The sequence below is a fragment of the Zea mays genome, chromosome 10 (genome assembly GCF_902167145.1).
Source record: "Zea mays cultivar B73 chromosome 10, Zm-B73-REFERENCE-NAM-5.0, whole genome shotgun sequence".
NCBI lineage: Eukaryota > Viridiplantae > Streptophyta > Magnoliopsida > Poales > Poaceae > Zea > Zea mays.
The window spans coordinates 151,170,351-151,240,102 of record NC_050105.1 but is presented as its reverse complement, the minus strand read 5'-3'; the positions used below and the strand labels follow the sequence as shown (position 1 = coordinate 151,240,102).

Below are 69,752 nucleotides of genomic sequence, written 5' to 3'. Positions count from 1 at the left end.
ACTGAACCCTAATAACAAATTGTCATGTGTTCTTTGTGAAAGTCGCCTAGAGGGGGTGAATAGGTGAAACCTGAAATTTATAAACTTAAACACACACTAAGGATCGGGGTTAGCGTTAGAATTAAATCCAAGGTGGAAGATTGTTTCTCTTGCCACGAGTTGCTCAAATGATGCAGATGACATTTGGGAGCAAACTCAAATCAATATTGGCAAAGAAACTTTAGAGAGAGGAAAGAGGGCAAAACAAATCAAATGGAAATCAACACAAGTGGACATGATGATTTGTTTTACCGAGGTTCGGTTCCAAAGAACCTAGTCCCCGTTGAGGAGGCCACAAAGGTCGGGTCTATTTCAACCCTTTCCCTCTCTCTCAAACGGTCACTTAGACCAAGTGAGCCTTCTTTTAATCACAAGGGTCACAAAGACCCCGCAAGGACCACCACACACTTGGTGTCTCTTGCTTGGCTTTACAAAGCACTCAATAATTGGAACGAGAAAGGAAGAAGGCAATCCAAGCAACAAGAGCGCAAATTAACACAAAAACTCTCTCTCTCAAGTCACTGAGTGGTGGAGTTGATTTTGGGACTTGGAGAGGATTTTGATCTATTGAATGTGTCTTGGAGTGAAGTCTTTTGCTCTTGTATTGAATGTTGAATTCAGAACACTTGGATGGCTTTGAATGAGGTGGTTGGGGGTATTTATAGCCCCCAACCACTTCCTAGTTGTTGCTTGTTTCTGCTGTCGATGGGCGCACTGGACAGTTCGGTGGCGCACCGGATATTTACTATTAACTGTCCAGTGCGCGCCACGTCAACGCGTCCGTTAGGGTTTGGAGCTGTTAACCGTTGGAGCCGTTTGTCTTTTTGCTGCACCGGACAGTCCGGTGACCTCTGACTTCTGCGCTCTGACTTCTGTCGCGGCACTGTTCATCATTGTTCATCTGAGCAGACGTCCATTGGCGCGCAGGGAGCCGTTGCTCCGCTGGCTCACCGGGAAGTCCGGTGAATTATAGTGAAGCGCGTCCAAAAGAAAACCTGAGAGTGGCTGGTTCGCTGGCTGTCTGGCCTAGTGCACCGGACAGTGTCTGGTGCTCCATTTTCCAGCACACTCTATGTCTTGCTCCAAATTTGATTGTGACCCTAACTGAATTTCTTTCTTGGTTTGTATTGAACCTTATGCACCTGAGACAAGTGACATCTAGACAAACTAGTTAGTCCACGTGGTTTGTGTTGGACGTCAACCACCAAAATCGATTATAGGAAATGGTTAAGTCCATTTCCCTTTCACTTTGCTTTTGCTTTGCAATTTGTTCTTCATCTTTCCTCCCCAGTCTTATACTTGCTTGCACTAAAAATCTATCCCATTGTGTTGCTAAGTCCAATTCCGCATTTATATTTACTAGCAACCTTGAGCAAGTATTATGCTAACCCGAACTGACACATCTTGTTCTAAGCACTTAATTTCATAAACTCGGATTGAGTTTGAATTGTTTTGAGTTAAATTTCATGTTTCGTCTATTCACCCCTCTAGGCAACTATCAGCCCAACCATTTGGGGCTAGGTGCATGGCCCTCACTCTTACACTTCACTTGCGATATGGCTGTAGAAATTTGCCCATAACTTTTGGAGAAGAATGTTGGGACGATCAACCCAAACAAGTTCCTCCATATCTACGCCCTACCATCCTCGTCGTTCAGGGCGACAAAGAAGTGATGGCAAGCTGCTTTCATGTACTTTGATCGACTCTGCTCGATCATGTATTATTGATCTACCTGAGGCCTCAATCTAGTCTTGGGAAGAGCTCTACCTACAATTCATGTCCAACTTCAAGGAAACTCACTCTCAGCCCAACATGGAATCTAACCTCCACAACACCATCCACCAATAACCTCGTAAGTCCCCACATGTCTTTGTGTGGTGGTTTTGCTAGGTTGGGAACACCATCCTCTATGTCATGGTAGCATCCATTGTCATAATCTTTCGATAGGGCATCCACGGTGAGAAGATACTTGAGAAGATAGCCATCCACAACCTCCAGGATGCGGGGAACTGCTCTCTTTGGTGGAAAATATGCATGAGTTGTTGAGATAGAGCTTGGAATGCTCCTCGCTAGATGCAACTAGGGCTATAGGGGTTTGTGACCTCGTAACTAGAGCCCTAAAAGAAGAAAAAGGGCAAGGTTTCAGAGGAGAATTTATGCTACCACTGAAAATAGCGAGCCCATCCCTAGAGCAAGGAGCAGCCCCACCCAAGTGCTCTAGAGCATTCGGAAGTATTGCCCCATTCATAGGTCGACTACTCATGACCTAGTTGAGTGTAGGGCAGTTAAATACCTAACTTAGCGCTTTTAATATCTCGACTCGATGCGCCATGATCGTGGGCACCAAAAATAGTGCCGCCCCAACCAATGACACCTAAACAACAACAATAATGTCGGGTATCGTAATTAGGGGTACCCCAGATCATGCCCCTAAGCATACCTGACACCTGGGTACTTAGAAATCATAAAACACGCTTCGCCTGAGGCCCCACTCAACCGTTGCTTAAACAACATCTTGCCCGAGCCCATCCTAGGGCGAATGTTGCGCCCGTGTGAAATCCTTGACTCGCCCGAAGCCCCCCCCCTTATGAAAAGCAATTTCCGTCTCATCTGAGCTCGTCTCGGACGAAGGACAGCCTCAAGCCCGGTCTCGGCCAAAGTTATCGGGAACCATGACTTATGAAGGCGTGCACATTAAATGCAACGATATGAATATCTACTCCATGTGACACCACAGTCAACAAAGGACGATGGGACCGCAGTCTCATCTAGTTTCACCGACTACAATGACGCACGTCCGCGAATACCGGACAGTTCTCCCCCACTTCGGTCATTGTTCTCGAACAAACTTTGGATGGGACATGCAACGTCTAGGCATAGCCTCACGCTCGAGAGAGAGCTCTGCCTCGCTCGAAGTTGGCTTCGGCCTCGGGAGGAACTCCGCCTCACCCAAGCTCAATCTCGACCAACTGTCTTAGCAATAGCACATTGTTGCCGACTCCCCGCGAATCCCGCTAGGGACCACTCCGGCTACTGTTCTGATCACTCCCTACATGACTGCATGTCTAGGCACAGGCCTAGCCATGGCCTCAGAAAAAAAATCTCCACCTCGCCTGAGCATGGCCTTAGCTCTCTGCTTGGTCAAGATACGAGATACAGGAACCGGACATCCTTCTCCTGATCAAAGACAACATTGAGGACCTGAGCCATTCCGGTGCCCATATTGCTACAGGGACTCGGGCTCACCTCCTCTCCACATTACGACAACCTTGGTGCTCTTGGGTACCCTCCTCGAGGCTATAAAAGGAGGAGTCCAGGGCTTCCAGGGGAGCGAGGATAACACTTCACCGTCTATGCCCACCATGGTCGATATTGGCACTTGCCTCAATAATTCGCGGAGACTTTTGATCTACTCCCTCTCTCGACTAGCTTGTACCCCCTACTACAAGCACTTAGGTGCAAGTTAATATAAGTCTCATTCCCCTCCACTGGAAGTAGGGCCTTATATTTCCTGAACTACGATAAACATTGTGTCTTCTTGCATCACCCATCTCGATTGTGACACGCGACACTAATTCACTAGATAGATAACATTAAATACTGAAAGTCGCCTAGAGGGGGATGAATAGGCAGAAATTGAAATTTATAAACTTAAAGCACAACTATAAGCCGGGGTTAGCGTTAGACATAAAATCGAGTCCAAAAGAGAGGGGAAAACAAATCAACCAAAGAAATAGAGTGGATGACACAGTGATTTGTTTTACCGAGGTTTGGTTCCAAAGAACCTAGTCCCCGTTGAGGTGGTCACAAAGACCGGGTCTCTTTCAACCCTTTCCCTCTCTCAAACGGTCACCTAGACAGAGTGAGCTTTCTCCTTAATCAATTGGGTCACTTAGACCCCACAAGGACCACCACACAATTGGTGTCTCTTGCTTCGATTACAATTGCTTTGAAGAGCAAGAATGGGGAAGAAGAAAGCGATCCAAGAACAAGAGCTCAAAGAACACGAGCAAAACTTTCTCTCTAGTCACTAGGTGTTTGGAGTGTATTTGGGACTTGGAGAGGTTTTGATTCTTTTGAATTGTGTCTTGTATTGATTGCACTAGCTCTTGTATTGAATGAGATGTCTAAAAAACTTGGATGCTTGGAGTGGTGGTGGTTGGGGGTATTTATAGCCCCAACCACCAAACCAACCATTTGAGAGGCTATCTGTTGATGGGCGCACCGGACAGTCCGGTGCGCCAGCCATGTCACCCAGCCGTTAGGGTTCTGACGGTTTCGACCGTTGGAGCTCTGACATCTTGGGGGCACCGGATAGTTCGGTGCCGCACCGGACATGCATTGTTCACTGTCCGGTGCGCTTTTTGGCGCTGCTCTGACTCTGAGCAAATTGTCCGCGCACTGTTCACGTTTGCAGGTGACCGTTGGAGTTGACTGTTGTGCTCGATAGTCGTTGCTCCGCTGGCCCACCGGACAGTCCGGTGAATTATAGCGGAGCGGCTCTCCAGAAACCCGAAGGTGAAGAGTTTGAAGGAGTACGACCCCTGGGCACTGGACACTGTCCTGTGGCACACCGGACAGTCCGGTGCGCCAGACCAGGGTTCTCTTCGGTTTCTTTTGCTCCTTTGTTTTGAACCCTAACTTGGATCTTTTTATTGGTTTGTGTTGAACATTTAGCACCTGTAAAATATATAATCTAGAGCAAACTAGTTAGTCTAATTATTTGTGTTGGGCATTTCAACCACCAAAACCATTTAGGAAAAGGTTTAACCATATTTCCCTTTCAAATACCTCTATTTATGTGCTTCACGACCAAATATTATGCTTTTAGTATGCATGTGTGCAAGGTTTCAGGCCAATTCTAAGAAAGTTCACCTTAGGGCCGTGAAAATAATCATGAGGTATTTAGTTTACACACCTAAGTTTGGGCTATGGTACCCCAAGGGATCTACCTTTGATCTAATCGGGTATTCTGATGCCGATTATGCCGGATGTAAAATTAATAGAAATAGCACATCAGGGACTTGCTGTAGGATTACGGGGAGGCTACGCTAGCGCAAAACAAAATTTTCAACCCCATAAAACCAAGAACTACTGCGGTTATAGGTCATGGAATTACCACTAGACGCGCAGAGCAGCGGAAGACGTCTCGATGTAGACGAACGCGTCGAGCAGTGTCGTGCAGTCGTCGGCGTCCTTCACGTCCTCGCACGGTTCGTCCTAGTGCTCCAGATGCAGCACCTCCGAGGTATCCACACGTACAGGGAGGAAGCGCCGCGTACCGAACTGCTAGGTTCGCGACGGCGGCTTGGCGAGGGCGAGAGGCGAGCGGCTACTCGTTTGCTGGTGGCGAATTAGGGTTAACCTAACCGCGCCCCCGCCCCTCATTATATAGGCGTTATGGTGGGCTTCTGACACCGAGGCCCATCAGTAACCCTAAAGCCCAGTCTAATTTCGGATCTAATCCGAGTTAGGCTTCCTTCCCCTTAAGTGTGTGACCCTATAGGTTCACGTACAAATAGACATAGCCCGAGTACTCTTACGTGGCCCAATAATTGACAGCGACCTCTAGCAAGACATGTCAACTCCTATGCGCACGTAAAGATCATATCAGACGAACCATTGCAACATTACGTACATGTTGTTCCCTTTGTCTCACGATATTTGGTCTGGCTCTAAGCTGACCTCTCTTTCTTGATACTGTGAATTGGAATCCTTTCAATGGTTAACTCTTAACCCTAGCACGACCATGCATTTCTTGATCCAATCACTCGAGGGCCCCAGAGATATCTCTCTCACAAAGAGAGGGACAAATTCCATCTTGACTGACCATGCCTCACAGCATGCTTCCTGACAAACCCAAAACTACCTTTATAACTACCCAGTTACGGAATAGCGTTTGATAGTCCCTAAGTAAGTCAATTCACATCTTGAGAACATGCGACAATCTCAGGTCTAAGGATACAGTATTCATGTTGCAAAAAGAGAACTATATTACAATATCTCACGTTGGGTCGGTCCAGCCTCATGTCATACATGCGCCCACATTATTAGTTTAACATCTCCATGTTCATGACTTGTGAAATGTAGTCATCAACTAATACATGTGCTAGTCATTGACTCTGACTAGGGACATCATTTAGAATAACCATATAAGTAAAGAATCTCACAAACAATTCACATAATTGCTAATCAATACAAGGTGCCTTCCATGGATATTCAATTAAGCAATATATATATCATGGATACAAAGAAATATGCTCATCTCTATGATTATCTCTAGGGCATATTTCTAACACTTGTCAGTTTCTGGGGAGATCCCTGGTGTCTTGGGCTTCAAAGAAACAAAATTCAGTAGCTCTATCCACCATCAAAGTTGAATATATTGCTATAGGACATTGTTGTGCACAAGTACTCTGGATGAGGCAAACCCTTAGGGACTATGGCTACAAGCTGAGCAAAGTCCCTCTCCTATGTGATAATGAGAGTGCAATCCGCATGACGGATAATCCCGTTGAACAGAGCCGCACTAAGCACATAGACATCCGGTATCACTTCCCGATAGATCACCAACAAAGGGAGATATCGAAATTGCCTATGTTAACATCTACAACCAATTAACAGATATCTTTACCAAGCCCCTAGATGAAAATACTTTTAGCAAGCTTAGGAATGAACTAAATATCTTAGATTCTCAGAACTTTGATTGAAATCTTGCACATATTGCTCTTTTTATACCTTTAATCACATCTCTTTCATTTGGTACACATGCGTAGTTCTTATTCTTCTTGTGCCAAAGCTAAGACTAATGTGCTTCCAAGAGTATTTCTTTGCTTAGTCTTAGATTGAAAGGGAAATGGAGTTTAAGGCAAAGGCAAGGCTTCCACTACGACTCTGTTGGTATCATATATCCTTTGCCCTACTCATGTATTGGCATTCCTATCTTTCTTGTAAAAGGCCTCTAGTCTTCTTTGTTTTTGGTGCTTAATGCCAAAGAGCGAGAAATTAATAGGCCAAAGCAAAAGGACTGCACCACCATCATGTTTTCTAAAAACTTTTTCAAAAAGTGGGAGAAATTAAGAGCAAAAGTAAAAACCCTCTTGACAGCTAAGGGGAGAACCTTTTCAGGAGGATCTTTAATTTAGCCAAAGGAAAAGCATTTGAGAAATGGGGAGAATCTTTCAAAACTTTAAAAATTATTTCAAAATCATATTATTATACTATTGGCTAATTGCAAAAGAATTTGAAAAGACTTCTCCAAAAGATTTGCCAAAAACAAGCTAAGTGGTGCAAATGTGGTCTGAAATGTTAAATATATCAAAACAACCATATATGCTTAGAATTGCTTTCATTTCAAAGTAACTTATGCACATATGACAAGATGCAAACTAGTTACATTTCTACACTTTGTATTTGCTTTGGTTTGTGTTGGCATCAATCACCAAAAAGGGGAAGATTGAAAGGGAAATGGCCTAAACATTTCCTATAATCGATTTTGGTGTTTGACGTCCATCACAAACCTTATGGACTAACTAGTTTTCCTAGTTGATATTTTTCTCGGGTGCATAAATTTCATATACACATACAAATAAAATGACCTTGGGGAAATTCTACAAGTTTGGAGCAAAACAGACTTGCTGCAACTAGTGGCGCACCGGACGGTGTCCGGTGCCCTGGCTGGAGCACTCCGCGAACTGGCCACTCTAGGGAATTCTTAGCGGTCGTCCACTAAAAATAATCGGATCGTCTGGTGTGACCACGAGCAACGATCATCTTCGCCCAATGGTCGACTGCGGTTGACTGCTCCGCATTCTACAGCTTCAGAATTCAGAAGACAGTCTACGACGACAGGTCACACCAGACTGTTCGGTGTGCCACCAGACTGTCCGGTGCACCACAAGGACAGGCGACTTCAACGATCAACAACTCCAAACCCAATGGTAGGCTGACGTGGCACGCACCGGACAGTGAACAATTCTGTGTCCGGTGCGCCACCGGACTGTCCGGTGTGTCCATCGATAGGGAAGTCAGCCACCAGTTCGAATAGTGGTTGGGGCTATATATACCCCTAACCACCTCCATTCAAGACATCCAAGCGTCCCACACTCTTCATTCAATACAAGATCAAAAGAATACACTCCAAAGGCACATTCAAAGCCTCCAATCCTCTTCAAGTGCCAAAATCAAGTCAAGTGATCTAAAGTGTTTAGTGACTTGAAAGATGGTGATTTGTGTTTCAATTGTTGCTCTTGTTGCTTGGTTGCTTTCTTCTTCCTCTTCTAAACTTTTCAAGTGTTTTGCAAAGCAAGCAAAAGAGTCCTAATTGTGTGGTGATCCTTGCGGGATCTTACTGACCCGTGACATTAAGAAGAAGCACTCGACCGGTCTAGGTGACCGATTGAGAGGGGGACAGGGATGAAATAGACCCGACCTTTGTGGCCTCCTCAACGGGGAGTAGGTTCTTTGGAACCGAACCTCGGGAAACAAATTGTCGTGTCCACTTGCGTTGATCTTCACCATTCGATTTGTTTCTTCCCTCTCCTCTCTCTCTAAAGTTCTCTCACTCACATTGTGTTGAGTTAGCTTCCAAAATTATCCGCATTGATTGAGCAACTCATTGCAAGGAGAACTATCTTCCACACTTCGAATTCACAATTATTTATTTATAATCCTAACCTTGGGTAAAGTGCGTGTTTAAAGTTTATAATTTTTAGGTTTCGCCTATTCACCCCCCTCTAGCCGACCTTTAGTTACCTTGTTTTTTGTTTCTCCAAAATGGTGGGCCTAAAATATGGGTTATCGGCCTTTCGACCTAGGATGCTAATGGCATGACAAGCCTTAGCCCAAGCCCTACCAAGAATCTTTTTCGAGCTCCTTCCCATATTTTTCTAGGGATCAATATCTATCCTCTGCTGCCTTGGTCCAGAGGCTTGACCAAGACTGTAGTCTCGAACACACTCAGGTATTTGTACTGTACTCCTTCCCAACATCCTATCAAGTGGCCCTCAAGATGCCCTTTAGCTAGAGGATTCAAATCCACCATCCCTGTCATACCTTGCACCAGCCCTCTGTCTAAATTCGTGCTCCTCATCTGACTGATGCAGAGCTGCCTGAAGTTTGTCCTCATACTCACCGTCATTTGATTCACCCAAATGGGTTTATGCTGCCTCATTTTTCCTCGGCTGCTGCCTAAACCTATTCCTCTTCTTGTCATTTGTCGTATCTATGTCACGTTGGAAGTATGTCTTACTGTCTATAGGAACAGATGGACATTTCTTGACACTCTTTCCTCCATGCGCGAGATTCTCCTTCAAATGGGTGCCACCCCCTCTGCTCTTTGTGCATTTGAAACACATACCAACCATCAGCATATAACTGATTGGCATACACATTTAACAATAACTATACCGTAAACTATTGAACATTCACATTTAACAATAACTAATCCATAAATCATAATCCATCAAATATGTAATAATACTAACATATAGCATATATAAATCTGAAACCCTAAATCTAAAACATATTACTGTCACTGAGACTAAATTTGAAACCCTAAACACCACGAAACTAAATCTAAGCAATATATACGTAGTATATAACTAAATATGTGTACTAAATCTGATTTACCGGAACTAAAACACGGTTTTACATTGCTCTATTGCGGTTAACCGCCGGTTTCGGGGGAGAAATCGACGGCTCGGGGGTTGCCGCCGGTTGGTGCACGCGACTCAGCAGCGGTAGCCACTATCCCGACGGCAGCAAAGGAGGCGGCCGCGACGGTTTTGTAGAGGAGGCGATGACTTAGAGAGAGGACGAGGAGAGCGACTGAGAGATGGGGTGGTGAAAGTGAGGAGAGGAGAAGAGGTATGTTTATTTTAGATATTTTGTTATGTTGGTTAATATATTTTTTTTCTATTTTTAATAGGCTAAATTGAATTAAATTTAGTTATCCTGTATTCCAGATTATTTCTTAGAACATGTAGTTTTCTATTTTTTTAAAAAAATTAAATTTAGATTGAATTTCGAAGAAAATCTGGTAGTTAACCGATATCGCTGGGCGACGGTTTGATAAAGTAATCGATAAAATGAAAGTTTTTATCGGTTTTGTATTGTTTGATGACGCGTAAAATAATGTTTTATACGCTGTTTTGGGAGATAACCAGAAGTGTCGTATTTGGACACCTCCGCGAGCGCACATCACATGAAGCAGTTGCGTCCGTTGGTGCGCTGGCCCCTCCGACACGTTGGCTGTCAGGCAGGCAGAGGCAGGAGGAGAGCAGGTCAAAGTCACGTGACATTTGACCATTGATTGGCTTATAGCTGCTCCTAGACCAGTACAGGAACGAAAGGACACATGAATACAGCACGTGCCAGTTGGCTGGCTTTGTCAAACGGAGCCGTGAAGGCTGTGCAAGTAGCAACCACTAGGTCATGGTCATGGCTGGAGCTGGACGGACCAACTCAAACAAAAATCGATAGGATTAAAGGAAAGCGAACAAACTATTTTCGTTTCTAGGCCACATAGGGACCTGATTTCTCAGATTCCGTTCAAAATTTATAAAATTTGGAAATAAAATACAAAAATCAGAAGAAGAAAAAACAGTTATAAAAGACTAAAAATACTATTAGTACTAACACCCATACGTATATCATTGGAATATTCCCCGTTTATCCGCAACACCGTTCAAAATGGCCCCCCTGCATTAGGCTGCAAACTAAACTAGGGACTGGAAAGAGAAAAGAGAACGAGCAGACGGGGTGATAAGTTAAAAAAGAGAATAAGGACGGGGGTTTTAAGTGAAAAAGGCCAGCCAACAGAGGCCGGTGGAAAGGAGAGAATCGAGCAGAGCCACCCGGTTGCTCCTCATTTCCACTTTCCACTCTGCCTCCGCTGCCGATCGCCGTCCCCGACCGCAGCGCAGGTGAGGATCCAACCCCAACAAACTTCCAGGCGACGGTGAGATCCATGGCTCCCGTTTTTTTCTTAGATCAAGGGGCGGGAGGGAGGCAAGGACGGACTGGCGGGGTGGGAGACGGCCGGGGGGCCCAGACGGGGCGAGGCAACTTGACCGGAGCGGTTGCCGTGGCAGGGGCGGAGCCGGAGCCGGTGGCAGCTCTCCGCCGCTGGCGACGGGTGCTGGATGGTGGGGCGGGGCCGGACCGGGTAGCGACTGGCTGGACTCGTGTTTCTGTCGTGACTTCTGAAGAGAGCGACCGCCGCACGGGAGGACGGAGGGAAGGAACGAGGCCGTGGGATCGCAGGTGTACGGCTGGGATTGGTCGTCTGAGATGGTGGCAAAAATCTTCTGCCTCCCTGCATATTCTAGTTGCCTCATGGATCTGGCCTGCCATTTGGTGGCTGCTGCTGGGATTCTAGGACCAGTTCGAGATCTGTAGGGTGTCCTCCATTCGTGTGTTACAACTTTTTACATCGGGCCTAGGAAAATCACTGCTTCATGTTTCTCAGTGAACAAAAATACTAATACTAATAATGTAGGTCTTGATTTTTGCTTCTTTTCCATGCACAGGACTGAGGATGAGTGAAGAGGATAAGGCTGCTGCTTCTGCTGAGCAGCCTAAGAGGGCCCCTAAGCTCAATGAAAGGATCCTCTCCTCTCTGTCCAGGAGGTCCGTAGCTGCTCATCCATGGCATGATCTCGAGATCGGTGCGTGACTCAACTATCCTTTCTTGCTCTCCTAACTCCTATGTGGCTCTGTCAAATAAGCATACTCCATCTAAATCATTTTGGTTATGCAGGTCCTGGTGCTCCTGCTGTATTCAATGTTGTAAGTACCATCATTGCTTTCTAACAGCTTGGCATGTTATATGTTTGCTCTGCTGAAACATTTGATGCACCTACAACATACTGGTACATGAGTCTGTTGACAGTGGTTTGCTTGTTGAGGAAAAATAAGTGCATGGTTTTTTTTTAATTACGATATTTAACAAATCTAGTTAGCTCCAAACAATGACCGCGTTATATAATTTTTTATTCAGGTTGTTGAGATCACAAAGGGAAGCAAAGTCAAATACGAGCTTGACAAGAAAACTGGACTGATTAAGGTATATGCTCTGCTCTCAATGTTTATTACATCTTTATGACCACTTTCTGTCTCAATAAACAGTATGGCATAAGCAGCATGTATTTCTTGTACTTGTGCAATGTACGATGAGAATTGACCATCATAATATTACTTTTGTTATTGTGTTACATAATTTGTCAGGATGATTGAGTTCTGTGCTGATGAAATGTAATAGTTTAATTTGTTTTTCTTTCTTTCTAACCTTTGCTACAATTTGACAGGTTGATCGAGTCCTTTACTCATCAGTTGTATACCCTCACAATTATGGTTTCATTCCAAGGACTCTTTGTGAAGACAATGACCCAATGGATGTGTTGGTCCTGATGCAGGTTAGTCAGTCTTCCTTTTCCCACTTGTCTGTGTCATGTGGGGACATTTGTGAAGAATGTAGAGTATTCACTCTTTGTATTACAAGGCCCTTGTTTCTGTTCAAGGATATCTCCTGGCTGGCACATCTTCAGACTGACCGCTGCTCTGTAGTTGCGTCAACTGCAGTTATTTGTCACCGAATTTTGTGATAACATATGGGCAGTGTCATGATCTTGTGATCATTTATCTCTACAGGAGCCTGTTGTTCCTGGTTCGTTCCTGAGAGCTAGAGCAATTGGCCTTATGCCCATGATTGACCAGGTATTTCATGTTACAGCTCTATTTGTGGTAGAGGGAATAGAAGAGCTCTGCTTCGACTTGTTTCTAACCTTGGATTTCTGTTGGGCGTTGTCAGGGTGAAAAGGATGACAAGATAATAGCAGTATGTGCTGATGATCCTGAATACCGTCACTACAACGACATCAGCGAGCTGTCTCCTCACCGCCTGCAAGAGATCAAGCGCTTCTTTGAAGATTGTATCCTCCGCTTAATTCATTTGCTGTTTTCTTACTACACATGCTCTAGCATATTTTGGATGATCACATTCACGCAGGTAGGCATATGCTTCCTTAGCGATATCTCTCAGACAAGAAAAACGAGAACAAAGAAGTCGCAGTTGATGCATTCTTGCCCGCGACAACAGCTCAAGAAGCCATTCAGTACTCCATGTAAGCTCTCGGCTTGACACTGAACCTTCGTCACTCTGTTACAAAATTTGCGTCCTTGATTCTTTACTTGTTTTCCCTCCTTTTGTGGTGTTTGTTGAGTATGGAAATGCCTTGTGACCCTCAGTAACACAATACTTATTGATTTGATCGCAGGGACCTGTATGCCCAGTATATTTTGCAAAGCTTGAGGCAGTAGATTGCAAGCAACAATTTATCTATCATGCGTCTTGGATGGGGGCGTGATTTTAATAAGCCAAATCGCTTGCTATATTGGGAACCTTGGAATTGAGAACAGCGTCACTAGCTGTGATTCGCTCCTTTCTCGTTAAATTATCATATGAATAGGCCAAGTCCATACGTTTACCGTGTGGCGCTCTGTCAGTCTTCGTCTACCCAAGTAGCTAGCTGCATGGAGGGATGTCTAGCGTTGCTATGAGATGGCACTCGTGGGTCTGCGGGCTGGCTACATGGGTCCGTTCCTGTGTTTTCCGTAAAATAAAATTATAATTCTATATAATTGAATCATTTAATTTATGTGATCTTTTTGTGTATTCCAATCAGTTATTGAGTGTGACGACGGTGTTTTTGGCTAAAATTGCATCGCGTGGTGATGTCATGAAGCAAGTGTGTGTGTTTGTTATACTGAGATCCATCCATATACCAAACCCCATAGAGATGTGTTTGTTAAGCAAGTGTTAGCGGGTGCTCGGTTTCTGTCCCTAAAGTTTTCTATCATATTAGATGTTTGAATGCTAATTATAAATATTAAATATAGTTTAATTATAAAAAACAAATTATACAAATGAAGACTAACTCCGCGAGATGGATTTATTAAGTTTAATTAATCTAAAATTAGCATATATTTGTTATAGCATCACATTGGTAAATCATGAATTAATTAGCATTAATATGTTTGTCTTGTTTAGTCATCATCTATAATTAAAATATATTTAATACTTATACCCCAAGCTTTAGGGAGAAGGACCTAAACATGAGGGCCCATGGGTTCGCCCGCAAGCCTAAGGACTCAGCTATAAAGACAAGGAGGTCGAGGCCTAAAGACTAGAAAGATTCTAGAAGCATAAATATGATAGATATATTATTGAGATAAAAAATATGACAAAAATCCCAACAAATAAGGAATACATATGCTTATAAAGATAGAGTTTGACAACTCGGGACCGACTCGGTTACGACTCTAACTAGGTAATCGAATCGACACTCATCCTATAAACCATCGCCCTACTTGGAATATAAAAGTAGGGACGAGAGAGCCCCATAAGGTAGAAAACACACATAATACATCAAAGACACAAACAAGACGTGGGTATTATCTCACATCGAGAGTCTGAAAGTGTATAAATCTTCTTGTCTCTCGTGCCTTTACCTTCAACTTTCGATCACATGACCTACCTCATATAAACACCATAGAACAATTTTCAATAGAATTAAATAAAATATTGAGAGAAGCTTGTGTGCTTTCACCATTCTCATTAGCCTAGGATATGTCAAGCGAGAGTTCTTAATTGGTGAACGAATTAACTACACGTTTGGTGGTGATCAGGAGTTAGGTAATCACCTAGGGAGCTTGTGGGTGATCCAACTCGAGGTGTACTGTGTACACAATTGCGTGCAGTTGATTGTACTAGAGTGGTAAAAAATCAGTCTGTAAAGACTAAAGACTACTTGATCCTTAGATGGATCAAGGAGAAACTACACTTTTGCACAGCGGGATCAGTAGAGAGTGGTGACACTTTGATACCTCAAGGAAACATGGAGACAATTCTAACCTTTATTTTACTTTAAGCACTTATTTTTAACAACTACATGCAAGTATTTATATTGATAGAGTTGCTATGATAGTATATGATTGGAACCTATGATGCAAAACTATTGGTTATTAGATAAAAAACATTTCCTAAGCACAAGAGATGATGTGGGCTCATCAGTAGACTTCAATGTTACAATAAATTTTAGAGAAGCCCAATCCACCCGCTTGTAGACATCTCTATATCTTTTTTGTGTGAATAGTAAGTCATAGTTAGAAGTAGTTTTTAAGCTACGTCGGGGTTGTTTGGTTCCTACCTCATAAACTTTAGTTACTAAAGTTCACTAGTCACTTTTAGTCACTAAATTATCAAACAATATTATTAAATGAGACCTCTCAAATAGAAATTCTAGGGACTAAAGTTTAGTATCTAAACTTGAGGTAGGTAGACATCATGGTCCTTTACTCTAAAACACTTAAAATCACGCACTTCCTAAACAAGGTCGGCTCATGGTTTTGAAAGCCCTAGGCCAATCTCGACATTTGGGCTCCTATATACACTTTCGTATCGCTAAAAATATACTTCAATGAAAAAATATAAAAGTAGCAAATAATAATATAATCAATGTGAATACTTCAAACTAGTAAAATTTTTACACTTCATTTAATACTATACAATGTCTCTAAAAACAATTTATTGCATCGAACATAAATGCATAATCTGAAGCAAATTCATTAAAACAATATTTAGATCAAGATTTATCAATATATCATTCTTGATAGAACAAGTAGCGAAGTCATTTAACCTTTCCTATGTCATAGTTGACCTCAGAAAAATTTTCAACAACTTCAAGTTTGAGATTTTTTCCAACGGAGGTTACAATCATTGGTATGGTCAATAAAATCTGATATGCAATAGAAATATTTAGGTAACAATAAACAATTACAATGAATCGAAGATTCTTCAACCTCACATCAAACCATCTAGTGAAGTTACTTAGAATACTTGTAATTCACTGATCAAATTATTGGGATCTACATCAGATAAGTCATCGTGAGTAAAAGTTTCTATAAAATTAGTACACCACTTTCTCAGATCATGATCATCAAAAGACTTCAATCAATCTGAATTTAATAAAAAAACAAATAGATTTGTAAATATCTCCATCTACTCAAATCGATAATGAACTCCGAAGGACTCTATAGATGATAGTGATTCTTATTTAGTTAGAACATTTTGTTTACTAAAAAAATATTTCTTTTATCTTGACGGTTTATAAGAAATATTTGCTCTACATCCATTTCTTTTGCAATATTAAGGCTACAAGAAAAAAATCATCTCTATATATTAGCATATATTATGTGTAATTTTTTTTGGCACCTTGAATTGAGGGGCTCTAGGCGGTGGCTCCTCTATGGCTAGAGCCGGCCTTTTTTTCCTAGAGTTGAATCGTCTAAAACATGTAGCTTCTTTTTGAACGGGCCAGTGAATGCGAGCTCATTCTTCGATCGACCTTGATGCTGTCGATAAGTGAGGTACATTTTAGGGCTGATTTGGTGACCGGTGATCCCGAGGGGAAGAAATCCTCTTGCTATTCAAAATTGAATTGCAAGGGGATTCCTCCCCCATGGATCCCCTTGGGATCCCTAATCACCAAATCAGTCCTTAGGGTTAGGAAAGCTGATGGTTAGGTGGCTGGACAAACAGTATGATTAGAGCCCGGCCCGCATGTAGAAATGATAGCAAACTGTTAACCTTTTTTTACAAAGCGATCAAAAATACTTTGGGATACACGTACATATAAAATCTAATAACTTTATAACTGAATATGTTATTATGACTGCTACACCTATAAACTGAATATGTTAAAATCTATTAATAGAAAACGGTATTTTTTTTCTTAAAAGAAAACAAAAGGCCGAAAGCCAGGTAATTAAGACGGGTGGCAATGATGATTGATTACAGGTCCAAAAAAGCTAGATTAATTACTTTTGTCAATGGTGAATACAACAGCAGAGAGCGAGTAGTGGAGTGTGGAGCCAGCTATAGCCTAGCTATAGGTGCTGCAGCAATATCCGCCATCCATCTCTGTCTTTGCTTGCTTTCAATTTGCAAGACACAAATAAACTCATAGATTATATATATATATATATATATATATATATATATATATATATATATATATATATATATATATATATATATATATATATAACTTAGTTGTATATATATAAAATAATAACGTTTACATGCATGGATCACTCTTGCATAGCTAGGCCAGTACAAGCATGATATATATAGCATATATGTGGTATTACATTAGCTCAAACCCTAGCTTGCTGGTCTGCATGCATGCATGGTATATTATAGTTTACTAGCTACTATTAATTAAGTATATATTTATATTATTAATTTATATGTCTGGTTAGCTAGGAGGGAGGACATGGACGAAGGAAAAAAGCAGAGCTAGGAGCAGCAGAAGCTAGCGAGCTGTCCTCCTTCATATGCCGCTGGCCTTGAAGAGCCTCATGAGGCCGAAGGTGACGGCCATGGCGGCCCAGCCGCCGCTTACCACGCGCGCGCACGACCTCGCCACGGGAGCTCGCCCCAGCACGGCGCCCACGCAGCCGAACGCGGCCAGCGTCGCGGTGGCCACGGCGGCCACCACCCCAATCCGCAGCCTGTAGTCGGTGACGAACCCGGCGGCCAGCAGCGGCAGGAGCGCGCCCACGGAGAAGGCGAGCGCGGACGCCGCGGCGGCCTGCACGGGGCTGGGCAGTGCCTTCTCCTCCTCGGCGCCGCGGTCCAGCCGCGCCAGCTCCACGTCGCGCTGGGAGCACACGGACACGAACTCGCCGATGGCCATGCTGCACGCGCCCGCCAGGAGGCCCGCGAACCCGGAGATGACCATGGCGCGCGCGTCCGCCTTCACGGCGCCCACGCCCAGCATCAGCGACGCCGTCGACACCAGGCCGTCGTTGGCGCCCAGCACCGCCGCGCGCAGCCAGTTGGCGCGCTGCGACAGGTCGTCGTCGTCCACCGCGCACGGCGGCCCCACGACGACGGTGGCCGCCGGGTTCTCGGTGTCCACCACGGCAGCCATCTTGCCGACGCTGCTGGCCATGGCGATAGATGTGTGTGTGATCGGATCGGAGTGACTAGCTCGTGATATATAGCAGGAGTAGCACGCAGCTAGCAGTGTGCCAGACACACGCTAGCTCGTGCCGCATTTTATAGAAGAAGACGACGAACTGAAGACCGGTGTGGCGTCTCAGGTCAGGAGGTCTTAATTTGTTGCGTGCGGCCAATGCATGCAAATGCGAGAGAGATAGTGGGAGATCCACTGCTTCTTTTGCTGCAAAAGAAGAAGAAAAAGCGTCTTTTCTCCTCGATCGATCCGGCCGGCATCGCTCTCCGATGGTGGCCACCATGCCTGCCGGCCCATTGACACACACTAAAGCTAGCTACTTGTGCTTGCCGATTGTACATATGCGCATCCACGACGACGACGACCATGGATTGCTAAAGCGAGCTACCCATGCATAGAGCACATCATATATCCATTCCAAGACGGCCATGAGCTTGCCCCCTGACGATTTCCGGCCGATTTGCGGATGAACACGATGCCGCATTGGGGCAATTAAAGGGTCGCTCGGTCTGTCGTTGCATGCATATTATCGATCATTTTCTGGATGTGTTAGTGGGTGATGCATGGCAACAAGAAGTAGTAGTAGAGCGCCATCATCTTATTCTTAGGTATTGCTTGAATATTGCATACTGGAGCATACTTTTGGCACGTTGCAAGTTTCTATAACGGGTCTTGTGTGCCTAGCTTGACATCCATTTGTGTGTGATATGATGGCCGGTGATGATCACATGCATGACCGCCATATATATACAGGACTAGCTTGGAAGAAACAACATACATGAAGCTACTTAGCTAACTCCATTTTCTCTTGGAGAAGTTACAATTAGCTAGCTAGGACAAAACATGATCACTGATTAGCGTAGAAGCTATAATAATAACGAGTGCTTGAGCATTTCGTGTAAACGCTATGAGTGATCCGTAGTTTTTTTTTTGCGGAAATGGTATCGAGTACTCCATTGAGAAGTTCACGGAGATGCATGCTAACCAATGCTCAATTAACATAGATTACGAAAAGTCAATGAGTGCTTGGACAGTTTTTGAGAAACCTAAAGAGTGCTTGTAGAAAATTTTATCAACGAGTGCTCAATCAAGCAGTTTACAGGAAAGTTAAAGTGACTTCTCAAGGAATTTTCAAGGCAAAACCTACTAACGAGTCCTCAAATTGAGCGGTTCACGCAAAATCTATCTAGTGCTCAAGCGGTTTTCAAGAAACTCAACACGTGCCATCGAGTCATTTACGAAAACGCTAATGGGTGCTCAGACTATTTTTAGAAACCTACCAATTGCTTGAGCGTTTTATGGAAACGTTATAATCGAGCAGTTTTCAAGAAACGTAAAGAGACCTAACGAGTGCTAGACCGAGCAGTTTATGTAAAAGTCAACTAGTGTTGAAATAGTTCTTTGAGAATTTTAAATATTTCTCGAGAATTTCAAAGAAACTATAATGGGTGTCAATTTTCAAAATTGCTTATTACGAATAAGCTAACAAGTGCTTGATTGTTTCATATTTCTTGAGTTAGATTTTATTGAAGACCTATTTTCTTAAATGTGGGTGATATCTCTAGCGAGCTTAGAGCATAGTCAGGGTTTGAGGGTTGTCTTAGCATTGGTGAAGTTCATAGTAATATATTAAGTTTGATATATAAGGAAGGTAGTGGCTAAGTACAAGCCAATCCTAGTGGTAGAATAGGGTGTTGATGATGTGCGGTGAATGAGAGGTGGTCTTAGACATACGAAACATTCACAAAGGTAGCACTAATTCATCATTTAGTCCATAAGTTTGGAGTTAACCTAGTTACAAGTGATCCACCGATAACCTCTCTTAGGTTGATTGTGATCGATCTACCCCTACTACTCCCACTAGAATGCCAACAACTAGGATATCGCGCGAAGTAGTTGTGAGACAAAGGAAAGAAAGAGTGGCATGCATGTCGATTCATGAACAGATGACTGAGAAACTTGAGCATGGGGTTGTACTATAATGGTGGAAAGCGAACCATATAGGTCGTTAAAAATAACATAATTGTAAGTACATCTAGCCCTTTTGTGAGTTTTTGATGGTTAAATGACAATAAGGTTAAAGGACTAACAATTTTTCTATGTATTGAATATGTTTATAATTATATTTTATACACTTGGTTTATGTGAATTGTTATATCAGTTGAAGTGTATCATTGAGTCAAATATAAAATAAAACCCAATGTGTTATATATTGCATTGAAATGGAAATCCAAAATGAGGTGTTGTTGTAGAAACAATCTAGTTCAAACAAAAGACAACAATAAAAATGAAACTAAGAAAATAACATATATTTTGGGTCAAGTATGGTTCAAATGAAAGCAAGCCTGGTTGTGTTGGTTTCATAAGACACGAGGTGTTGCATATGTATGGTCTCACTTTGAAAACTTGCTATGGAATTCATTCTTGATGGAAATATTTTGACCGTATGAAATTAAATGTGTGCTTCATATTTATTCAAACCTTGATATGACTTGGATTAGCATGGGATGGTCAATATAGAAAAGAAAATACTTCGAAGGACTCAAAGGTGAAAGGCAAGCGATGCCTTGGGAGCTAAAAACTAAAATTATGGTGAGTAGGGAAGTACTTGCATTTAATCATGTCACCAATCAAGATAAAAGAAGTTATATTGTGAGGAGAATAAAATCATTATTGGATCATATGATGGAAGTGGCATGATGCATTTGGGTTTATTCATATATGTTGAATTGGACCAAGTCACATGCTCAAGATGAGTTAACTCAAGCTTGTTGAATTTATTTTTATTTAATCTTGAGTTGATAGGCATGACATACTATTGAAAGGGATGTAACATGATGATAGTTGGTTGTCTAAATGTGCTCAAGTCAACTCGTGCGGGGTCAGAGAGAAGAGTGTCATGTGGATTAACTTCTCTATGATGGGGGTGGTCATACCAGATTTATTGGGTATGCATACCATACTTGTCTAGTATAAGCCCTAGTGCACTATATTAGTTGGATTTTCTAAACTTTTATCTTTGGATTTTTTTGAGAGAACGTGCTCTACTATTTCAACTCTTTGAGCCATAAATTCTAGAGTCTTAGCCTAGAAATTTTGGAGTGGGTTTGTTCAAGGGACAATGGTACAATGCAATGCATACTAGACTTGACCTACATTTGCCCCATGTGTTGTATTGGTTATTTGTTGCTCTAATCATTTGTGATGTGGTGTTTGGCATATCTAGTATTGTTTAAAGGGGTTGATTTACTCTGATTTTGATTTCCAACAAATTAGAAATCCTCTTCTAACAGCTTCTCCATTTCGAGTTATAAATATGTAGAGACGCCTATTCACCCCCTCTAGGGGGATGCCCTTGGTTATTTCAAGTGGTGAGATAAAGGACTCGCTGAAATCTTAGCCACCACGAGAAAGTATGTCAGGGCCTAAAGACTTAGAGTCTAAGCTTCTATAAAATGATGGTCCAAACTTTCTACCACAGTCAATTCATATACTCAATACTTGAAGAGATATTGTACAAAACTATAGAAAGTGTACAAAATAGGAAGAGAGATGACAATACTTTAAGAGATATTGTACTCAATACTTTAAGAGATATTGTATTATGCATAGTATAATACACATGTGTATTGTATCCGGTATACCTATTATGGTGATTGTTTTCCTTTGTGCATCTTTGAAACCCAAAACAAAAAAGAGGTTTGAGCGGGCACAAGCTTCAGAAGATAACAAGAGTCAAGTAGAGGCACACAACGACGATAGGGTAAAGGTAGCATAGCATCTATGGCCAGACGACCTGCGTGCTTGATCTCCATTATTATTAGGGGTGTTTGAATGCACTAGAATTAATAGTTATTTAGATAAAAAAAATTAGTGAAATTACCTAGCTAACAAATAACTATCTAACTATTAACTAATTTACTAAAAATAGTTAATAGTTGAACTATTAACTAGGGTGTTTGGATGTTTCAACTAATTTTAGTCAATAACTATTAGCTCTAATGTATTTAAATACCCTGTTAGTATGATGAAATGGAAATGGAACCGTGCAGCAGCTAGTGCGGAGGATAAGGCGACAACGGCGGCCGGCCGGGGGGCAGAGAATTATTTGCATGTGTCGGGGAGAAGATCAGGAGAGAAGGCACCACAGCACAGCACAGTTAGTAGTAGGCGTGAGCTGAGTTGCTAGCTAGCGAGCGAGCGAGTGAGTGCTGTGCTGAATCGGCGAGCACAATATAATCCCAGGTGAGGTGAGGTGAGGTGAGGTGAGTTGTAATTAATTTGCGCTTCTTATTGGCCTGGGTCTGGGGATGAGAGTTTTAAATTGCAGACGTCTTATCTCCTCTGATCTACTTACTAGCTTTTCTTTGTCGTTTTAATTTGCTGCTGCATGCCACCCCTAGAGCAGCTAATAAACTATTAGTAAGTAGATTTATGTTGCTGTTGGTTCACATGTTTGTAATGTAATGGATAATTATTAATAACGTTAAATTATATTTACTTAAGTCTAACTATAATAGAAATAGATATCAATCTATTCAAACTTGTTACCACCGGTACTCAAGTGTGAATTATTATCATTTATGTTATAATTTGTGAACTAAACAGTATCTATGTTCTTGGGTTTGAATACGAATGGGCGGAAGACAGAAAAAAGAAGAAGCTTATGCCGGTGGGCTCAGAACGAACCCATGCACCAGCCAGAATCTGTGCCACCCGTAATCAAAACAAATGGGCCTAAAGGCCCAGCCCACACGGACAACCTATCAAAGCAAAATGGGTCCTCGCACGCATTCGTGCCAGGCCAAGTGAACTCAATGATATACGTGGCCCACCATCGTGGCTTTCTTTCTTTCTGGAACGGAACGGAAGCACACCAAGGTCCTCCGCCTTCTTCTCACTGACATCCGGGCCTCCCTGCACAGCGACAGTGAAGGACCCACATCAGTCGGGAAACGGAGCCCACAGCCACAGCGTGTGGTACGCGAGTGGATTGAACTAACCACCCCCGGCCTCGTCTTCTTCTCCGCGCCCCGGTGTGTTCCCCACCTAACCCCACCCCGAATCCACCATGGCCGCCGGTTCTGGCCCCGCCCCGCCCGCGGAAGCGCAGCCCCCGCCGCCGATCCACCACCTGCCGCCGGACGCGCTCCACAACGTGCTGCTCCGCCTGCAGCTGCGCGACGCCGTCGTGTGCCGCCCCGTCTCGCGCCTCTTCCACGAGACCCTCTCGCCGCAGCTCCTCGCGCTGCTCCCCAGCCTGCGCCTCCTCCTCCTCCGCCACCCGCGTCCCGACGGCGGCGGCTGCCTCCACGCCTTCGACCCCGCGCGCCGCACCTGGCTCCGCCTCCCCTTCGCCCACTTCCTCCCCTACCACTCCTTCTCCCCCGTCGCCTCATCCACGTCCCTCCTCTACCTCTGGGTCGAGACCTCCTCCTCCACCTCGCCCCTGGCCCTCCCCCCGTCCACCTCCTCCGCGTCTTCCGCCTCGCCCGTGCACCCGCCCAAATCGCTCGCCGTCTGCAACCCCTTCGCCGGCACGTACCGCCTCTTGCCCCAGCTCGGATCCGCCTGGGCGCGCCACGGCACCGTCCTCGCCGGCCCCGCCGGCACGGTGCTCGTCCTCACCGAGCTCGCCGCGCTATCCTACACCCCCTCCGGATCCGCCAAGTGGATGAAGCATCCCCTCTCTCTGCCGTCCAAGCCGCGGAGCCCCATACTGGCCTCCGACGCCGTCTTCGCGCTCTGCGACGTCGGCACGCCGTGGCGCAGCCAGTGGAAGCTCTTCTCCTGCCCGCTTGCCATGCTCACGGGGGGCTGGGCGCCCGTGGAGCGAGCGGCGTGGGGAGACGTCTTCGAGGTCCTCAAGCGTCCCCGGCTCCTGGCTGGGGCCGGCGGCCGCCGGGTCCTTATGATCGGCGGGCTCAGGTCCTCCTTTGCCATGGACGCGCCATGCTCCACGGTCTTAATACTCCGCCTAGATCTGGCCACCATGGAGTGGGAGGAAGCTGGGCGCATGCCGCCCAATATGTACCGCTGCTTCACTGGCCTATGCGAGGCTGCCTCGCAGGGAGGCGCCATACCGGCCGCTGCTGCCGGGGGTAACAATAAGGTCAAAGTTTTCGGAGGCGATGGGAAGGTGTGGTTCGCTGGTAAGCGAGTGCGCGGGAAGCTTGCAATGTGGGAGGAAGATGAGATGGGGAGCAGTGGGAAGTGGGACTGGGTGGATGGTCTTCCTGGCTATGGTGATGGTGTATACCGTGGATTTGTGTTCGATGGCGGGTTCACAGCGATTCCTTGAAAACGAATCCTAGTCTGGTGGGTGTCCGCTCAAATTGCGCCGGTTTACTTTGACCCAGGACATCTACCTATCTTATCTCATGCATGATGAAAACTCTAGTTGTTGTACTTGATTATTGGAAAAGATCAGTAAGCTGTGTGTTTCAGACAATAAAATGATGTAGACCATACTCTATTTACATATCAAAAACTTGAAATAGTGCCTGCCATTTGGTAAGCATTTCCCATCTTGGTCATATGCAAGGTAAGTAGACACATCATCATAATACCTTGATATGTCAAAGCTGTTAATCGGATGTTTGCTTTAAAATGCAGTTGTGAGTTACTCTGGGTTGTCAAGGGTTTTGATATATATTATAGGGCTAGTGATGGTGTTAGCCTAACACTTGCATTGCATCATACAGTAACACACGGTTTCATGTCTTTCCCTGCTAGTTCTCCACTGGATGATGCTTATTTTGTTTAATATAAACTGTGGTTACCTACCTATTATTTGATCCACTTAGGCCTTTGATGATTAGCTCTAGGCTCTATAGCTGGTCGATATAGTGATATATATGACAAATTACGTGGGCCTTCAGAGGATATTAGTAAGTAATAGGCGTAGGCTATCCTATTCTCAATGTGTTACCTTGATGGAGCACAACATTTGTTGATGTAATTGAGCTGGGATGAACCATTGACCTATCCTATTCCTAGACTCTTCTGTTTACATCTTTAACTGCTGACATTGTGGGGATGGATTTTTTTGGGGGGGGAGACCTGCAATTTTCTATGTAACTAATTGAAATAATTCATTTCTTTCGGCCATTCTTTACTTGCTTGTTGAAAACTTGAAAGGTTTGCTTTGATAGTGTCAAAATTTACAGCGTTTGATCATTATTGAGCTCGATCGTATATTCATATTATACCGTGGTATATCAATGTTGTTCACTGGATGTTTGCTTTGAAAAAAAAAATGTCGTAGTGTTAACCTTGTTACTAGTTGTCTTTAATTTCTTGTGAACTGACAACCATATTTGAAGTTGTGAGTTACTGGGTTCATATGGCTAGGTCCTTTTTTATTTACATGTGGTTTCAATGTAGTAATTAGTAACAGGACATGCTCCACTGTTATCACTATCGGTCTTCAGCTATACATGTCAATAATAACATCTATGCTATGTAACCACTGCTCGATTGTTGGATAGAAAGAAAAGAAAAAAACTGGCAAGAGGCACTGATATGAGAAAAAAAGGAAAAGGAACATTTCAAAGTCATCGCTGTGTTGCCATCATGATGCTTAAAAGTTAGAGTAGGGATCCAATCCAAATAGACGATTGTAGAATCTAAAGGCATTGTGTGCGCGTTGATTTGGATTCTAGCATAGTGATTGAATTCCTTGCGTGATCTAAGCTTCCATGGTCTCTTTGTCCACTGCCTGGTGTCTTTGTTGCGGTGGCAAGCACTGAGAGAGCTCATCGATGGAGTGGAGCTGCTGGGCATTCAATGGCGGCTAGTGCAGACTAGACGAGACAGGAGTAATAATGTATCCGGAAATGACTCGGCACGGGATTCTTTCGCATCAGCGGGCGGTTTGTCCACTTGGTTCCGTCCCCATCGCTCCTAATAATACTCTACATTGGGTTGTATCTATGATCTCGGGATGCTGGCGTTTGGTTGGATGATTCAATCAACATTTAGTATATTTTTTTAATAGCCACTCCATTCTATGATTTTTTTTTTGAACAACAACAAATTTAGAGGGAGCGGCTCTATTCCATCATACTTTGGAATCAAACACTTTGATAGCCTTTGGTTCTAGAGTATGGTTGGACGGAGCCACCTGCTTCTAACTTGTTATTTAGATTGATTCTACGTAGGACAGAATGATTATAAAAATAAAAATTATACTTAAATAGTGCTCCTTAAAAAAATTATACTTAAATAGTGCTCCTTAAAATCTCTGGGACAGAGCTGTTTAATCCCTACCGGCTCTAGAACCAAACACTAACTTAACTCGTCCATCTCCGTCACCTTCATCACCAAGACGAAACGATTGCCATTGTCATGCAATCGGTGTCACCGTGCCGTGTCGTCTCGACCGCTTTACAATTGGGAGTCCTCCTGCTTAATTATATACTTGGCATTGCCAGATTAAATTAGTTAATCGTCTCCATCATTACCCCACCAGCTACTTGCTGTTTGGATATGACTGCAGAAGAAGCTTCAGATTACAAACAGCTAGCACCTGTCATTGTGTGGTACTAGGACTTATATTAAGAAACCAGTACAATTAACTGCAAATCATAAAGGGCGCCGGTGTTGTAAGCCTATAACATGTGGTTGTTTGGTTTGGAGAATAAGCTCTGGTCACTTTTTTGTTTGGTTGGTAAAATAAAATGAGTTGATTTATCACCACCTTATTACTCATAATTAATTAGTTAGTAATTATATGAGAAATGGAGTCATCACATCAAATTTATGGAATAAACTCAGATACACCACCTCATCTTAGATGAAGTGATTCTTCAAACCAAACACCCGCTTAGGATCGGAGGGGATTAAGAGAGATTGACTTACTAGGGATTAAAACTATCTCAATCCCTCAGTGACTGGATAAAATGTGTCGTAGAATCATTCCTATATAGTCGTGAAAGAAAACTCGTACTAAAGTAAAGATGCTCTAGCTGGCTTGTTGTTACGAGAGAGCACGCACACGTACAGATGTTAGAAGAAACAAGGTTAGGTTATTAGAAAAGTGGGTGAGGTCAAGAACGGTATCTCGGATCCAGCTGCTGGGAATCTCTGGAACTGGAGAGATGACAACACCTAGTACCAACGCCTACTTGTCATTATATTGGCAGTTTGCTGTCCGCCGGAACAGCGCCGCCGTTCATGTCCATTCCATGTACTTGTACTAGCTTACTGGCGACGTCGACGACATGGACGTCCAAGGTAGGATATGCCTCTTCGTCCTGCCTGCGGGTTTCAAGCACTACCGCCTACCCGCATCAGCAAATAATATGTCTTTTACCATTAATATCTTTATTTTTGTTTTGTTGCTTTGGCAAATGCTTCGCAATACTCCATCCATCTGCATATGAATGCAATTCTAGGGTTTAAGAGTATCTTCATCAAATCGAGAGAGAGAAAAACAACCTCCTTCCCCTAAAAGCTGTGATATATATAGTGGAAGGAGATAAAAAGACTTTACTTCACCATATACCCTCTCTCAACTATCTTTTTGTATATTTTTCCAATTGCTCAGAAACTATTCTCAATCCCTCAAATAAAGTTATCTACTATCATGGTTGTAGATTCGTGTGCAGTGTCTTGCCTTTAGTCATGCGATACTATCGAGGATCTCCTGCTGCGGTTTGCAGTTGTAGGTAAGACCTGTAGTGTCAATGAGTACGGAAGTCCACGCCATTGGGTTTGATATAGTTAGTAACTAGTGTAGCAATCTATACTTTATAATACTTCCTAGCACCCTCGCATACTATAGTAGTTGTAGTGTAATTTATTGTAGCCTTGCTTAAGATTTTTTTTAATATAATGTTGTTTTATCCTAGAAATTTGTGACCCTAAGTTTAGATTAAGTCAACATTTCATAGCTTCAATTAAATTTCCAGGAATCTATATTTTCTTATAAAACCCAACACTACTATCTTTCGATCTTCACACGCAAATAATCTACATGGCGTACTCCAATAGGTGCCACATCATCAACCTAATAATTACTACAACATCTTCCACTAAATATAAATATTATAGAAAGTATTTATTTACATGGTAATATTTTCTGTCTATCACATTGCCCCATACTTGTATCTAATGTTCTACTCCACCTATAAATAGATTTATTACATAATTAATCTATCAATATTAGGCGTATCATAAATAACGGTATTTTTTTTTACAAATTCACCACTCTAGAGTCTAGATTCGACATAGCTCAACATGTATGGTCAGAGAGGGAAAAACAAAAACCCAAAAAACTTGACTCGACGATATCACCGCCATGGGCCCCACCCCACGATTGTAATCCCAAACGAGCCCAGGAAGTTGGCCACTGGAGTGTGGGACCCGACTCACGCAAAGAAGCGCAGCGGGCCCGACGGATTCTAATGGTCTGTCCAATCTCCGGTAGTCGCGGAAAGGAAGAAAGCTCCCCACCACACCGGCCGGCCTGATCCTCGCGGACGCCAGCCGCCCGATCCTCCGGCGCCACATCTGCACCGTCCATCTATCATCCTCCGTGGGCGCGTGGGGGCACCCTCCGCCTCCTCCGGTTAGCCGGAAAGCGGTTTTCCAATCGGATAGAAGAGGGGCCCTCCGCTCCGCCGCCGGCACTCACCCCAGCTGCACTCCCGTGGGCCGTGCCGCCGTGGCACGCCGGCGCGGCGGATGCAGTCGCCACGAATCAGGACAAGCAGCAGGCGCCAAAACCCAAACCAATTCCCTCCCTTCCGTTCCTACTACGATACCCACCTCGACGCGCCGTCTCGCCGGCGACGTCACTGGCAAGTACCAAACTGCCCCTACCTCCTCCCGCTTAGTTCTATAAATACGGGGGGGTCGTCTTCCTCCACAAGATTCTGCCAAAAGATCCTCTCGGATGCCCCCGCCCCCGCCCACCCATTTCGCCAGTCGCCATCGAGCTCTCGCTTCCGCCGCCCGCTGCCGCTCTATCACCCCGGTGCTGAGCCCTAGGATGTGACTGGCGGACGTCTCTATGGCCGAGCCGTAGGTGGAGGCGGCACCTCGGCGCCGTGGGAGATGGAGGACGATGACACCGAGGGTGTAGGCGAGAGCACCTGTCCCCCCGCCGCCGACCGAGGAGGCTCCTCCTCGGCCGGCGGCGGCGGCGGCGACTCGCACAGTTACACTGACATAGAGAAGGAGGTCTTCGACCGTCTCATGGAGAAGAGAATCCCGGAGGTCGTCGCGGACCCGGTGGCCTTCCGCGAAGAGCTCCGCCGCCACTTCGAGCGCCTGCCGCTGAGGTCAGCGCCGTTGGTCGACTCCCGCTTGTGTTCCTCCCCTCACCTGCTTTGCTTCGCCCTTACAATCACTGCTATACGTGTATGCATGTGCAGCTACGCCGTCGATGTGAACGTCGACAAGGCGGAGGACGTGCTGCTGCACCGGAGGATTCTCAACGAGTGCGCTCACCCTGAAAATCGCCCCATCTTCCATGTGGGCTTCCTGAACGTGAGTACCACTGCTCGATCGCGTCTCCACTGTGCTTTGGCTTCTCACTGGAAGGCCAAAACGCGCCAGCACAGACTGGGATCGTATCTTTTTTTAGAAGAGACTGAGATTTTTGTTCTGCCTCTGTATGAGCAGTGCATCCCGCCCTCGGTGGATCCACAGTATAACACTCAGTCCATCTCTACGAGCGAAAACGGTAATTGTGGGGGTTCTCAGGATTCCACTTTGAGGTACAGGCTATGACCCCCGCACTTTGCAACACCATGGTGAAGAATTTTACCTTTGGTGCAGCTTTAAATCAACCTCTTGTCATCTGTAGTTTCGATTAGCCTTTTTGAACAAAACAAGCTGTGCCTTGTATGAGTATTTTTGTGGTGTTATGTCTTGCTTGCTAAAACATATGCTTATATATATGCTGCACAGAAAATTTGAGCCATGCGAAGGGATCGAGGACCTCAGTTTAACTGGACAAAAAGTTGTGGTTGACTCTGTGGCCAGTTCTTCGAGGTCTGTGTCTACCTCAGTTGTATGGAAGCTGCATCAATGAAACCTTTGTGCATCAGCCATTGAGCCATATGACTTGATCTAAACAACCACCTCTGCCATGATTTCACTCGCAAAAGCTCATGCCTTAATTTTGATTTATAAAAGCCTGAATAATATATCCACGGGCCACGGCATTACTCATGCCTCTGGTTTAGAATAATAATATGGCTTATGCCTGATTTGTGTAAACTGATGAGTGTTTCTACCATGCTTCCATTTGTTGTGAATGGCGCTTTCTGCAACTGTAGGTCAATGGAAGAGTTATTGCAGCAAGCTTCTTTGACGTGAAAGGAGTACTTTTATTTGTAGTCACCATCAGTGCAGTGATCTATAATCAGGGCTAGCTGTGACATGTTTTGATTATAAAATTTGGTTGAACATGAGCATAAACTTATAAGTTAGACTCTAGAAATTCAGCATATTTCTATGAAATGATTGGCCTTGTCTTCCTCGTCTGCTTTTATATTTTACGTTTTCCCAACCCATTTGCTGTATGTGGACCTTCTTTTTGGGAAATCATTCTATTAAATTACTTGACTTATGAGTTTTTGGCTGGTTCATGGAACTTCTGAAACTGACACTCAAATATTCACAGGGGAGATGAAGAAATCCTCCATGTTCATGAAATTATTTTTTCTACCATTGACAAACCAAAGCTCCTCGCTCAGGTAAGACTTAGAACACCAATCCTTGTGATATTTATGTGGTTTCCATTTGGACTTAAGATTAATGACATACCAAGTTCCTTAGGTTTGAATGTTTGTCCGCGCTATTGTTTGTAGCTATCTGCTTTGTTGTCTGAAGTTGGACTGAACATCCGTGAAGCTCATGTCTTCTCAACGACTGATGGCTTTTGTTTGGATGTATTTGTTGTTGATGGCTGGGATACAAAGGTAATTTACCGGAGTATGGTTGTGTAGTGCTAGCTTGCTTATCTATGTATACTTGGAGCATGTTCTGTAATCTGTAGGAACCGTTTTTTCCCTGAAAGAAACTACAGCAACCATTTAGGTCGCTTGAACGTTATTGTCGAAAACATAATTACCAGCTGGATAATGTCGGGCTGCTTAGGTTAGGATATCCATATTCGTGTTCATAATGACTGACCCGACCCGTTAGGCCTAGTTGACTGCTCATGACAGTTATGCAATTAAAGGGTTTCATACTAAATATTCATCAACTTGGGATTCCTATGTTGCATGGCAAAGCACCCAAAATCATTCTGACTTTATGCTTGATAAATTGATAGCTGGCATATTAGTTGTTATAATCAAGCATCATGGTTATAAATCTAGATTCTATTAATGAGTCAAGCATCAGGGACATATGTTAAATACTCTTGCTTGCATGGACTTCATGACCGAAAACACTGTGATGCTGTTTGCAGGAGACAGATACTTTGCTACAGATTCTCAAGGAGACAGCGGCACGAAATCATGTATGATGATTTCTTTCTTCATTGATTTTACATAAATGCTTAAAATTTGAAGTGTCCGGTTAGATTTGCCCACATACTTGGAATTTACCTTTTCAAAGCAATGCAGTGTCTTTTGTACTTCTACCCAGCAATATAAGACAAAAGAATGAACACATTAGCTTAACATTTTCATTGATAGACGTGAATATCATGTATTATGCAGGCCTCATTATCAAACCCAACCAATTCTGCAGCCTCAGAAAGAGTACTGGAACTACAAGAGAAGATTGGTGATTCAAATATTGACAGGAATTTTCTGCAGATTGGGGAGAAGATTGCATCTGGATCTTCCGGGGACTTGTAAGAGAAAAGTACCGCTTGCAAGGAATACTATGATTTAGGAAGCCAATTGTTTGCTGCACTATCAGCAACTTAACTGCCACTGCCTGTTTCATGCCCTTTTCATTCGTTACACATCAAGTAAATGGTTTGATATCAGGATGCTGTCAATAAACATTATCAAGGAACAGTCTTAATCATGAGCTCGAGAGAGATCTTGCAGCATAATTTTTCATATATATATACAGGGCAAGACCTCAAGATAGTTCAGTAACCTAGATGCTGTATCTGTGCTCTTGTCTGCAGGCATCGAGGAACTTATCAAGGTATGGATGTTGCAGTAAAGTTCCTCAGAACCGAACATGTTAATGACTCGTCAAAGGTGGAGTTTTTACAAGAAATAATTATTCTAAAGTAAGCATATTCTTATTAAGTCACTGGTAAAAAAATAGGATATTTAATAATCTAATTCAGATAATTCTAACAGCATAGTTTGTGTCCAGGAGTGTTAATCATGATAATGTTGTTCGATTCTACGGGGCATGCACAAAGCAGAGAAAATATGTCATCGTGACAGGTGACGGTATTATCACCGCTAATCTTAATTTCTGCTTTGTGTAGATATTAGTGTCACTGATGCTCTTGTTCTTGGGCATATTTGCAGAATGAGTAATGTTAGTGGCTTATTAATGCACATTCTTAGGTTCTAACCAACAACGTGCTTGACCATTTATCTTAGTTGAGGTTGACAAATAATCGTGATCTTTATCCCCTCTTTTGAATGGTGTTCTCGCTTCAAACTTCTATATTTCCGTTATGCGATTCAAAAACATGTTTGACCATCACTGTCGGTTTGTTTAGCCTTAGGGATGACTCCTGTCTCCTGTCAATTTGGTAGGAACTTGGAGAGTTAAAGACAATAGGATGTTTGGGTTTATTATATTTTTCTTATCACATGAGCGTATATGGAATGTCTGCTCCATGCCAAAACATAGTACAAAAATTGCGCTGTAAGATTATTCTTGATGTCTTGTTCTATCGGATCAACAGGTCTCTGCCCCAAGTGCCCACCCTTCAGCAGACCATGAGTTGCTAGTTATTTTATGTATGTGAAATAAGTCTTGTTATTAGATTTTATTATTAGTTTGACTATTTATGGAGGGAAGTTTTGTGAATTTAAATTTTATGTTTGTGCTACAGCTTGAATGTCACCTAACAACAGTCCCTTTGTTAATGGTGGACTCAGGCTGCCTTTTCTTTAATGAAATGGATCTATTATATTGATACTGAACTTGACTTTATGATATGTATTGTTGGGCTGTTTTTAACTTGAGATTAGAGTTTTTTTTGCTTTTAACTTGGTTGATTAGCAGTAGAAAAAAACGATTCCATTTTTATTTTGCAGTAGATAGACGTTGTCTATTTCCTTTTTTTGGCTATATTACAAATGGAAACTCACACTACTGAATTTATCTATTGTTTACATTCTCATATATGAATTGCCATGTGATATTTGTCTTTTCTATATGTTTCAAGTAGCCTGGTCCTGGATGATGATAAGAAATATGAGTGAGGAACAGTTTAGTCATTTGTATTGCTACTTCTCTGTTCCTGTATCATCCTATCATGCTAGTGTAGGTAGCAATTGTTCTTTGACACAGTTGCTATTTATACTAGAAATTTAGTGACATCTTGGAATCATTTTAAAAAACTTCTAGGCATTAGTAGATGAAACTTGTATGAAGCCAGTTACCTAACTAAATTTCATTTCTTGTTGAACATACACATCATTCCTGTGATTTGTATATGCCAACTCCAAGTGATTTTGCCACCGTCATGATTTTAATCCCAAAGAAGCCACTGTGGCCTGATTTATGTGCTTACATATCTAGTTTTTGAGCTAGTCACATAGTTGAATGTAGTTTCGTCTGCCCAGAGTTTTGTTCAGATGATCACTTATCATGAGCTGATTCATGAGATCATATTTTGATTTTGCTTTTGGTTGTCGTTTTCAGAGTATATGCCTGGAGGCAATCTGTATGATTTTCTTCACACGCTAAAAAATACTTTGGATCTCCCAACGGTTCTCAGGATTGCTATCGGCATCTCCAAGGGGATGGATTATTTGCACCAAAATAACATCATCCATCGGGACTTGAAGACTGCCAATTTGCTTATGGGCTCTGATTATGTATGCATATTGTTGAGTCTGTATTTACTAATTACTAATTCAAGGTTCATCAAGCATTGGGTGGTCTTGGAAAATAGGTTGTGAAGATTGCAGACTTTGGAGTCTCAAGGAATCCATCTCAAGGTGGAGACATGACTGCTGAAACTGGTACCTACAGATGGATGGCACCTGAGGTGTGTAGATTTCTTCGAGTCTGTCTAGTGTGCTCATGAGAAGCGTGTCTTACCAGACACAGAAACCTGGATGTATGCACTTGTGCACAGTTATTTTTTTACCTTGCTATATTTTTCTTGAACGCAACTTACCTCGATATATTTCATCAGTGAAGATGTACAAGACATGGGAAGATTAGTTTTACTTATCGTACTTGTCTCCGAATAGAGTTCTTTCTGTGCAAGTAGAGATATTTTATATGTGCACCATGCTTATTTGAGTTGCGTGTCTTACCAGGTAATAAACCATAAGCCGTACGATCACAGGGCAGATATCTTCAGCTTTGCTGTGGTTCTGTGGGAGCTGGTCACTTCAAAGGTAAACCATGGTGCCGAATTGGGCTTTGACTTGTTTTGAGTTGTATTGTATGAGCAGCTTATAATTGGGTTAAAGGTAACACGTAGCCTCTTTTTTTTTGGAACGAAAGGTAACACTTAGCCTTACTTGTGCCATATATGTGTATAGATACCATACAGAAATCTGACACCCTTGCAAGCTGCACTGGGAGTAAGGCAGGTAATTTCACAATAATCCGTGATCTTCAGCTGCTAGGTGGAGGTAGATGCATAAAGATGAGGACCACAGCAATCGACTAAACTTTGCTCCTTGTTTACATGTATCAGGGAATGCGGTTGGAGATCCCGTCATGGGTCAATCCACAACTGTCTAAACTGATTCAGCGTTGCTGGGACGAAAATCCTAACCTGCGCCCCTCTTTCTCAGAGATCACTGCAGAGCTGGAAGGCATGTTAAGGGATCATCAGGTAAGACTGGCATTCTCCTCCCCTAGCTAAACGTCAGTTAGCTATGATTTGTGCTGTGATTCTCACCAGCGTAATTTTTTAGGCCTCCAAGGGAAGCAACAAACATTCGAAGGCAAAGGCACACAAAAAATCGCAGAGAGAGGCAGAATAACGAGGTTGTCAGTTACCACCTTGTGAAAAGCTTAGTGGAGCTTGGCTATCATCGTCCAAGATTCTGAGGCTACTACAAAGATGCTGCTAGTGTACAATTGTCAAATATTGTATATGATTGGTGTGTGTGTGTGTTTCTATTACTCCCAAAAACACTATATACGGGAGAAGCGTCGACAATACAGCGGGACAAGCAAAGACACGGAATCCTTGTACAAAATGGCTTGCAAGCAGCATAAAATGCCCTCTAGTTTTTGTATACAAAACATGAAAAATATATGTGCATGAGCCGTGCGTGCTTCCTGTGATTCTGTATCTCCATGAATCCTGTTCTTTGATTCTACATCTCCTGCCAAAGTTACATTTCTTCTTGAATCTGAAAGTAGCTCTGACGTTTTCTTTCTGTTTCATGAGCCATTGCATTCTTGGGCCTGGTCTGTTTGCTCTATAAGGGCAGTAGGAGAAAGGGCCCACATAACGATCATGGGCCGTTATCGTATTTACTTACGTGATTTGCCGTGCTCTCCCGTCTTCTCGCGATGGGGAGCACCGGCGACACGACGATGGCCGAGGCGGAGGCGCCGGCGCCGGTGGGTGACTACGAGCTGCTGGAGCGCCTGGGGGGGCGTCCCCCGTACACGTCCGTGTGGCGAGCGGTCTCCCGGTCCACCGGCACGCCCGTGGCTGTGAAGCAGGTGCGGCTCACCGGCCTCCCCGCGCGCCTCCGCGACAGCCTCGACTGCGAGGTCCGCTTCCTCGCCGCCGTCAGCCACCCCAACATCATCCGCCTCATCGACGTCGTCCAGGTACGACGCCGTCTCCTTTTCTCTGGCACTCCCCGCCGATCGACTTGGACCTCCTAGTTCGATCTCCTTCTCTATTTGGGTGCCTGGCAGACCCAGAGCTGCCTTTACCTCGTCCTGGAGCTCTGCGAGGGCGGGGACCTGGCGGCCTTCATCCGGCGCAATGGGAGCGTAGACGAGCGCGTGGCCAGAAATTTTATGAAACAGATCGGTAATCAAGTTGTTGATCCATGATTGTTTGACTCAATTGTGTCGTCCACCGTCTGGGGATGTGATCTGTGAGAAATGGCCCCTGTGGCAGGAGCTGGCTTACAAGTGCTGCACCGGCACCATGTCGTCCACCGGGACTTGAAACCTCAGGTCATTTTTTTTTCTTCTTCTTCTGTTTGTGACTGGATTGGGTCAACAATTCAAGTAACGGATGTGCTGTGACTATCCATCCAATGTTGCAGAATATCCTGCTCTCTTCTCCGAGAAGCAGCGATGCGATCCTCAAGATATCTGATTTTGGTCTTGCAAGGTTCCCTGCAGGGTTCTTGGACTAGTCTTTTGAAATGAAATCTAAATAAGAAAAAAACTGAAAACATGGACGGATTAGTATTTTGACCTAGATGAGATTCCCTGCAGGTTTCTTGGACCCGGGGAGTACGCAGACACATCTTGTGGTTCTTGTTTGTACATGGCCCCAGAAGTGATGCTGTTTCAAAAGTACAATGACAAGGTACGAGTGGCATGTGTGTTCAGAAAGTTGCTAGCAGTATGAACCTACCTGTGTTATGCACAGGTAGACATGTGGAGCATCGGCGCGATCCTATTTGAGCTCTTGAATGGCTACCCGCCATTCTATGGCAGAAGCAACGTGCAGGTGGCTGCCCCTCTTGTCTATCTGGAATTCTGAATTCAACAACACTGATGGCCGTCTCCCTTCAGCTGCTTCAGTACATCAACAGAAGCACGTCTCTCCCGTTCTCGGAACCACTGGCGTCTACCTTAGGCCCCGATTGTGTCGATATATGCACCAGGCTACTATGCACTAATCCAGGTCTGTCACCCGTTCCCATCTAGCCCACCTGGGGTAACCTAGGCCAGCTAATGATCTATGGCAAACGTTTCAGTGAAGCGTCTGTCCTTCCAAGAGTTCTTGGACCACCGCTTCTTCAGAGTATGAGTGCCCAAGCCATGGGGACCACCGGGCAGCGACATGATCTGAAGAACATCAAGAAGTTTCTTGTCCTTGGAGTGCTGACTGACTCTGTTATAAAGCGTTCAGAAATTGATGCCCAGTGCTCGTCGTCTTGGTTTTCTGTTCGCGTCCATTTCCTTCTCCAAAGAGCCATGTGGCCAACGTTTCAATCTGTTGTGATCTGGTCTGTACTGTTTCAATCTGCTAACAGTAGGAGTTTTAAAGATATTTAGTCCAAAACAGAACTCCATCTTTTATTCAAAGCGGCATAAACTATCCCATTTTATTGAGCAAACATATGCCTATCCTTTCCTTGTACCAAAGAAAAAACTACAGGGAGACAAACAAACCACAGAAATGCGAAGTGGCTATCGGTTCAGCCACTAAACTTTCAATTCAACATCAACAATAACCCAGACACCATGCTCTCTTACGCTCGGCTCGACTTCTAATAAAATGCAATGAATCAAGTACCAGCATGCATCAGTTCACAGCAGCCACTTCCTTCAGTGACTCCACTGTCTTCAAGACTTCCTCCCCCATCCGCTTGCATCCAACCAGTGTCTGCCAATTGATAACATGAGCCACTCAGAACGAGATGAATCAAAATTCAAATACAATTCATGACTTCGCAAACTAGCCACTATTTTCTTCCACGAGACTACGAAAGAGTTAATATACTTGAGGCACTATGAACCAGAGCCAACAAAGATACTATATTACACTACCTGAATGTTTGACTAATGAGGATCTTCATACCTTGTCTAGGTGAGGACCAAGTACTTGACATTAAACATGTAGAGTATAAAGCTAAAACGCTTTAGCCTTTTTTTTAATAGAGGTGGGAATAGAACTTCATTAAGAGAACTAAACAATGCAAAAGCATGAATGTTGGATTCACTCCACCAAAATTCATGGGATGGACTCATGATGGACCATCACAATCTCAACTAAGGATGGGGTGATTCCTCAAACCAGACACACTCGTAATCCATTGATAATGGTTCTGCAAGAAAATCTATCTTACTGTTCCAGGAGAATATATGTCCCCAGTTCGGAACCCATGGTTCAGTGTTTCTGTAACTGCAGCTTCAATTCTCCTCGCAGCATTTTCTTCTCCTAGGCCATATCGCAATAGCATCGCTGCGCTAAGAATTGTAGCTAATGGATTGGCCTTGTCCTGCACTCAACACATAATAACAGGAGGGGAAGCAAATTCCAAACACACATAATTTAAACCCCATCAAGTATTCTGGTGTCAGAAATTTTTGAAACAGAAGTCATCTCAACCTGTCCAGCAATATCAGGGGCAGAGCCATGAATAGGTTCAAAAAGACCAGGTCCCTGCATAGAAACAGAATGTCATTTTCAGCTGTACTTTTAAATCTTCAGCATAATATAATGGCATCTATAAACAATTGAGAACTTCAAAGCATCGGAGGGATTCATTTACCGATTCACCGACACTCGCAGATGGAAGCATTCCAATGCTTCCCGTAATCATTGATGCTTCATCAGATAATATGTCACCAAAAATATTGTTTGTGACAATTGTATCAAACTGCGGCAATAAACGAAATTAAGATCAACACATCTTCTTGATGCTTAGCCAGGGTGCAATGAATTAAGTCGAGCGAAAAGGAGAAAGAAAAGAAGCAAACCTGCTTAGGATTCCTGACAAGCTGCATTGCAGCATTGTCAACATACATGTGTGAGAGCTCAATGTCAGGGAATTCAGAGGCTAGTGCAGTCACCTTTTTCCTCCAAAGCATGGATGCCTACAATATTATTGCAGCAAAAGGGTTGTATTAACTATGTGCACGAAGAAAGGGTCCACAGCCATATACATTTAACCTTTCAATGGGTTTTCTAGTGTCAGCATACTGCTAACAAAAATTGCATATCAATAATAACTGAAAACAAAGTCTAAAAATAGAAACACTAATTATTTATATTTCGTCATCAAAGATGGGATTTCAATTCAAAAATAGGGCCAAGTAGAATATCACTTCAAAACAAGTTTTGATATACATTTAATACAAGTATTAAAAAGTACCTCCAGCACATTTGCTTTATCAACCGAGCATAGTTTCCCTCTTCTCTTGCGAGCGACCTCAAATGCAACTCGTGCAATACGATCGATCTGGGGATGAAACACAGAATTTCATCAGCACCAAGGACCAACATTTTACAAATCATTGTTCTTAATTTGAATAATATTAAATACAGAGTTCTGGATACAAGTATATATATCTCCTACAAACCACATCCTGCATCCCTAACTGGTTCTGATTAAGGCTCGGACGGCAGAACGGATGGCATCTCAAATAATATTTTTTGGTATCAAGGGAGAGATGGTAGAATATCTAATGGAGGGCGAAGTCACCTCAGAAGCTGAATAAACTTCTGTGTTGAAGCCAATATCGTCTCCCTTGTCATTTGTTCCAAAACCCCTGGGTTTGCCAAAGTAGATGCCTGGCACAAGAAATTACCAATTACTCTTTGCAGCCTAGAGTTTCATTAGAATAAACGATCAAACATTGTATTGGTATTGAAACTAAAACCATGACAGTCCGTGTTTTATCAAAATTCAGTTACCTCCAGTAAGCTCCCTGACAACCATGATGTCAACACCTTCAGCTACCTCTTTCTTCAGAGTGGATGCGTCTACCAACTACAAAGAGCATGAGTTCAAAGGGGAAAAAAGCAGCTATAAAAAAGATAGTCAAGTAACATTAGTTAGAAACACAGTCCTTTTAATTAAAATTTAAAAGTTGCATCAGAGTGCACCTCCATAATTAATTAATTATAATCATGAACAATTAAACAAATGATATCAGAATATCCATCTCAAATATCGGCTTCAAGCTTGCATGGCCTTTTTACTTCTATGGACAAAGTGACCACATCTTACAGAATTTGTACTGAAACTAATACTCCGGCATGCTCATACCTGCGGCAAAACTGCAGCTGGTCGCAGATTGGCAAAGACCCCGAGTCCGGCACGTAGCTGCAGCAGCCCGGTCTCAGGCTTGAGGTGCTTCTCATTGGTATCCCACTTATAGCTACAAGCATGAACCGTCATCTAAGTACTAATAGCGCAGACGCTAGAGAGCAATTCCAACTAAAAGGATGCAATTCGCTGCAGTGCCAATACTGTGGGCTCTGTGTCTGCTCCTGAAATGACAATAACAAATCCACTCACCCTCCAATGGCGCCGAGGAGAACAGCGTCGGAACCCTTGGCCTCGTCGAGCGTCTCGTCAGGGAGTGGCACGCCGGTGGCGTCCAGCGCCGAGCCGCCCACCAGCTTCTCCTGAAACCGGAGCTCGACGCCTGCGGCGGGCAGAAAGAAGCAAGGCGGAGGGGGGTCATGATCATGCTAGGTGCTCGCGCCTCAGAGTTCAGGGAGCTAAGGCAAGCATTGGAGGGTGACAACGCAGCTTACCTTCGAGGGCTCCGGCGAAGGATAGCACGTCCTTGGCGACGGCGACCACCTCCGGGCCGATGCCGTCCCCAGGTAAGAGCGTGATGTTGTAGCTCCTCGCCGCCGCGGAGCAACGGAAGCTCACCGCAATCGGCCGCGGCCGCGGCCGCGCCTCCGCACCTTCGACGCGCCAGCGGGAGGTGGCTAGGGTTTTGATCGGCGTGGCTTGAAGAGCCGCCGCCATTGCCGCCGCTTGCTTGCTTGCACGGCGCTCAGGCCGACGACGTCTCTCTCTACAGTGTACAGTCTCGCAATCTGCGTCGTCCGCTCCGAGCGGTACGATCCAACGGCGACTTTTGCCGGACTCGTCTAGAGCAGGCAAGCCGTGCGCCAGCGTCGAGAGCCCAACTAAAGCCCACAACACCGACTGTTTGTCAGGGCAGGCTACTGCTCGCCTATTCAAAGGCATCGACTTTTACGTTGTGTTTGGTTGGAGAGATGAGGTAATCTATTATCTTCTCACTTCTTATTTTATTATTTAGTTTATGGAATGAAATACGTTGATTCATCATCATTTTATTTCTTATAGCCCAACAATTAGTAATAATATGTTGAATGGGTTCATTCCACCAATTTTATAAAATGGACTTAGGGATGACAACGGGGAATTCCCCTTCAAGTTTTGGCTCCCCATCTTCATCCCCGCGACAAAAAAAAAGTTCCCCGTAGGATTCCCACGAACTCTTTGCGCGAGGGGGACATTTCTTCCCCATCCCGTTCCCCACATGGATAAATCCCCATCGAGATCCCCGTCCCCGCTTAAATTAAAATCATGACATACTTTGTTTTAATACAAAACATTGTCACATATACACATTGTCAGATGTAAGAAATCATTATGTGAACATCAAAATAAACACATTTGTACAACGAGTGATCTTTTGACAAGGTAATTATTTATTTTTATCTTTGTATATTATATGAAAACATCATCATATATAAGTTTAACGGGTCTCCGCGGGAAACGGCGAGGGGGAATGCTTCCCCATCACCGTCCCTGTTTATCTGTCAGAGGAGGATTTTTCTCCATTTACATCCCCGTGGGGGATAACCTTCCCCATCCCCATCCCCTAATGGAGGAATTACGCGCGGGGAATCGAGGATCGAGATCCATTGTCATCTCTAAATGGACTCACGATACACCACATCATCTAAAATGGATTGATCCTTTAAACCAAACACCCCCTTAGCTTTTGGTTTTATGCTATTTCACGTCTATTTAAGAAGAAATAGATATAAAACATATATTTTATATTTGTTGACCTAAACAGCTATAGTTTTTTTCATGGACGACAGGAATGAGACTTTTTATAAGCACCTCAAAATTGTCAAAAATATGTGGCTTCTTCATCACTATCAAATCAAGACAAGTCACTAGACAGAATGTTGGTGATCTAATCACCAACAATATAAACCATCCCACCTTTCTTCTTTTGTGGAATTACTTTTCCTTGTTGTCCCTTATCTTGTATGGCTTGTCATTCTTCCCCTCATTATCATCTGATCATCTTTCTTTCCCTTAAACTTATTTATCTTGAGCTTAGAGCATTGGTGAGCACAATGAGTTCGCCATAATTGAAGCAATTCATCTTTGGGATGGGCTTCCTTTTGCTACTTATGAAGAATTTATTATTTCTTGAATCGAGCTTGATGCCTTATTTGTTGAGCTTCTTGAGTATTTTTGTTGTCTTCTTCACCACGAGAGCTAGCTTCACATCATCATTTCAATTATCACTTGAGCTCTCAAGTTCTTCTTTGTTTTTTTTCTTTGCACTTATGAAAGGGAAATGTGCCCTTGGGCCATTTCTAAGTATTTTGGTGATTTAGTGTCCAACACAAATGCTTAAGTGATAAACTATGTCAAAGGATGGATAAGGTGCAAATCAATACAAAGGTATGATTCTAGACTTAGTACATTGGTTTTTGTGTACTAACATGTTTGTCTAAGTGTTAGAATCAGAGAAAATGCAATTGAAAAAGAGTGGCTCGAAGCAGCCAAGAGTCTGCTCAGTCTGGGTGCACCGGACTGTCCGGTGGTGCACCGGACTGTCCGGTGGTGCACCGGACAGTGTCCGGTGCGCCAGGCTGGCATCTGCGAACTTGCTGCTCTCGGGACTTCGTCGGCGGCGTACGGCTAAAAATCACCGGACTGTCCGGTGGTGCACCGGACTGTCCGGTGAGCCAACAGTCAGCCGGGCCAACGGTCGGCCGAAGAATCCGCGCGCGACGCGTGGCAAGTGTCAACGGTCGGATGGGGCACCGGACTGTCCGGTGTGCACCGGACAGTGTCCGGTGCGCCAACGACTCCAAGACTGCAACGGTCGGCTTCGCCAAATAAGGAAAGAGATCCGCACCGGACAGTGTCCGGTGGTGCACCGGACTGTCCGGTGCGCCAGGCGACAGAAGGCAAGAATTGCCTTCCTGGAATGCACTCAACGGCTCCTAGTTGCCTTGGGGATATAAAAGGGACCCCTAGGCGCATGGAGGAGGACACCAAGTATTCTGTAAGCATTCCTAAGCACCAAGACTTCGATTCCGCGCATTTGATTCTTTGTGATAGCAATTAGAGCTCCATTTGAGTTGTGAACTCGCCGGGTTGTGTTGTGAGCTCTTGTTGTGATTTGTGTGCGTGTTGGTACTCTGATTTCGTGTCTTGTGTGCGTTGCTCATCCCTCCCTTACTCCGTGCTTCTTTGTGAACATCAAGTGTAAGGGCGAGAGGCTCCAAGTTGTGGAGATTCCTCGCAAACGGGATATAGTAAACAAAGCAAAACACCGTGGTATTCAAGTGGGTCTTTGGACCGCTTGAGAGGGGTTGATTGCAACCCTCGTCCGTTGGGACGCCACAACGTGGAGTAGGCAAATGTTGGACTTGGCCGAACTGAAAGGGAAATGTGCCCTTGGGCCATTTCTAAGTATTTTGGTGATTGAGTGCCAACACAAGTACTTAAATGTGAATCTATGCCCATGGATGAACAAAGTGCAAATCAAGAGCTAAGGTATGTTTCTAAGTCTTAGTACATTGGTTTTATGTACTAATATACTTGTCTAAGTATCAGAAACAGGAAGAAGAAGAAAAGAGGAGAGTTGGCTGTGTACAGCCAAGTGGCTGTTTCGGTCTGGGGCACCGGACTGTCCGGTGGTGCACCGGACAGTGTCCGGTACGCCAGGCTGCCTCGGCCGAAGAGGCCGCTCTCGGGAATTTGCTGACGGCGTACGGCTAAAATTCACCGGACAGTCTGGTGTGCACCGGACTGTCCGGTGAGCCAACGGTCGGCCGGGCCAACGGTCGGCCGCGGATTCTGCGCGCGACACGTGGCCAAGCCAACGGTCGGAAGGGGGCACCGGACTGTCCGGTGTGCACCGGACATGTCCGGTGCGCCAACCGCTCCCAGATCTGCAACGGTCGGCTTCGCCATTTAAGGAAAGGAATCGGGCACCGGACACTGTCCGGTGTGCACCGGACTGTCCGGTGCGCCCGATGACAGAAGGCAAGGATGGCCTTCCAGATTTGTTCTCAACGGCTCCTAGCTGCCTTGGGGCTATAAAAGGGACCCCTAGGCGCATGGAGGAGTACACCAAGCATTCCTACAACATTCCTAAGCACCAAGACATCGATCTCACGCATTCGTTTCATCGTGATAGCATCTAGAGCTCTTGTTGAGTTGCGAACTCTTTGAGTTGTGTTGCGAGCTCTTGTTGCGACTTGTGTGCGTGTTGCTGCTCTGATCTTTTGAAGTCTTGTGTGCGTTGCTCATTCCCCCTTTGCTCTGTGTTCTTTGTGAACTTCAATTGTAAGGGCGAGAGGCTCCAAGTTGTGGAGATTCCTCGCAAACGGGATTGAGAAAAAGCAAGCAAAACACAGTGGTATTCAAGTGGGTCTTTGGACCGCTTGAGAGGGGTTGATTGCAACCATCGTCCGTTGGGACGCCACAACGTGGAGTAGGCAAGCGTTGGTCTTGGCCGAACCACGGGATAAACCACTGTGTCATCTCTGTGTTTGATTTCTTGTGGTATTGTGTTTTGTTGAGACTCCTCTCTAGCCACTTGGCGATTATTGTGCTAACACTTAACAAGTTTTTGTGGCGATAAGTTTAAGTTTCACAGGATCACCTATTCACCCCCCTTCTAGGTGCTCTCAATTGGTATCAGAGGAGTTCTCTTCAAGAAGGGACTAATCGCCCGAAGAGATGGATCCTAAGGGAAAGGGAATCGTGATCAACGACAAGGAGAAGGAATCTTTCGTCAACGAGCCTAAGGATGACAAGCCTACTGACTCGGGCTCGGGCCACAAGCGTAAAGATGGGATGAAGAAGAAGACAAGGCGCATCAAGGAGATCGTCTACTACGACGATAGCGATGAGTCTACTTCTTCCCAAAAGGACGACGACAACGACTACAGGAAGACGGTCAATTCGAACTTTTCATTTGATTATTCTCGTATTCCACATAGTTCGAATTCGCATTTGCTCTCCATTCCTCTTGGCAAACCTCCACACTTCGATGGGGAAGACTACGGATTTTGGAGTCACAAAATGAGTAGTCACTTATTCTCTCTCCATCCAAGCATATGGGAGATTGTAGAGAATGGAATGAAATTTGATAGCTCGGATAGCCCTTTGCTTATAAATGAACAAATCCATAGAAATGCACAAGCTACTACTGTTCTATTAGCATCTTTGTGCAGGGAAGAGTACAATAAGGTGAGCGGCTTGGACAACGCCAAGCAGATATGGGACACCCTCAAGATCTCTCACGAGGGGAACGACATCACCATGCTCACTAAAATGGAGTTGGTGGAGGGCGAGCTTGGACGATTCGCAATGATAAGGGGAGAGGAGCCAACCCAAACTTACAACCGGCTCAAGACCCTTATCAATAAAATAAGGAGCTACGGAAGCACGCGATGGACGGACCACGACGTCGTCCGCCTAATGCTAAGGTCCTTTACTGTTCTTGATCCTCATCTCGTAAACAATATTCGTGAGAATCCCAGGTACACGATGATGACGCCCGAGGAGGTACTCGGAAAATTCGTAAGCGGGAGGATGATGATCAAGGAGGCGAGATACGTCGACGACGCCTTGAATGGTCCGATCAACGAGCCTCAACCCATTGCTCTCAAGGCAACAAGGAGCAAGGAGGCGCTACCCAGCAAGGTGGCACAAATTGAGGCTGCCGGTCTTAATTATGAAGAGATGGCCCTCATCATCAAAAGATTCAAGACGGCGCTAAAAGGTCGAAAGGGACAGCCAAGCAAGACTAAGACCAAGGGAAAGCGATCATGCTTCAAATGCGGTAAGCTTGGTCATTTTATTGCTAACTGTCCCGACAATGATAGTGATCAGGATCAAGGGAACAAGAGGGAGAAGAAGAAGAACTATAAGAAGGCAAAGGGCGAGGCGCATCTAGGCAAGGAGTGGGACTCGGACTGCTCCTCTTCCGACTCTGACAATGAAGGACTCGCCGCTACCGCCTTCAACAAGTCATCCCTCTTCCCCAACGAGCGTCACACATGCCTTATGGCAAGGGAGAAGAAGGTGAGTACTCAAGACTCCACTTATGCTTCTTCTAGTGATAATGAGTCTAGTGATGATGATGACATAGACTATTCATGCTTATTCAAGGGCTTAGATAGATCTAAAATAGATAAGATTAATGAGTTGATTGATGCTTTGAATGACAAGAATAGATTACTAGAAAAACAAGAAGATCTTTTATATGAGGAGCATGATAAATTTGTTAGTGCACAAAATTCTCTTGCTCTAGAAATTAAAAGGAATGAAATACTCTCTGGTGAATTATCTACTTGTCATAAAACCATCTCTACTTTAGAAGGTGTCAACAATGATTTAAATGCTAAATTAGAAGTAGCAAATAAATCTAATTCTTGTGTAGAACATGTTGTAATTTGTACTAGGTGTAAAGATATTGACATTGATGCTTGTAGTAAACACCTAGTTTCAATTTCCAAGCTTAATGATGAATTGGCTAGTCTTAATGCTCAACTTAAGACTAGCAAGAATGAGTTCGATAAGCTAAAATTTGCAAGGGATGCCTACACGATTGGTAGACACCCCTCAATTAAGGATGGACTTGGCTTCAAGAGGGAAGTCAAGAACTTAACAAGCCATAAGGCTCCCATTCCCGCTAAGGAGAAAGGGAAGGCCCCTATGGCTACTAGTGCTAAAAAGAACCATGCCTTTTTGTATAATGATAGAAGACAAACTAGAAATGCTTATAGGAGTTATAATGATTTTTCTCATGCTATGTTTGCTTCTAGTTCTTCATATGTGCATGATAGAAATGTTGGTAGAAGGAATGTTGTTCATAATATGCCTAGAAGAGATGTTGTTAATATTCCTAGGAAAGTTAATAAACCTTCTACAATATATCATGCTTTGAATGCTTCCTTTGCAATTTGTAGAAAGGATAGAAAGGTGATTGCTAGGAAATTAGGGGCAAAATGCAAGGGTGACAAAACTTGCATTTGGGTCCCTAAGACAATTGTGACTAACCTTGTAGGACCCAACAAGAGTTGGGTACCTAAGTCCCAAGCCTAAATTTACCTTGCAGGTTTACGCATCCGGGGGCTCAAGCTGGATTATTGATAGCGGATGCACAAACCATATGACGGGGGAGAAGAAGATGTTCACCTCCTACGTCAAGAATAAGGATTCCCAAGATTCAATTATATTCGGTGATGGGAATCAAGGCAAGGTAAAAGGGTTAGGTAAAATTGCAATTTCTAATGAGCACTCTATCTCTAATGTGTTTTTAGTAGAGTCTCTTGGATATAATTTGCTATCTGTTAGTCAATTATGCAACATGGGGTATAATTGTCTATTTACAAATGCAGATGTGTCTGTCTTTAGAAGAAGTGATGGTTCACTAGCTTTTAAGGGTGTATTAGACGACAAACTTTATTTAGTTGATTTTGCAAAAGAAGAGGCCGGTCTAGATGCATGCTTAATGGCTAAGACTTGCATGGGCTGGCTGTGGCATCGCCGCTTAGCACATGTGGGGATTGAAAGGGAATTAGGCTTACACCTAGTCCCTAATTAATTTTGGTGGTTGAATCACCCAACACAAATAATTGGACTAACTAGTTTGCTCTAGATTATATGTTATACAGGTGCCAAAGGTTCATCTATAACTATACTAAATCGACTGTCCGGAATACCGTAGATTATTCCGGACAGGAGAAGCTTTTTGGAAAAACAGGCCAAGCGCGGACCGTCCGGGCCCTTGCGGCGGACCGTCCGCAACACAAGGATGTCTCTCGGACAGAACCAATGCAAAAATACAAGTTTCCACTACGGACTGTCCGGAGGAAAAGCTAAGACCGTCCGAGCCCTCGCGCGGACCGTCCGGCCTCAGGCGCGGACCGTCCGGTCGGTAAGAAACCGAAAAACCCGAAGGTAACGGGTTCAAAAAATGAATTATAGGGGGCCTCGCGGACCGTCCGGGGTACACGACCGGACCGTCCGCGACTGGCTCAGTCTGACATCTGACGACGCATTAAATGCAATATAACCGTTGATATAGCCGTTACTGCTGACCGTTGCATTTTCAGCCGTTGATCAACAGGGGCGGACCGTCCGGACCTGGCTCGCGGACCGTCCGCGCTCGGCAGAATGGCCCAACGGCTAGGAAGTGGTTGGTGGCTATAAATACAACCCCAACCACCTCCATTCAAGATATCCAAGCATTCCAACCTTCAACATTCAATACAAGAGCTAGCAATCCATTCCAAGACACATTCAAAGTCTCCATCTCTCCAAGTTTCACAATTGAGAAAAGAGATCATTAGTGATTAGTGACTTGAGAGAGAAAGTGATCCGTGTGTTATTTGTCACTCTTGTCGCTTGGCTTTTGCAATCGCGCTTTCTTGATTCTTTCATTGCGATCAAACTCACTTGTAATTGAGGCAAGAGACACCAAACTTGTGGTGGTCCTTGTGGGAACTTTGTGTTCCAAGTGATTGAGAAGAGAAAGCTCACTCGATCTGTGGATCGTTTGAGGGAGGGAAGGGTTGAAAGAGACCCGGCCTTTGTGGCCTCCTCAACGGGGAGTAGGTTTGCAAGAACCGAACCTCGGTAAAACAAATCTCCGTGTCTCACTTGCTTATTCGTTTGGGATTTGTTTTGCGCCCTCTCTCGCGGACTCGTTTCTTTATTACTAACGCTAACCCGGCTTGTAGTTGTGTTTATATTTGTAAATTTCAGTTTCGCCCTATTCACCCCCCCCCCCTCTAGGCGACTTTCAATTGGTATCAGAGCCCGGTGCTTCATTAGAGCCTAACCGCCCGAAGTGATGTCGGGAGATCACGCCAAGAAGGAGATGGAGACCGGCGAAAAGCCCACTACAAGCCACGGGAGCACTTCATCGGAAGAGTCCCGCACCAAGAGAAAGGAGAAGAAGAAGGACTCCTCCAAACGAAAGGAGAAAAAGTCTTCCTCCTCTCACCACAAAGAGAAGAAGGAAAAATCTTCTTCCCACAAGCCGCATCGGAAAGGCGACAAGCACAAGAGGATGAGGAAAGTGGTCTACTACGAGACCGACACTTCATCAACATCAACCTCCGACTCTGATGCTCCCTCCGTTACTTCTAAGCGCCAAGAGCGCAAGAAGTATAGTAAGATCCCCCTACACTACCCTCGCATTTCCAAACATACACCTTTACTTTCCGTCCCATTAGGCAAACCACCAACTTTTGATGGTGAAGATTACGCTAGGTGGAGCGATTTAATGCGATTTCATCTAACCTCGCTCCACAAAAGTATATGGGATGTTGTTGAGTTTGGTGCACAGGTACCATCAGTAGGGGATGAGGACTATGATGAGGATGAGGTGGCCCAAATCGAGCACTTCAACTCTCAAGCAACAACAATACTCCTTGCCTCTCTAAGTAGAGAGGAGTATAACAAAGTACAAGGGTTGAAGAGCGCCAAGGAGATTTGGGATGTGCTCAAAACCGCGCACGAGGGAGACGAGCTCACCAAGATCACCAAGCGGGAAACGATCGAGGGAGAGCTCGGTCGGTTCCGGCTTCGCAAAGGGGAGGAGCCACAACACATGTACAACCGGCTCAAGACCTTGGTGAATCAAGTACGCAACCTCGGGAGCGTAAAGTGGGATGACCACGAGATGGTTAAGGTTATTCTAAGATCTCTTATTTTCCTTAACCCTACTCAAGTTCAATTAATCCGTGGTAATCCTAGATATACTAAAATGACCCCCGAGGAAGTTATCGGGAATTTTGTGAGTTTTGAATGCATGATCGAAGGCTCGAGGAAGATCAACGAGCTTGATGATGCCACCACATCCGAAGCTCAACCCGTTGCATTCAAGGCAACGGAGGAGAAGAAGGAGGAGTCTACACCAAGTCGACAACCAATAGACGCCTCCAAGCTCGACAATGAGGAAATGGCGCTCGTCATCAAGAGCTTCCGCCAAATCCTCAAGCAAAGGAGGGGGAAGGATTACAAATCCCGCTCCAAGAAGGTTTGCTACAAGTGTGGTAAGCCCGGTCATTTTATTGCTAAATGTCCTATATCTAGTGACAGTGACCGAGGTGACGACAAGAAGGGGAGGAGAAAGGAGAAGAAGAGGTACTACAAGAAGAAGGGCGGTGATGCACATGTTTGTCGGGAGTGGGACTCCGACGAAAGCTCAAGCGACTCCTCCGACGACGAGGACGCCGCCAACATCGCCGTCACCAAGGGACTCCTCTTCCCCAACGTCGGCCACAAGTGTCTCATGGCGAAGGACGGCAAACGAAAGAAGGTTAAATCTAACTCCTCCACTAAATATGAGTCTTCTAGTGATGATAATAATAGTGATGAGGAGGATAACTTGTGTGTTCTCTTTGCCAATCTTAACATGGAGCAAAAAGAAAAATTAAATGAATTGATTAGTGCTATTCATGAAAAGGATGACCTTTTGGACTCCCAAGAGGATTATCTAATTAAAGAAAACAAGAAACATGTTAAGGTTAAAAATGCTTACGCTCTACAAATTGAAAAATGTGAAAAATTGTCTAGTGAGCTAAGCACTTGCCGTGAGATAATTGACAACCTTAGAAATGAAAATGCTAGTTTAAATGCTAAGGTTGATTCTCATGTTTGTAATGTTTCAATTCCCAATCATAAAGATGATTTGCTTGCTAGGATTGAAGAATTAAACATTTCTCTTGCTAGCCTTAGATTAGAGAATGAAAATTTGATTGCTAAGGCTAAAGATTTTGATGTTTGCAAAGTTACAATTGCCGATCTTAGAGATAAGAATGATATACTTCGTGCTAAGATTGTTGAACTCAATTCTTGCAAACCATCTACATCTACCATTGAGCATGTCACTATTTGTACTAGATGTAGAAATGTTGATATTGAGGCTATTCATGATCATATGGCTTTAATTAAACAACAAAATGATCATATAGCAAAACTAGATGCTAAAATTGCCGAGCACAACTTAGAAAATGAGAAATTTAAATTTGCTCGTAGCATGCTTTATAATGGGAGACGCCCTGGCATTAAGGATGGCATTGGCTACCAAAGGGGAGACAATGTCAAACTTAGTGCCCCTCCTAAAAGATTGTCAAATTTTGTTAAAGGCAAGGCTCCCATGCCTCAGGATAACGAGGGTTACATTTTATACCCTGCCGGTTATCCCGAGGACAAAATTAGGAAAATTCATTCTAGGAAGTCTCACTCTGGCCCTAATCATGCTTTTATGTATAAGGGTGAGACATCTAGTTCTAGGCAACCAACCCATGCTAAGTTGCCTAAGAAGAAAATTCCTAATGCATCAAATGAACATAGCATTCCATTTAAAACTTTTGATGCATCCTATGTTTTGACTAACAAATCCGGCAAGGTCGTTGCCAAGTTTGTTGGGGGCAAACACAAGGGGTCAAAGACTTGTGTTTGGGTACCCAAAGTTCTTGTTTCTAATGCCAAAGGACCCAAAACAGTTTGGGTACCTAAAGTCAAGAACTAAATTTGTTTTGTAGGTTTATGCATCCGGGGGCTCAAGTTGGATACTCGACAGCGGGTGCACAAACCACATGACCGGGGAGAAAAGGATGTTCTCCTCATATGAGAAAAACCAAGATCCCCAACGAGCGATTACATTCGGGGATGGAAATCAAGGCTTGGTCAAAGGTTTGGGTAAAATTGCTATATCTCCTGACCACTCTATTTCCAATGTTTTTCTTGTAGATTCTTTAGATTACAACTTGCTTTCTGTTTATCAATTATGTCAAATGGGCTACAACTGTCTTTTTACTGATATTGGTGTCACTGTCTTTAGAAGAAGTGATGATTCAATAGCATTTAAGGGAGTGTTAGAGGGTCAGCTATACTTGGTAGATTTTGATAGAGCTGAACTCGACACTTGCTTAATTGCTAAGACTAACATGGGTTGGCTCTGGCACCGCCGACTAGCCCATGTTGGGATGAAGAATCTTCACAAGCTTCTAAAGGGAGAACACATTTTAGGATTAACAAATGTTCATTTTGAGAAAGACAGGATTTGTAGCGCATGCCAAGCAGGGAAGCAAGTTGGCTCTCATCATCCGCATAAGAACATAATGACGACCGACAGGCCACTGGAACTCCTACACATGGACCTATTCGGCCCGATCGCTTACATAAGCATCGGCGGGAGTAAGTACTGTCTAGTTATTGTGGATGATTATTCTCGCTTCACTTGGGTATTCTTTTTACAGGAAAAATATCAAACCCAAGAGACCTTAAAGGGATTCTTGAGACGGGCTCAAAATGAGTTCGCCTTAAGGATCAAGAAAATAAGAAGCGATAACGGGACGGAGTTCAAGAACTCTCAAATTGAAAGCTTCCTTGAGGAGGAGGGCATCAAGCATGAGTTCTCTTCTCCCTACACGCCACAACAAAATGGTGTAGTGGAGAGGAAGAATCGAACTCTACTGGACATGGCAAGGACCATGCTTGATGAGTACAAGACTTCGGATCGGTTTTGGGCCGAGGCGGTCAACACCGCTTGCTACGCCATCAACCGGTTATATCTTCACCGAATCCTCAAGAAAACATCGTATGAACTCCTAACCGGTAAAAAGCCCAACATTTCATATTTTAGAGTCTTTGGTAGCAAATGCTTTATTCTTGTTAAAAGAGGTAGAAAATCTAAATTTGCTCCTAAGACTGTAGAAGGCTTTTTACTTGGTTATGACTCAAACACAAGGGCATATAGGGTCTTTAACAAGTCCACTGGACTAGTTGAAGTCTCATGTGACGTTGTGTTTGATGAAACTAACGGCTCTCAAGTAGAGCAAGTTGATCTTGATGAGATAGGTGAAGAAGAGGCTCCATGCATCGCACTAAGGAACATGTCCATTGGGGAAGTGTGTCCTAAGGAATCCGAAGAGCCTCCAAATGCACAAGATCAACCTTCCTCCTCCACGCAAGCATCTCCACCAACTCAAAATGAGGATGAAGCTCAAGTTGATAAAGTAGAAGATCAAGCAAATGAGCCACCTCAGGATAATGGCAATGGTCAAGGGGGAGATGCAAATGAGGAAGACAAGGAGGAAGAGGAACAAAGGCCGCCACACCCAAGAGTCCACCAAGCAATCCAACGAGATCACCCCGTCGACACCATCCTCGACGACATCCATAAGGGGGTAACCACTAGATCTCGTGTTGCACATTTTTGTGAACATTACTCGTTTGTTTCCTCTATTGAGCCACACAGGGTAGAGGAAGCACTCCAAGATTTGGATTGGGTGGTGGCGATGCAAGAGGAGCTCAACAACTTCACTAGGAATGAGGTATGGCATCTAGTTCCACGTCCTAACCAAAATGTTGTAGGAACCAAATGGGTCTTCCGCAACAAGCAAGATGAGCATGGTGTGGTGACAAGGAACAAAGCTCGACTTGTGGCCAAGGGATACTCCCAAGTCGAAGGTTTGGATTTCGGTGAAACTTATGCACCCGTAGCTAGGCTTGAGTCAATTCGCATATTATTAGCCTATGCTACTTACCATGGCTTTAAGCTCTATCAAATGGACGTGAAAAGTGCCTTCCTCAATGGACCAATCAAGGAAGAGGTCTATGTTGAGCAACCTCCCGGCTTTGAAGACAGTGAGTATCCTAACCATGTCTATAAGCTCTCTAAGGCGCTTTATGGGCTCAAGCAAGCCCCAAGAGCATGGTATGAATGCCTTAGAGATTTCCTTATTGCTAATGGCTTCAAAGTCGGTAAAGCCGATCCTACTCTATTCACGAAAACTCTTGAAAATGATTTGTTTGTATGCCAAATTTATGTTGATGATATCATATTTGGGTCTACTAACGAATCTACTTGTGAGGAATTTAGTAGGATCATGACACAGAAATTCGGGATGTCAATGATGGGGGAGTTGAAGTATTTTCTAGGATTTCAAGTGAAGCAACTCCAAGAGGGCACCTTCATTAGCCAAACGAAGTATACACAAGACATTCTCAACAAGTTTGGGATGAAGGATGCTAAGCCCATCAAGACACCCATGGGAACTAATGGGCATCTCGACCTCGACACAGGAGGTAAGTCCGTGGATCAAAAGGTATACCGGTCGATGATAGGTTCTTTACTCTATTTATGTGCATCTCGACCGGATATTATGCTTTCCGTATGCATGTGTGCAAGATTCCAAGCCGACCCTAAGGAAGCTCACCTTACGGCCGTAAAACGAATCTTGAGATATTTGGCTTATACTCCTAAGTTTGGGCTTTGGTACCCTCGGGGATCCACTTTTGATTTGATTGGTTATTCGGATGCCGATTGGGCGGGGTGTAAGATCAATAGGAAGAGCACATCGGGGACTTGCCAGTTCTTGGGAAGATCCTTGGTGTCTTGGGCTTCAAAGAAGCAAAATTCGGTCGCTCTTTCCACCGCCGAAGCCGAGTATATTGCCGCAGGTCATTGTTGCGTGCAACTACTTTGGATGAGGCAAACCCTGCGGGACTATGGTTACAAATTAACCAAAGTTCCTTTGCTATGTGATAATGAGAGTGCAATCAAAATGGCCGACAATCCCGTCGAGCATAGCCGCACTAAGCACATAGCCATTCGGTATCATTTTCTCAGGGATCACCAACAAAAGGGAGATATCGAGATTTCTTACATTAACACTAAAGATCAATTAGCCGATATCTTTACCAAACCTCTTGATGAACAATCTTTTACCAAACTTAGGCATGAACTCAATATCCTTGATTCACGCAATTTCTTTTGCTAGATTGCACACATAGCTCATTTATATACCTTTGATCATATCTCTTTTAAATATGCTATGACTAATGTGTTTTCAAGTCTATCTCAAACCAAGTCATAGGTATATTGAAAGGGAATTGGAGTCTTCGGCGAAGACAAAGGCTTCCACTCCGTAACTCATACCTCGCCGTCACTGCAAGTCACTCTCCATTCTTGGGGGAGAAAACATGAGCACCAAGCAAAAGGACTTCGTCTTTGGTAGCACTTCGAGGGCTCTAATGATTCCGTTTTTGGCGATTCATGCCAAAGGGGGAGAAAGTAAGAGCCCAAAGCAAACGGACCGCACCACCACCAATTTCAAAAACTTCGAGTTTCCAAGAATATTATCAATTGGTTTTCCTACTGTGTTCAAAAGGGGGAGAAAGTAGTATTTCAAAAATATACCAAAACCCTCTTGAACACTAAGAGGAGGATCTCATTTAGGGGGAGTTTTGTTTAGTTAAAGGAAAAGCATTTGAAACAGGGGGAGAAAATTAAATCTTGAAAATGCTTCTCAAAATCTTATTCATTTGCCTTTGACCATTTGCAAAAGAACTTTGAAAAGGATTTACAAAAGAATTTGCAAAAACAACACATGTGGTGCAAGCGTGGTCCAAAATGTTATAAGTAAGAAACAATCCATACATATCTTGTAAGTATTTATATTGGCTCAATTCCAAGCAACCTTTGCACATACATTATGCAAACTAGTTCAATTATGCACTTCCATATTTGCTTTGGTTTGTGTTGGCATCAATCACCAAAAAGGGGGAGATTGAAAGGGAATTAGGCTTACACCTAGTCCCTAATTAATTTTGGTGGTTGAATCACCCAACACAAATAATTGGACTAACTAGTTTGCTCTAGATTATATGTTATACAGGTGCCAAAGGTTCATCTATAACTATACTAAATCGACTGTCCGGAATACCGTAGATTATTCCGGACAGGAGAAGCTTTTTGGAAAAACAGGCCAAGCGCGGACCGTCCGGGCCCTTGCGGCGGACCGTCCGCAACACAAGGATGTCTCTCGGACAGAACCAATGCAAAAATACAAGTTTCCACTACGGACTGTCCGGAGGAAAAGCTAAGACCGTCCGAGCCCTCGCGCGGACCGTCCGGCCTCAGGCGCGGACCGTCCGGTCGGTAAGAAACCGAAAAACCCGAAGGTAACGGGTTCAAAAAATGAATTATAGGGGGCCTCGCGGACCGTCCGGGGTACACGACCGGACCGTCCGCGACTGGCTCAGTCTGACATCTGACGACGCATTAAATGCAATATAACCGTTGATATAGCCGTTACTGCTGACCGTTGCATTTTCAGCCGTTGATCAACAGGGGCGGACCGTCCGGACCTGGCTCGCGGACCGTCCGCGCTCGGCAGAATGGCCCAACAGCTAGGAAGTGGTTGGTGGCTATAAATACAACCCCAACCACCTCCATTCAAGATATCCAAGCATTCCAACCTTCAACATTCAATACAAGAGCTAGCAATCCATTCCAAGACACATTCAAAGCCTCCATCTCTCCAAGTTTCACAATTGAGAAAAGAGATCATTAGTGATTAGTGACTTGAGAGAGAAAGTGATCCGTGTGTTATTTGTCACTCTTGTCGCTTGGCTTTTGCAATCGCGCTTTCTTGATTCTTTCATTGCGATCAAACTCACTTGTAATTGAGGCAAGAGACACCAAACTTGTGGTGGTCCTTGTGGGAACTTTGTGTTCCAAGTGATTGAGAAGAGAAAGCTCACTCGATCCGTGGATCGTTTGAGGGAGGGAAGGGTTGAAAGAGACCCGGCCTTTGTGGCCTCCTCAACGGGGAGTAGGTTTGCAAGAACCGAACCTCGGTAAAACAAATCTCCGTGTCTCACTTGCTTATTCGTTTGGGATTTGTTTTGCGCCCTCTCTCGCGGACTCATTTCTTTATTACTAACGCTAACCCGGCTTGTAGTTGTGTTTATATTTGTAAATTTCAGTTTCGCCCTATTCACCCCCCCCTCTAGGCGACTTTCAGGGATGAAGAACCTCCACAAGCTTCTAAAGGGAGAACACGTGATAGGTCTAACCAATGTTCATTTCGAAAAAGATAGACCTTGTGCAGCTTGTCAAGCAGGGAAACAGGTGGGAGGCTCTCATCACACCAAAAGTGTGATGACAACATCAAGACCCCTGGAGCTGCTACATATGGACCTCTTCGGACCTGTCGCCTATCTGAGCATAGGAGGAAGTAAGTATGGTTTAGTTATTGTTGATGACTTTTCCCGCTTCACTTGGGTATTCTTTTTGCAGGATAAGTTTGAAACCCAAGGGACCCTCAAGCGCTTCCTCAGGAGAGCTCAAAATGAGTTTGAGCTCAAGGTGAAGAAGATAAGGAGCGACAACGGGTCCGAGTTCAAGAACCTTCAAGTGGAGGAGTTCCTTGAGGAGGAAGGGATCAAGCACGAGTTCTCCGCTCCCTACACACCACAGCAAAATGGTGTGGTAGAGAGGAAGAACAGAACGCTAATCGATATGGCGAGGACGATGCTTGGAGAATTCAAGACCCCCGAGTGTTTCTGGTCGAAAGCCGTGAACACGGCTTGCCACGCCATCAACAGGGTCTACCTTCATCGCCTCCTCAAGAAGACGTCATATGAGCTTCTAACTGGTAACAAACCCAATGTATCGTACTTTCGTGTATTTGGGAGCAAGTGCTACATTCTAGTGAAGAAGGGTAGAAATTCTAAATTTGCTCCCAAAGCAGTAGAAGGGTTTTTGTTAGGTTATGACTCAAATACAAAGGCGTATAGAGTCTTCAACAAATCATCGGGTTTGGTTGAAGTCTCTAGCGACGTTGTATTTGATGAGACTAATGGCTCTCCAAGAGAGTAAGTTGTTGATCTTGATGATGTAGATGAAGAAGACGTTCCAACGGCCGCTATGCGCACCATGGCGATTGGTGATGTGCGACCACAGGAACAATTGGAGCAAGATCAACCTTCTTCCTCAACTATGGTGCAACCCCCAACTCAAGACGATGAACAGGTTCATCAACAGGAGGCGTGTGATCAAGGGGGAGCACAAGATGATCATGTGATGGGGGAAGATGCGCAACCGGCACCTCCAACCCAAGTCCGAGCGGTGATTCAAAGGGATCATCCTGTCGACCAAATTTTGGGTGACATTAGTAAGGGAGTAAGTACTCGATCTAGATTAGTTAATTTTTGTGAGCATTACTCCTTTGTCTCTTCTATTGAGCCTTTCAGGGTAGAGGAGGCCTTGCTAGATCCGGACTGGGTGTTGGCCATGCAGGAGGAGCTCAACAACTTCAAGCGCAATGAAGTTTGGACACTGGTGCCTCGTCCCAAGCAAAATGTTGTGGGAACCAAGTGGGTGTTCCGCAACAAACAGGACGAGCACGGGGTGGTGACGAGGAACAAGGCTCGACTTGTGGCAAAAGGTTATGCCCAAGTCGCAGGTTTGGACTTTGAGGAGACGTTTGCTCCTGTGGCTAGGCTAGAATCAATTCGTATCTTGCTAGCATATGCCGCTCACCATTCTTTCAGGTTGTTCCAAATGGATGTGAAGAGCGCTTTCCTCAACGGGCCAATCAAGGAGGAGGTGTACGTGGAGCAACCCCCTGGCTTCGAGGATGAACGGTACCCCGACCACGTGTGTAAGCTCTCTAAGGCGCTCTATGGACTTAAGCAAGCCCCAAGAGCATGGTATGAATGCCTTAGAGACTTTTTACTTGCTAATGCTTTCAAGGTTGGGAAAGCCGATCCAACTCTGTTCACTAAGACATGCGATGGTGATTTGTTTGTGTGCCAAATTTATGTCGATGACATAATATTTGGTTCTACTAACCAAAAGTCTTGTGAAGAGTTTAGCAGGGTGATGACGCAGAAATTCGAGATGTCGATGATGGGCGAGTTGAACTACTTCCTTGGGTTCCAAGTGAAGCAACTCAAGGACGGCACCTTCATCTCCCAAACGAAGTACACACAAGACTTGCTGAAGCGGTTTGGGATGAAGGACGCCAAGCCCGCAAAGACTCCGATGGGGACCGACGGACACACCGACCTCAACAAAGGAGGTAAGTCCGTTGATCAAAAAGCATACCGGTCAATGATAGGGTCTTTACTTTATTTATGTGCTAGTAGACCGGATATTATGCTTAGCGTATGCATGTGTGCTAGATTTCAATCCGATCCTAAGGAATGTCACTTAGTGGCGGTGAAGCGAATTCTTAGATATTTGGTTGCTACGCCTTGCTTCGGGCTCTGGTATCCAAAGGGGTCTACCTTTGACTTGGTTGGATACTCAGATTCCGACTATGCTGGATGTAAGGTCGATAGGAAGAGTACATCGGGGACGTGCCAATTCTTAGGAAGGTCCCTGGTGTCGTGGAACTCTAAGAAACAAACCTCCGTTGCCCTATCCACCGCTGAGGCCGAGTACGTTGCCGCAGGACAGTGTTGCAACTACTTTGGATGAGGCAAACCCTCAGGGACTTTGGCTACAATCTGAGCAAAGTCCCACTCCTATGTGATAATGAGAGTGCTATCCGCATGGCGGAGAATCCTGTTGAGCACAGCCGCACAAAGCACATAGACATCCGGCATCACTTTTTGAGAGACCACCAGCAAAAGGGAGATATCGAAGTGTTTCATGTTAGCACCGAGAACCAGCTAGCCGATATCTTTACCAAGCCTCTAGATGAGAAGACCTTTTGCAGGCTGCGTAGTGAGCTAAATGTCTTAGATTCGCGGAACTTGGATTGAATTATAGCATACATGTGTTTTGATCATGTTCATTCTGCATTTTGTTGCTTATTGTGGTGATCAAGTTGTACAAACACTCCCTGGACCTCATAAGTCCTTTTTGCAAGTGATGCACACATTTAGGGGGAGATGTGCTACAACTTGACCCTTTGAGACTAACCATTTGCTTGAGTTTGCTTGATTTAGTCTCGAAGGTGGATTGAAAGGGAAAGGTGAACTTGGACCATGCAAGACTTCCGCTGCACTCCGATGAGAGGGTAACTTATTCCAAGTTCATCTCTATGATCTTATTGCCTTTGTACTCTTAATTGAAGATTTTGGTGAGGCAATGGGGTTAAAGGGCCAAGATTGATCCCGTTTTGGTGCTTGATGCCAAAGGGGGAGAAAATAAAGGCCAAAGCAATAGATGGATCAGCTACCACTTGAGAAACTTTGAAAATAGTAGAATAGAGCTTTTGGTTTGTCAAAACTCTTGTCAAAAGTTGGCCTCTTGTGGGGAGAAGTGTTGATTATGAAAAAAGGGGAAGTTTTTGAAATCTCTGATCAATCTCTTTTGGGATAACTCTCTATATGCTTCAACATGTGTGTTTGACTTAGAGATAGAGATTTGAGTTTGATTTGCAAAAACAAACCAAGTGGTGGCAAAGGATGATCCATATATGCCAAAATTGAATCAAAATCAATTTGAGTTTTAGTTGAAGTGATTTTGCACTTGTTCTAGTTGCTTTATGTTGTGTTGGCATAAATCACCAAAAAGGGGGAGATTGAAAGGGAAATGTGCCCTTGGGCCATTTCTAAGTATTTTGGTGATTGAGTGCCAACACAAGTACTTAAATGTGAATCTATGCCCATGGATGAACAAAGTGCAAATCAAGAGCTAAGGTATGTTTCTAAGTCTTAGTACATTGGTTTTATGTACTAATATACTTGTCTAAGTATCAGAAACAGGAAGAAGAAGAAAAGAGAAGAGTTGGCTGTGTACAGCCAAGTGGCTGTTTCGGTCTGGGGCACCGGACTGTCCGGTGGTGCACCGGACAGTGTCCGGTGCGCCAGGTTGCCTCGGCCGAAGAGGCCGCTCTCGGGAATTTGCTGACGGCGTACGGCTAAAATTCATCGGACTGTCCGGTGTGCACCGGACTGTCCGGTGAGCCAACGGTCGGCCGCGGATTCTGCGCGCGACACGTGGCCAAGCCAACGGTCGGAAGGGGGCACCGGACTGTCCGGTGTGCACCGGACATGTCCGGTGCGCCAACCGCTCCCAGATCTGCAACGGTCGGCTTCGCCATTTAAGGAAAGGAATCGGGCACCGGACACTGTCCGGTGTGCACCGGACTGTCCGGTGCGCCCGATGACAGAAGGCAAGGATGGCCTTCCAGATTTGTTCTCAACGGCTCCTAGCTGCCTTGGGGCTATAAAAGGGACCCCTAGGCGCATGGAGGAGTACACCAAGCATTCCTACAACATTCCTAAGCACCAAGACATCGATCTCACGCATTCGTTTCATCGTGATAGCATCTAGAGCTCTTGTTGAGTTGCGAACTCTTTGAGTTGTGTTGCGAGCTCTTGTTGCGACTTGTGTGCGTGTTGCTGCTCTGATCTTTTGAAGTCTTGTGTGCGTTGCTCATTCCCCCTTTGCTCTGTGTTCTTTGTGAACTTCAATTGTAAGGGCGAGAGGCTCCAAGTTGTGGAGATTCCTCGCAAACGGGATTGAGAAAAAGCAAGCAAAACACAGTGGTATTCAAGTGGGTCTTTGGACCGCTTGAGAGGGGTTGATTGCAACCATCGTCCGTTGGGACGCCACAACGTGGAGTAGGCAAGCGTTGGTCTTGGCCGAACCACGGGATAAACCACTGTGTCATCTCTGTGTTTGATTTCTTGTGGTATTGTGTTTTGTTGAGACTCCTCTCTAGCCACTTGGCGATTATTGTGCTAACACTTAACAAGTTTTTGTGGCGATAAGTTTAAGTTTCACAGGATCACCTATTCACCCCCCTCTAGGTGCTCTCACGAACCACGGGATAAAACCACTGTGCCATCTCTGTGTTGATCTCTTTGTGGTCATCATGTTGTGCAAGCTCTCCTCTCTAGCCACTTGGCTTAATTGTGCTAACTCCTAATCAAGTTTTGTGAATTAAGTTTTCAAGTGTTTTATAGGATCACCTATTCACCCCCCCTCTAGGTGCTCTCAATTGGTATCAGAGCCGTTCTCTTCAAGAAAGGGACTAATCGCCCGAATAGATGGATACTAAGGGCAAGGGGATTGTGATCAATGATAAGGAGAAGGAGTCCTTCGTCAACGAGCCGAAAGATGACAAGCCTACTGACTCAGGCTCGGGCCACAAACGAAAAGATGGAAAGAAGAAGAAGACGAGGCGCATCAAGGAGATCGTCTACTACGACGACAGCGACGAGTCATCTTCTTCCCAAAAGGACGACGACAACGACTACGAGAAAAAGAAGACGGTTAACTCAAACTTCTCTTTCGATTATTCTCGTATTCTGCATAGCTCAAATACACATTTGCTTTCCATTCCTCTTGGCAAACCTCCTCACTTTGATGGAGAGGACTACGGATTTTGGAGTCACAAAATGCATAGTCACTTGTTCTCTCTCCATCCAAGCATATGGGAGATAGTCGAGAATGGAATGAAATTTGATAGTACTGATAGTCCCATGTTCATTAATGAGCAAATTCACAAAAATGCACAAGCTACTACTGTTCTTCTAGCTTCCTTGTGCAGGGACGAATATCATAAGGTGAGCGGCTTGGATAACGCCAAGCAGATCTGGGATACCCTCAAGATTTCACATGAGGGGAACGACGTCACCATGCTCACCAAGATGGAGTTGGTGGAGGGAGAACTCGGGAGATTCGCTATGATAAGGGGAGAGGAGCCAACCCAAACGTACAACAGGCTCAAAACCCTTGTCAACAAGATAAGGAGCTATGGAAGCACGCGATGGACGGACCACGACGTTGTCCGCCTAATGCTCAGGTCCTTTACCATCCTTGATCCACATCTTGTGAACAATATTCGTGAGAATCCTAGGTACACGAAGATGACGCCCGAGGAGATCCTTGGAAAGTTCGTAAGCGGGCGGATGATGATCAAGGAGGCTAGATACGTCGACGATGCATTAAATGGCCCAATCCAAGAGCCTCAAACTATTGCTCTTAAGGCAACAAGGAGCAAGGAGGCGCTACCTAGCAAGGTGGCGCAAGTTGAGGCGGCCGGGCTTAATGATGAAGAGATGGCCCTCATCATCAAGCGATTCAAGACGGCGCTAAAGGGTCGCAAGGAGCACCCCAACAAGAACAAGACGAAGGGGAAGCGCTCCTGCTTCAAATGTGGTAAGATTGGTCATTTTATCGCTAATTGTCCCGATAATGATAGTGACCAGGAAAAGAAGAGTGGAAAGTGGGAAAAGAAGAAGAACTACAAGAAGGCGAAGGGCGAGGCACATCTTGGAAAGGAGTGGGATTCGGATTGCTCCTCGTCCGACTCCGACAACGAAGGACTCGCCGCCACTGCCTTTAACAAGTCATCCCTCTTCCCCAACGAGCATCACACATGCCTCATGGAAAAGGAGAAGAAGGTATGTACTCGAAACAATACTACTTATGCTTCTTCAAGCGAGGATGAGTCTAGTGATGATGATGAAATAGACTATTCATGCTTATTCAAGGGATTAGATAAAACTAAGATTGATAAGATTAATGAATTGATCGATGCTTTGAATGATAAGAATAGATTACTAGAAAAACAAGAGGACCTTTTATATGAAGAGCATGATAAATTTGTTAGTGCACAAAATTCTCTTGCGCTAGAAGTTAAAAGGAATGAAATGCTTTCTTGTGAACTATCTACTTGTCATGAAACCATTTCCACTTTAAAAAGTGTTAATGATGATTTAAATGCTAAACTAGAAGTAGCAAGTAAATCTAACTCTTGTGTAGAACATGTTATGATTTGCAATAGGTGCAAAGATTTTAATATTGATGCTTGTAGTGAACACCTAGTTTGCATTTCTAAATTAAATGATGAAGTGGCTAGTCTTAATGCCCAACTTAAGACTAGCAAGAGTGAATTTGACAAACTAAAATTTGCAAGGGATGCCTACACGATTGGTAGACACCCCTCAATTAAGGATGGTCTTGGCTTCAAGAGGGAAGTCAAGAACTTAACAAGCCATAAGGCTTCCATCTCCGCCAAGGAGAAAGGGAAGGCCCCTATGACTAGTAGTGCTCAAAAGAACCATGCCTTCATGTATCATGATAGGAGACATTCTAGAAATGTTTATAGAAGTTATGATGCTTTTAATTCTTATGCCATGGTTGCTTCTAGTTCTTCTATTATGCATGATAGAAATTTAGCTAGGAGAAATGTTATTAATCACATGTCTAGAAGAAATGTTGTTCATGTTTCTAGGAAAATAATAAATGAACCTTCTACAATTTATCATGCTTGCAATGCTTCCTTTGCAATTTGTAGAAAGGATAGAAAGGTGATTGCTAGGAAATTAGGGGTAAAATGCAAGGGAGATAAAACTTGCATTTGGGTCCCTAAGGATATTGTCACTAACCTTGTAGGACCCAACAAGAGTTGGGTACCTAAGACCCAAGCCTAAATTTGCCTTGCAGGTTTATGCATCCGGGGGATCAAGCTGGATTATCGACAGCGGATGCACAAACCACATGACGGGGGAGAAGAAGATGTTCACCTCCTACGTCAAGAATAAAGATTCCCAAGATTCAATCATATTCGGTGACGGGAATCAAGGCAAGGTTAAAGGCTTAGGCAAGATTGCAATCTCAAATGAGCACTCTATTTCTAATGTATTCTTAGTTGAGTCGCTTGGATATAATTTGTTATCCGTAAGTCAATTATGTAATATGGGATATAACTGTCTATTCACAAATGTAGATGTGTCTGTCTTTAGAAGAAGTGATGATTCATTAGCTTTTAAGGGTGTATTAGACGACAAACTCTATTTAGTTGATTTTGCAAAAGATGAGGCCGGTCTAGATGCATGCTTAATTGCTAAGACTAGCATGGGCTGGTTGTGGCATCGCCGCTTATCACATGTGGGGATGAAGAACCTTCACAAGCTTCTAAAGGGAGAACACGTGATAGGTCTAACTAATGTTACTTTCGAAAAAGATAGACCTTGTGCAGCTTGTCAAGCAAGGAAACAGGTGGGAAGCTCTCATCATGCCAAAAATGTGATAACAACATCAAGACCCTTGGAGTTACTTCATATGGACCTCTTCGGACCCGTCGCCTATCTAAGCATAGGAGGAAGTAAGTATGGTCTCGTTATAGTTGATGATTTTTCCCGCTTCACTTGGGTATTCTTTTTGCAGGATAAATCTGAAACCCAAGGGACCCTCAAGCGCTTCCTAAGGAGAGCTCAAAACGAGTTTGAGCTCAAGGTGAAGAAGATAAGGAGCGACAATGGGTCCGAATTCAAGAACCTTCAAGTGAAGGAGTATCTTGAGGAGGAAGGAATCAAGCACGAGTTCTCCGCTCCCTACACACCACAGCAAAATGGTGTGGTAGAGAGGAAGAACAGGACGCTTATAGACATGGCGAGGACGATGCTTGGAGAGTTCAAGACCCCCGAGCGCTTTTGGTCGGAAGCCGTGAACACGGCTTGCCACGCCATCAACCGGGTCTACCTTCATCGCCTCCTCAAGAAGACTTCATATGAGCTACTAACCGGTAACAAACCTAATGTTTAGTATTTCCGAGTTTTTGGGAGTAAATGCTACATTCTAGTGAAGAAGAGTAGGAATTCCAAATTTGCTCCCAAAGCTGTAGAAGGGTTTTTGTTAGGTTATGACTCAAATACAAAGGCGTATAGGGTCTTCAACAAATCATCGGGTTTGGTTGAAGTCTCTAGCGACGTTGTATTTGATGAGACTAATGGCTCTCCAAGAGAGCAAGTTGTTGATCTTGATGATGTAGATGAAGAAGATGTTCCAACGGCTGCAATGCGCACCATGGCAATTGGAGATGTGAGGCCAATGGAACAAAATGAGCGAGATCAACCTTCTTCCTCAAAAATGGTGCATCCCCCAACTCAAGACGATGAACAGGTTCATCAAGAGGAGGCGTGTGATCAAGGGGGAGCACAAGTTGATCGTGTAATGGAGGAAGAAGAACAACCGGCACCTTCAACCTAAGTTCGGGCGATGATTCAAAGGGATCATCCCGTCGACCAGATTTTGGGTGACATTAGCAAGGGAGTAACTACTCAGTCTCGACTAGTTAATTTTTGTGAGCATTACTCTTTTGTCTCTTCTATTGAGCCTTTCAGGGTAGAGGAGGCCTTGCTAGATCCAGACTGGGTGTTGGCCATGCAGGAGGAGCTCAATAACTTCAAGAGAAATGAAGTTTGGACACTGGTGCCTCGTCCCAAGCAAAATGTTGTGGGAACAAAGTGGGTGTTCCGCAACAAACAAGACGAGCACGGGGTGGTGACAAGGAACAAGGCACGACTTGTGGCAAAAGGTTATGCCCAAGTCGCAGGTTTGGACTTTGAGGAGACTTTTGCTCCTGTGGCTAGGCTAGAGTCCATTCGTATTTTGCTAGCATATGCCGCTCACCATTCTTTCAGGTTGTTCCAAATGGATGTGAAGAGTGCTTTCCTCAACGGGCCAATCAAGGAAGAGGTGTACGTGGAGCAACCCCTGGCTTAGAGGATGAACGGTACCCCGACCACGTGTGTAAGCTCTCTAAGGCGCTCTATGGACTTAAGCAAGCCCCAAGAGCATGGTATGAATGCCTTAGAGACTTTTTAATTACTAATGCTTTCAAGGTCGGGAAAGCCGATCCAACTCTTTTTACTAAGACATGTGATGGTGATCTTTTTGTGTGCCAAATTTATGTCGATGACATAATATTTGGTTCTACTAACCAAAAGTCTTGTGAAGAGTTTAGCAGGGTGATGACTCAAAAGTTTGAGATGTTGATGATGGGCGAGCTAAACTACTTACTTGGGTTCCAAGTGAAGCAACTCAAGGATGGCACCTTCATCTCCCAAACAAAGTACACGCAAGACTTGATCAAGCGGTTTGGGATGAAGGACGCCAAGCCCGCAAAGACTCCAATGGGAACCGACGAACACACCGACCTCAACAAAGGAGGTAAGTCCGCTGATCAAAAAGCATACCAGTCTATGATAGGGTCTTTACTTTATTTATGTGCTAGTAGACCGGATATTATGCTTAGCGTATGCATGTGTGCGAGATTTCAATCTGATCCAAGGGAGTGTCACTTAGTGGCCGTGAAGCGAATTCTTAGATATTTAGTCGCTACACCTTGCTTCGGGATCTGGTATCCAAAGGGGTCTACCTTTGACTTAATTGGATATTCAGACTCCGATTATGCTGGATGTAAGGTCGATAGGAAGAGTACATCAGGGACGTGCCAATTCTTAGGAAGGTCCCTGGTGTCGTGGAGTTCTAAGAAACAAACCTCTGTTGCCCTATCCACCGCTGAGGCTGAGTACGTTGCCGCAGGACAGTGTTGAGCGCAACTACTTTGGATGAGGCAAACCCTCAGGGACTTTGGCTACAATCTGAGAAAAGCCCCACTCCTATGTGATAATGAGAGTGCTATCCGCATAGCGGATAATCCTGTTGAACACAGCCGCACAAAGCACATAGACATCCGGCATCACTTTTTGAGAGACCACCAGCAAAAGGGGGATATCGAAGTGTTTCATGTTAGCACCGAGAACCAGCTAGCCGATATCTTTACCAAGCCTCTAGATGAGAAGACCTTTTGCAGGCTGCGTAGTGAGCTAAATGTCTTAGATTCGCGGAACTTGGATTGGTGTGTAGCATACATGTTTCTTATGCTTTGATCATGTTCTCTTATGCATTCTGTTTATGGTGCTCAAGTTGTACTCATGATCCCCGGACCTCACAAGTCCATTTGCAAGTGATGCACTTATTTAGGGGGGAGGCATGCTACAACTTGACCTCTTGAGACTAACTGTGTGCTTGAGTTTACCTGATTTAGTCTCAAAGGTGGATTGAAAGGGAAAGGTGAACTTGGACCATGCACGACTTCCACTGCACTCCGATGAGAGGGTAACTCACTCCAAGTTCATCTCCATATTCTTATTGCCTTTGTACTCCTATTTGAAGATTTTGGTGAGGCAATGAGGTTTAAGAGCCAAGATTGATCCTGTTTTGGTGCTTGATGCCAAAGGGGGAGAAAATAAGGCCAAAGCAAGATATGGATCAGCTACCACTTGAGAATTTTGAAAAAAATAGAGTTAGAGTTTTTGTTTGTCAAAATACTCTTGTTTGTCTCTTATTGTCAAAAGTTGGTCTCTTGTGGGGAGAAGGCTTAATTATGGGGAAAAGGGGGAGTTTTTGAAATCTTTGATCAATTTCTCTTGGAACAACTCTTGTTATGTCTCAACAAGTGTGTTTGACTTAGAGATAGGAAATTGAGGTTGATTTGCAAAAACAAACCAAGTGGTGGCAAAGAATGATCCATATATGCCAAATTTGATTCAAAACAAATTTGTGTTCTCATTTGAATTGATGTTGCACTTCTTTTAGTTGCTTTATGTTGTGTTGGCATAAATCACCAAAAAGGGGGAGATTGAAAGGGAAATGTGCCCTTGGGCCATTTCTAAGTATTTTGGTGATTTAGTGTCCAACACAAATGCTTAAGTGATAAACTATGTCAAAGGATGGATAAGGTGCAAATCAATACAAAGGTATGATTCTAGACTTAGTACATTGGTTTTTGTGTACTAACATGTTTGTCTAAGTGTTAGAATCAGAGAAAATGCAATTGAAAAAGAGTGGCTCGAAGCAACCAAGAGTCTGCTCAGTTTGGGTGCACCGGACTGTCCGGTGCGCCAGGCTGGCATCTGCGAACTTGCTGCTCTCGGGACTTCGTCGGCGGCGTACGGCTAAAAATCACCGGACTGTGCGGTGGTGCACCGGACTGTCCGGTGAGCCAACAGTCAGCTGGGCCAACGGTCGGATGGGGCACCGGACTGTCTGGTGTGCACCGGACAGTGTTCGGTGCGCCAACGGCTCCAAGACTGCAACGGTCGACTTCGCCAAATAAGGAAAGAGATCCGCACCGGACTGTCCGGTGCGCCAGGCGACAGAAGGCAAGAATTGCCTTCCTGGAATGCACTCAACGGCTCCTAGCTGCCTTGGGGCTATAGAAGGGACCCCTAGGCGCATGGAGGAGGACACCAAGTATTCTCTAAGCATTCCTAAGCACCAAGACTTCGATTCCGCGCATTTGATTCTTTGTGATAGCAACTAGAGCTCCATTTGAGTTGTGAACTCGTCGGGTTGTGTTGTGAGCTCTTGTTGTGATTTGTGTGCGTGTTGGTACTCTGATTTCGTCTCTTGTGTGCGTTGCTCATCCCTCCCTTACTCTGTGCTTCTTTGTGAACATCAAGTGTAAGGGCGAGAGGCAGAAGCGGGCCCAGACATTTGATATTGGGTATTCAAAAATTCAAAAGATTAAAGAAATTAGTGCTCTAACGCTATTTTGTGTAATACATTATTGGTAAATTACTATAGATCACAAAAATTTTGGGTATTCAATGAATACCCATGAATACCCCCTGGGCCCGCCTCTGGCGAGAGGCTCCAAGTTGTGGAGATTCCTTGCAAACGGGATATAGTAAACAAAGCAAAACACTGTGGTATTCAAGTGGGTCTTTGGATCGCTTGAGAGGGGTTGATTGCAACCCTCGTCCGTTGGGACGCCACAACGTGGAGTAGGCAAGTGTTGGACTTGGCCGAACCACGGGATAAAACCACTGTGCCATCTCTGTGTTGATCTCTTTGTGGTCATCATGTTGTGCAAGCTCTCCTCTCTAGCCACTTGGCTTAATTGTGCTAACTCCTAATCAAGTTTTGTGAATTAAGTTTTCAAGTGTTTTATAGGATCACCTATTCACCCCCCCTCTAGGTGTTCTCAACTTATTCTCATGATTACCTTTGATAGTTAAGTCTTTCTTCTAACTTGATGAGGGGTCATCTTGAGTTTGTGAT

General features: G+C 44.3%; 6 protein-coding genes across 10 annotated transcripts; 4 read left to right on the top strand and 2 right to left on the bottom strand.

Annotated features, from left to right (window-relative positions):
• Positions 1-10,841: 10,841 nt before the first annotated feature.
• On the top strand, positions 10,842-13,751 carry LOC100282768 (soluble inorganic pyrophosphatase). Of its 3 annotated transcripts, none has more exons than NM_001155674.3 (9): positions 10,842-10,964; positions 11,571-11,708; positions 11,801-11,829; positions 12,041-12,106; positions 12,348-12,455; positions 12,691-12,756; positions 12,851-12,971; positions 13,082-13,163; positions 13,317-13,751. In NM_001155674.3, the coding sequence occupies exons 2-9, from the start codon at positions 11,579-11,581 to the stop codon at positions 13,357-13,359; spliced, it is 645 nt and encodes a 214-aa protein (NP_001149146.1). In that variant the 5' UTR covers positions 10,842-10,964; positions 11,571-11,578; the 3' UTR covers positions 13,360-13,751. The 3 variants fall into 3 exon arrangements, with proteins under 3 accessions (NP_001149146.1, NP_001399124.1, XP_035818948.1); NM_001412195.1 differs by having other exon boundaries at positions 10,842-10,999; XM_035963055.1 differs by lacking the exon at positions 10,842-10,964 and adding an exon at positions 11,465-11,483 and having other exon boundaries at positions 13,317-13,720.
• Positions 13,752-17,140: 3,389 nt separating this feature from the next.
• Positions 17,141-18,457, bottom strand: LOC103642220 (vacuolar iron transporter homolog 5). The gene has a single exon (XM_008665531.4). The coding sequence runs from the start codon at positions 18,054-18,056 to the stop codon at positions 17,433-17,435; it is 624 nt and encodes a 207-aa protein (XP_008663753.1). The 5' UTR covers positions 18,057-18,457; the 3' UTR covers positions 17,141-17,432.
• A 4,595-nt stretch (positions 18,458-23,052) lies between these two features.
• LOC103642218 (SKP1-interacting partner 15-like) lies at positions 23,053-25,077 on the top strand. Its single transcript, NM_001326446.1, has one exon. It carries the CDS (start codon positions 23,152-23,154, stop codon positions 24,379-24,381), a length of 1,230 nt encoding a protein of 409 aa, NP_001313375.1. The 5' UTR covers positions 23,053-23,151; the 3' UTR covers positions 24,382-25,077.
• A 3,548-nt stretch (positions 25,078-28,625) lies between these two features.
• Positions 28,626-35,515, top strand: LOC100281808 (ATP binding protein). Of its 2 annotated transcripts, none has more exons than XR_004852999.1 (16): positions 28,626-29,368; positions 29,462-29,576; positions 29,712-29,806; positions 30,000-30,083; positions 30,718-30,790; positions 30,905-31,015; positions 31,510-31,560; positions 31,763-31,899; positions 32,185-32,292; positions 32,382-32,455; positions 33,894-34,069; positions 34,147-34,242; positions 34,520-34,600; positions 34,710-34,798; positions 34,906-35,046; positions 35,129-35,515. XR_004852999.1 is itself a non-coding variant. In NM_001154728.2 (16 exons), the coding sequence occupies exons 1-16, from the start codon at positions 29,142-29,144 to the stop codon at positions 35,195-35,197; spliced, it is 1,689 nt and encodes a 562-aa protein (NP_001148200.1). In that variant the 5' UTR covers positions 28,955-29,141; the 3' UTR covers positions 35,198-35,471. The 2 variants fall into 2 exon arrangements, 1 of the variants encoding a protein (NP_001148200.1); NM_001154728.2 differs by having other exon boundaries at positions 28,955-29,368; positions 34,748-34,798; positions 35,129-35,471.
• A 55-nt stretch (positions 35,516-35,570) lies between these two features.
• Positions 35,571-37,477, top strand: LOC100272338 (uncharacterized). 2 transcript variants are annotated; one of them, NM_001365797.1, is made up of 8 exons: positions 35,705-36,002; positions 36,093-36,210; positions 36,301-36,359; positions 36,452-36,519; positions 36,627-36,720; positions 36,784-36,864; positions 36,930-37,041; positions 37,115-37,422. In NM_001365797.1, exons 1-8 carry the CDS (start codon positions 35,736-35,738, stop codon positions 37,165-37,167), a joined length of 852 nt encoding a protein of 283 aa, NP_001352726.1. In that variant the 5' UTR covers positions 35,705-35,735; the 3' UTR covers positions 37,168-37,422. The 2 variants fall into 2 exon arrangements, with proteins under 2 accessions (XP_035818837.1, NP_001352726.1); XM_035962944.1 differs by having other exon boundaries at positions 35,571-36,002; positions 36,852-37,041; positions 37,115-37,477.
• On the bottom strand, positions 37,411-41,041 carry LOC100283376 (3-isopropylmalate dehydrogenase 2). Its single transcript, NM_001156277.2, has 11 exons — positions 40,630-41,041; positions 40,388-40,517; positions 40,136-40,247; positions 39,781-39,856; positions 39,569-39,657; positions 39,239-39,325; positions 38,844-38,960; positions 38,636-38,743; positions 38,473-38,526; positions 38,210-38,362; positions 37,411-37,746 (listed from the first exon to the last, which is right to left on the bottom strand). The coding sequence occupies exons 1-11, from the start codon at positions 40,850-40,852 to the stop codon at positions 37,666-37,668; spliced, it is 1,230 nt and encodes a 409-aa protein (NP_001149749.1). The 5' UTR covers positions 40,853-41,041; the 3' UTR covers positions 37,411-37,665.
• Between the last annotated feature and the right edge of the window lie 28,711 nt (positions 41,042-69,752).

What these genes read in the sequence shown, in the direction of transcription:
- LOC100282768 (NM_001155674.3), top strand. Translation starts at nt 11,579, where the DNA reads ATGAGTGAAGAGGATAAGGCTGCTGCTTCTGCTGAGCAGCCTAAGAGG. An exon ending in ATGGCATGATCTCGAGATCG is followed by an intron (nt 11,709 to 11,800) that starts GTGCGTGACTCA and finishes TTGGTTATGCAG; the next exon opens with GTCCTGGTGCTCCTGCTGTA. An exon ending in ATGTGTTGGTCCTGATGCAG is followed by an intron (nt 12,456 to 12,690) that starts GTTAGTCAGTCT and finishes TTATCTCTACAG; the next exon opens with GAGCCTGTTGTTCCTGGTTC.
- LOC103642220 (XM_008665531.4), bottom strand. Translation starts at nt 18,056, where the DNA reads ATGGCCAGCAGCGTCGGCAAGATGGCTGCCGTGGTGGACACCGAGAAC.
- LOC103642218 (NM_001326446.1), top strand. Translation starts at nt 23,152, where the DNA reads ATGGCCGCCGGTTCTGGCCCCGCCCCGCCCGCGGAAGCGCAGCCCCCG.
- LOC100281808 (NM_001154728.2), top strand. Translation starts at nt 29,142, where the DNA reads ATGGAGGACGATGACACCGAGGGTGTAGGCGAGAGCACCTGTCCCCCC. An exon ending in TCCATGTGGGCTTCCTGAAC is followed by an intron (nt 29,577 to 29,711) that starts GTGAGTACCACT and finishes CTGTATGAGCAG; the next exon opens with TGCATCCCGCCCTCGGTGGA. An exon ending in GGGAGCTGGTCACTTCAAAG is followed by an intron (nt 34,601 to 34,747) that starts GTAAACCATGGT and finishes ATATGTGTATAG; the next exon opens with ATACCATACAGAAATCTGAC.
- LOC100272338 (NM_001365797.1), top strand. Translation starts at nt 35,736, where the DNA reads ATGGGGAGCACCGGCGACACGACGATGGCCGAGGCGGAGGCGCCGGCG. An exon ending in TTCAAAAGTACAATGACAAG is followed by an intron (nt 36,721 to 36,783) that starts GTACGAGTGGCA and finishes TGTTATGCACAG; the next exon opens with GTAGACATGTGGAGCATCGG. An exon ending in GCTACTATGCACTAATCCAG is followed by an intron (nt 37,042 to 37,114) that starts GTCTGTCACCCG and finishes CAAACGTTTCAG; the next exon opens with TGAAGCGTCTGTCCTTCCAA.
- LOC100283376 (NM_001156277.2), bottom strand. Translation starts at nt 40,852, where the DNA reads ATGGCGGCGGCTCTTCAAGCCACGCCGATCAAAACCCTAGCCACCTCC. An exon ending in TTGTCAGGAATCCTAAGCAG is followed by an intron (nt 38,744 to 38,843) that starts GTTTGCTTCTTT and finishes TTATTGCCGCAG; the next exon opens with TTTGATACAATTGTCACAAA. An exon ending in ACATATATTCTCCTGGAACA is followed by an intron (nt 37,747 to 38,209) that starts GTAAGATAGATT and finishes ATCAATTGGCAG; the next exon opens with ACACTGGTTGGATGCAAGCG.